The following is a 72,089-nucleotide window of genomic DNA, read 5'->3' as shown; positions in this document are numbered from 1 at the left end:
TCGTCCAATAGGCCTTGCTGCGTCAAGCCTAGAGACCTGAGGCATGGCGCTTCGAAGGGAAACAAATACTTTAAACTTGGAAGTGTGGATTTAGATTCTGTCAGAATAATCACTGGCTGAGATGGTACGTTTTTGTTTCCGTACGACCGCTTCAATAGCAACACTCGAAAGTCTAAACTGTTGTGATGGGCACAGTACAAATAAGGCGAGGTGACCAGTCTACGTTTAAGAACGGTATGTTCAATACCGCAGCACTAACTCCGTCAACCTTACCCTCTTAATATTCCTCGAAACGTTCAGATAACAGTGGAATTCTCCTTCAAGGTGCTCGAGGCACAATTACCGTGCTTCTGCCGCAGGAACACCCCTTTTAACGCACCCTTGAGGAATGGTCAGTAGACAATAGAGGCCTTTAAATGATCAAGACTAGTTTTAACCATTGAACGACGTCGTTTTTGAGAATCAAATAATGCAGTTTTAAGCTCAGATTAAACCCGACATTCAGACCCTTTTCAGAGCCTCAGCAGACCTCGCCCGCTCAGGCGGCCAAGCTGCACTATAAACATTTGACGAAGCCACAAGGTGTAGAGGAGGGATAGTGACTCACTTAAAACTGGAACATTCTATGGAACTAGCAGAACACCGAGTAATCTCCTTAGGCTTTTACCGTGCAAATTTCCAGACACTCAAACTGTGACTCGGACAGGAAAATAAATGGAAAATAAATAAATAAATAAATAACAGGAAATAAACAGCTGGCAGTATATGGCATACTGCCAGCTGTTGATGGTGTTTTATCATTACGAGATAATTTCTGCTATGCTTGCCGAGAGTGTACGGATCACTTATTGGTGAGATATTAAAAACTGGAGGGATGTATCTACAGCTTATCGCCATTGGAGACAGGAGTCTAGAATGACGCCAAGAAAGTTCACCCGTTTAAGTTGGCGAATGAACGAGTAGCTAAAATCTAACTTAAGCCACGCGTGGCGCCTCACCATGCAGATTGTGCAAATTGGGATTGACACCCCTAGTTTGTTCATTAGCAATGGGACGAACGCAGCGGGTTTTGTCTGCTTTCACCCTATTACATCTGCCCACACCTCCCCACACCTCTTAAAAGGATAAAACCAGGCTTTTGGCAGACATAGAGAATTCCACACAGCGAAGATAATTAATCTAATATTGTAATTAGGGGCTGTCGAGATATCAGAGTAAGTCATGTCTTCTGAAACTCCGTCAACCCATCAATAAAAATGTGTGGATATGAGGCCGTGTGGATTTCACTGTGATTGATTTTTCTTAAAGGCATTGGGCATACTAGCCGTTACCTCATTGAAAAGAACAGAGGAAAGAACACTTCACTAAGGAAAATCTCGCTCTACAGGCCTTAACGAACTTCAAGTTTCCTCGAGCCTTACTAGAATTGAATGACCCCAGACATTTTAGAGGGAAAATTGCACCACGTGGCTTTTCACAGCTATGTTGCGAACCATTCAATATAATTTTTTGAAGGAAGCTGTCATGAGCTTCAGTAGAAGTGGCTAGTGTAAGGAGACTGAAAGTCGCGTATTAGGACCAATTAGCTTTATTGTGGGCTCACACCTGTACGAAGTATTTCCATTTACAGTGAAAGTGTCTTGCTGCTCTGTGTTACGTACAATGTTAAGCACTTGCCAGCTTTTATATCAGCTTAGCCACACACATTCTGACACAGGTCGGGAAGAAGTCAGGTCCATCATCTTTTTGCCTGACTTCAGCATCGAAGCGAGAAGGGCGGGTTCCCATGACGCTGGAACATTACCTCACTTTCTTACTTGTTTGCAATAGCTCAGAAACACTTTAATAATGCTTCTGTAGCTCCTGGTCGATGATGCCGTTGAGACCAGATGTACACTGACGTTGCAAGGCTGTCTAAAAACCTGACGGTGACCGGGGCATTATATCAGTGAGTAGGGGGTGCACAAAACTGTAGGTCAAGAGGACTCCGTTACAGTTCCGGCGCACGAAATTGTTCGCAAATTATTTTGCCAAATTCACAAGAAACATCTTGCGCAGAGTGAGAGCACCCCATTGTTTCAAAGGACGATTATCCCCAGTAAGACTTGAAATGCTTCGCCGTTATTCTGACATAGCGGAATTCATCCTTTTTAACAGTCGTCTTCCGGGATCTTTTATCCTTATTTCGAATAGGTTGCCTTTCTACACCCCTCCGCGCTTCACAGATATTACCAAGCTTCAAATTTGAAGTCAAAATTTGTTCAAAAACCTGCCTATCGTACTCGCTGTAAATTTGCTTGTAAGCATTTTACTAATATTACTCCACAAACACGTAATAAAGATATTTCCTGTACTTGTACTAGCTGACAACGGGGACGAGAAGTTGACAGACGGAAGCAGAGATAAATTTGAAAACTGCTCCATGCGGCGATATGCCGTTGTTCGCTTACCATAACGTCAGATGAAGGAAGTATGAAGTCAATTTCAGTGGCTGGATCTGAAGACCGAAAGAAAGTAAATCATCTACCATTATCAACACACCTAAGCTCCAATGTCAATGATGTTGACTAGCTGCCGCCCACAAGGATTTGAATTCCTGTCGTCCCTAGCAGGATAATACCCATCGACGACCCCGAAGGGAATTCCATAAGCTAGCGACGATCACAAAGCAGCTGCACAAACGCGTCCGACGTCACTTTCATCGAAAGAGATACGAATACGGAAGTGACAGAGTATGCTCTTGCACCTAACCGTGACCTAATGAAACCGAATGTATTGTCGACCGAGAAACGGTAATTTATATCTAAAGACGCACGCGGAACTTGCATAAGGAAGTGCTTCCGTTTTGAAAACCTTCTCTACTGCAGATTAAAGTGCGATGTTTTCAGGTAAAGACGAATAGCTGGGGTTTCCGACAGTGCCAAGAAAGAAATTCGTTTTTCGCACTAGAAAAGTTTCAATTCACTGAGTTGTTCATTCATCGAAACTATAAACCAAACATTTATCTCACCATATAGTTTCATTGCATAATGCACTTTGTTGCTAACAGGTGACATTTTCGAGTTTACACACTTATTCACACATCACTTGGCGCAAGGCTCATTCAGCGTTGCGATCGAGAAATGGGCATCTTAGTGGTAGCCCATCTTGAAGCAGAACAGCCCGAAAGATAAATGACAAGGAAGACGAGCACAGGACGAAGCTTTTCGCTGTTTAGTTTGTCCTTTCTCTCTCTTTGCGCTGTTCCATATTACAAGAATCTTACGCGTTTCAAATCGGTGCGCAGTGCCGTGTCTGGTGGGCAACGTGACCGACATCCTGCTGGGCGGAACTGCAGCGTTGACTCTGTACTTGCACTGGCACGTGCTCAATCTGGCCGCCCGCGCCGACACGCTGCAGGCCGAGCTGCAGCGCGAGATCGACAACGTAGTGGGACGTGGCCGCAAACCAGCATGGGAGGACCACACGCGGCTGCCCCTCACCATGGCCACCATCTGGGAGGTGTTTCGCTGGAAAGCGGTCACACCACTGGGTATACCCCGAGGGTGAGCTGACAACCCCGTCGCCACAGTGGTGCCTGAACTCCGTGCAAACGTTTCTTTTTTTTTTCTTTTCTTACAGCAAGGGTGGTTTTATTGGACCTGCACCTCCCAGTTTCGATTGTTGTAACTACTCACATCTTCACTAGCTTTCCGCGTCGTAGACTAACGCGCAAGTAGTAAGTTTTTATCGACTACTGTTCCCAAGGAAGCGGGATCGAATCCCGGCCTCGGCGGCAGCTTTTCGATGGAGGCGAAAAGCAAGGCGCCCGTGTGCTGTGCGATGTCAGTGCACGTTAAAGAACCCCAGGTGGTCGAAATTACCGGAGTCCTCCACTATGGCGTCTCTCATAGCCTGAGTTGCTTTGGGACGTTAAACCCCACAAACCAACCAAACCAACCAGTAAGTTTTTAGAGTACTATCGCTTACGAAAGAAATACAATCGTCGTTCTGTTTCCCGGCCTCATAGAGATATATGCACCAGGAACCTTTACACCAACCGCGAATTTGGCAACAGCAAAGAGAAAATTGTCTCTGGCACTAATTAGCACAACTCCAAACCAAACGTAAGCGTTAGCTGCGTGTATATCTCTTTCGAATGTTCAGATTTGTCCAGGTAGGCAACGAACAATGTCGATAATCGTGCCACCATTCGCCTACCTATTGTTGCAGCGCTGTGGAGGACGTCACCGTTGACGGTCTCTTGATTCCAAAGGGGACCACTGTACTGGGAAACCTGTGGGCCGTGCACATGGATCCTGGAACTTGGAAGGACCCCGCCAAGTTTGACCCTTATCGCTTCATTTCGACCGATGGATCGGCGCCCACGTCGAGACCCGAGAAAGTGATTTCTTTTTCGCTAGGTAAACTCCCAATTGGCTGCTTTTGTCCGTAAGTCATACTACAGCTTACACTCAGTTCAGTTCAGTCGTTCAGTCGTGTCCGACTCTTCGTGACCTTATGGACCATGCCACGCCACGCTTTCCGGTCTCTCACTATCTTCCTAACATCACATAACTTCATCTGCAGTGCCTCGAGGATGCCATCTAACCATCGCGTTCGCTGCCTACCCCTTCTCCGGCGACCCTCAACCTTCCCAACATCAAATCTTTCTCCAGCGACTCCTCTCTTCTCATCAGATGACCAAAGTAGCTGAGCTTTAACTTTAGAAATTGACCCTCCAATGAGCAGTCAGGGTTTATGGTCGACAATATCGACTGATTTGATCTTCTGGTAGTCCAGCGAACTCTTAAGAGTCTTCGCCAGCACCACAATTCAAACGCGTCAATTCTTCGGCGGTCAGCCTTTTTCACAGTCCAACTCTCGCATCCATACCTCACAACTGGAAAGACCATAGCACGAGTTATACGGATCTTGGTTGGCAGACTAATGGATCTGCTCTTTACTAGGCGGTCAAGGCTAACCATTGTGGACAGCTTACACTACATGGTGGAATTTGTAAATAAACGTTGATCGGACAAGACTTGGCGATTTTTCTGTTCCCAGCGTTCACTGAAGAGAAAAGTTTTGTCTATTTGAGGCTCTTATCGCGTAAGTGAATAGGAAATCCCCGTGGTTGACATAATAATACGTTTCAGCACTTCTGTCGTGTAGCCGGGTTACTGGAAATGCGGTAGCGGAGGACATAAAATGAATTTCTACTAAACAAGGTTTTATAACACGCCACAGCATCACAAAGAACACGACAAAGCACCCGCGACCTGTTTTCGATTTCGAGACCTCTTGCTAAGTTGTAGAACGCTTTAGGTACTGCTCTACCGTGGCGGGTCACCATGACGTCAGGACCACTGAATAACGTGAAATGCACAAGGGTTGGATGATATGTAATCAAGAACATGAAATATATGACACTCAGACAGTCTGCAGACTCCCAACGGGGAACTTGCGCTGAGGAGGAGCAAGCAGCAGTTTTCATGTCGCTGCAAATATTCTTCCTCAACGTCCCGCAATTCTTGAAAAGTGTTGTGAAAAGGTAAAGGAGGGGACAGGGTTAATTGCGGCTTCTGTGGTCTGGTGTAGATTCCTGCCCTGTTCACTTTTGTTGCAGGCAAAAGGAGCTGCCCCGGAGAGGCACTGGCCCTGACGGAGATTTTCTTCTATGTGACTCACCTGCTTCACGAGTTCCGCATCCTGCCCGAGGAAGGCCACAGCCTCGCAGAGATAGAGTCACTCAGTGCTCGCTCCAACAACCTGGCCGATGTGAAGCTGCGCTTTCTCAAGCGGTGATAACACTGACATTGACGCACATAGTGCAGTAAGCTGCACTTCAGAATGAAAAAAAAAAGCTTTGGTGTCATATTAATTCACCGTAAAAGTATGGCGCGACAGCCGATAGCTGGAATAGCGTTAAAGAGTCTCCATAGTCGCTTGGGGCCCCCTTTGACAGATATTGTCAAGCCGGTTTCCTTCACATATTCTTTCTAATACAATCAAACTACTGTCTATATTGTTTGATATATTTATGGTCATGGGCCTTCACAGTTTATGGAAGATGAGAATGCCTTTATGGCACGCGATAACTCCAACATTGAAAGTGTTTCGTTTATTGGAGAAGTGTACCAAGCTCAAAGCGAACCTCTTCTAAGGGGGTGAGCAATCTTGATGACCTGTCACGCCCGAAGAAACTTTAACATAATCATATTCTTGTGTGGCACTGATGCATTTGTACATACTAATCTTTATTTTTGCGCTGTTGTTTAGACAGACAATAAAAAAAATTCTTGATGGTGCAAAAAAGTAGCGCATCTGACTCCCCCCACTTGACCATCAATCTTTTTTTACTTTTTTACTTCTCAGCAGTGCAACTGCTTCGAAAGCTATGACTACTTCACTACCCTTCTCGCCCAATCAGCATTTCCTAGTCACACTGAGGCCGAGGCTTCTTCTGAAGTTGAAATTTAATGCACTTAAAAAGCGGCTTACGCACATCTTCAGAGCATTAGATTTCTCCACCCATTCTCATCTATGAACGCAACTCTAAACGCATCCCGGTATATTTTGAAGAGCGCTGGAGATCCACGGCAAGACACGGACGTGTCGTTCCCACTCTGCGTAACCCTAATTATGCTTTACTACCAACTAGCCCAATTTGGTGCCATACTGTCACACGGCCTATCCTCTCGGGAGAATAGCCGAGTAGTTCTTAACCTGAAAACTGCGTGGTCGACTTTCGTGAGAAACACTGAGAATTCCTTGTGCTCCGCAGTCAAATTAACATAGCGACATGCTCTGATTAACAGTTCAGTGCTGCATATATATTTAGCCTGTGGAGGTAGTCCGTAGCAGAAGGAAACGCTTAAGCGCAAATTTCTAAAGATCTCATTCCCTTAAACCAGTGCCTCGGCAAACGGATTTCATTTTCTTTTATGCGGTCATATTCTTATAAGATTATAACTTATGGCAAACGCGTGGCACCTTCATGTGGTCGTTAAATGTTTACTCATTTGCGGCCGAACGTCATTCTCGCTAGACAAAGGATTGCAAACATTCTTGCTTTTTTAGGCCATATATTCTCCTGACGATGTGAAGCGGAACTCTGAGTTTGTGTATGCATCTGCTGTCCCTAGCTGCTGTATGAAAAAATAAAGGCTTCTCCCGCAATGAGACTGAGGCCTATTCCATAACTGCCTTACTGGCCGAAAGGTTCAGGTAAAACGAAAGGAAGAAGATGGTTTGCAGGGTTTAAAAAAGAATAACCGAACAAGGGTAAATAGGGTACGCCTCAGGTCGCAGATGAGCCAACGTTTCGACAAGTGGACTTGTCTTCGACTGGCCGAAAGCAGTACAAGCCTCTCTTCTCATATGTAGCACATTTACCCAAAAATAAGGAAGAGGATGCATTGAAGCCTTCACAAAACACGCCCACACAAGCAATGAAGAATTGGGTTTTCTACATGTCAGCCAATCTCTGCCTGCTTCACTTGACCGAACACCTTTAAACCTGACATCAGATTGGGGGAACTACATAGTCCTGCAGCTTACTTCATATCACTTCAGTATTAACAGAATTGTTTGTTTTCCAGAAAATTCAGAAAAGCTAATTAGAGAAATATTTTTCGCACTTCCAGAGACCTTAGTTGGACTATATATGATTTAATATAGACATGCGCGTAACATGTAGCTTGTTTTTCTGATTTAAATGGCTGCATATGATGTTATGATGTGCGCGCAGGCGTCTCCATGCCGAATGACCGAGATAAGGTCCGCCAGTGAGCATCCACAAAGCGAATGAGCTATTATGCTTTTTTTTTTTTTGCTTGTCTGCCCACGAGCTTCGCATGACAGCGATCTGTGCAGCATTCAAGCGTAATGAGAGGACTGACCTGTTGTGACAAACGTATAAATGAAGCGGAAAGGCAATGAAGCTCAGAAAAACGCCAGGGAAGTTATGACAGAGGGACACGACAGCTTTGGCGTCCTGTCACGTACGTGCGGAGCTGGGATATACAAAAGGGAAAAAGACAGTCGCTTTGTGCCCACCCCCGCGACACGAGGTGCCTTCGTGGTAGGGATGAGTTACGCCCTCAATGCGTAGCAGCGAAACAAGCACGTGCACCACTTATAGCGAAAAAGGGACGCAGATATAACTTTTAAGGCGAAGGCCTTTATTGCCTCATCGTTGTCGTCAGCAAAAGTGTCACGCTTTTGCGGCGGCTCTGAATGGTCGAGACGGGATGACGTCATGGAGGTCTCGACCAATCACAGAGCACCACCACAGTACGCGTGAATCCGTGCCTTATATGGCCATATACCAGTCAATGAGTAGTTACTAATTATTGCCTATTAATTCATGATTACTAATTACTGCCAGTTGCGTAATACATAATTACTAATTCTGCCGCGCACCCGGTCAAATCAACCCCACAACAGTATACGTAGAACAACTGCGAAGATACAAGGAGCGCGATCTCCTCGATAATGAGCTGATGTCATCTCCGAAAAATGCTTGCACCTGAGGACAGGCGCAGTTTTGGCGCAGCACTCAGGCTTTCGCCTTTCATCACTTTAGTCGCCAAAGTGTCCTCGATTTTTTTTTTATTTTTGATTCAAGACGATGCCTTAGCGAAAAAAATCTGGAAATAGTTTTGCGGTGCAGTAGCCGTCGGTGTTATTAACCACAGAAGGTTTCATCGTATACTAGTATAGCAGTCGTGGCATCGCCGAGGTCAGCGCGCCTTGTGTCTTTGTCTTGAAGGGGGCTGCTACCACCAGCAGTCGCCCCGCAGAAGGGTGCGCACGTTTTCGTGTTTTTGTTTCGGGGCGGATCCCCTTGTGTGACTTTGGGAGTGAAGAAGCGACGTCGGCAATTTACAGAGAAGACTACGCGCTCCTCTGCAGCCGCCAATGGGCCAGGACTCCACCCACCGACTAGAATAGTTATCTATATAGCCTACTGGGTGGACATCTTTGCGAATGGCGGGGCAGCACTTGAGCCCCACGAAAGAGTGCGAGGTAAAGTATTTGTACGCTTCGAAACAGCGCACAGGAAACAGCACAATGACAAAACTTTACAAGCAAAATTCAGCACATAGGTAAAAAGAGCCCACAGAGAAAACAGCACTGAGCCGGACAGTGCCGCGTAGCTTGAAGAGTGTTTATGGCAGAACATTGATCCCTTGGCTTCAATTGTCCAGTTCTTCTGCATTATGCTCACCGAATCTGGGTAACTCAAATGTTGATTTGGCCCCGGACATCTAACTGCTTCTTTTTCTCTTTTTCTTCCGCTCTCGGGTATTTTTTTGTGAGTTAATTTTCACTAAAGTCGCAGTGAATTTCCTCGTTTATTATCGCTTGTGCTCGAAATCGCTATAAACTCTGATGCTGGTCCATTTCCAACTGATTCTGACGCGACGCAGTCGTATTTCAGACAACGTATACGGAAAACCAGTGCATAACAGACAGAAGTGGCGTGTCTATAAACACTGCGCCCTATGAACTGACATAATCTAACCTAACCTAACGCGGCCTATACTAACAGCACAACTTCCTTATAAGTTTTGCTCTCTTACGTGTGGTTATCACCACGGTAGTTTACCTTTCCCGCGGCGCTGCATCCGACTGCGCTGCGCTTTTTTCCCGCCCTGTTTTTTTTTTTTTTCGGTCTGTTTTTTTTTTTTTTTCTACGGTGTTTTGTGGTTGTGCCGTTTAATGAGTGCTGTTCTGGCGCATGCTCTGGCGTCACGATCTGGTAGACCAGTCAGGAGTCATGCACTACGACGATTGACAATATTTTTGTTCGGCTCTTTCGTCTGTATGTGTACTTCCGTAAGAGTATTTGTTACAAATGACTATCGCTGTGATTCACTTCCCATCTCCTCAGTTGTCCAACAGGGAAGCATCTCAGGAGCTTTTTTATGTAATATATGCGTGAACAAGGTTGGTAAAATTTCTCAGCTGCTAAATTTATCATTTAGGCAGACGACATTTGCACATTACTTACAGGTTTGACGATCTTGTCGGAGGAGCTAGTATCAGCAAATAATTCGAATAGAAGATCTAGTAGACTGAACCACTCCAAAGTAGTAAGCTCATATTTCGCCAGGACCAAACTTTACCAGAATTCATACTTTCCCCTCACAACACATCTGTGGAACCGTTTGCCTCAATTTATTATTGAATGCACCAATGAAAATATACTTGCTGAACTGTTATTGCAGAGCATGTAACCCCTTTCCTGCTTGGGCAACGCTGCGGCCTGCAGTATTTGGAAATAAATAAAAAAATAGTTCCCTGATTAATGGAAAAAAAGCTCTAATAGCTTGAAGTGAAGTCGAACATATATTAAGCAGCAAATTTACCTCTTTGAACGCAATACCCTTTGAAATTGCAGTATCAAAACACTAGTTGCTATTTTTCAAGAAACTATGAAATCGGATGTCCGTGTATATAATCTGGCAATAAAACTTTCATAATCAACTGGGTTAGTACATGAAAATAGTCATATACTTTTACCGAACATTCTGATGTTTATTTCTCATTTATTGGTTTTTCTCCAAACGATGAATTGCGCTTTATTCTAGCCTACCACAACTCATTTGAATTTAAAAAGGCCTCACAAGCTGCTCAAAAGGTTTCTTAGAGCACTAGAATGTTTGTTTTGCACGCAGGGCGTTTTTGACAAATACAGTGTTATGCTGGCTAAAACATCGTTCGACTAAATATTGTGCAAAGAATATTTAAAAGAAAAAGTCATGAGGAGCTCCTTTTCTCAGCATTCAGCCAAGCTACTGGACAACACCACTGCGCGCCAGACAAGTAGCACTGAGCTCCGGAAACTTATAACTTTCACGTGGTTGCTGAACAGATTACATAAAAAAAAAACTGCTAGATGACACCAGATTTAAATAACTTTAGCTGCAATTTAAGAAATTTTAGGCCTTCCTTTTTTCTTTTTCCAACTTCGAAGTTTCTTTATCCTGTTATTTCTAGCTGTGTGTCATGTGTGTAACTAGTTTTCGTCTTTCCTTGCTACAAATGATAATGTGGTTTTACTCGTTTTAACTTTTCCATGATTGTATACGTATTTCAATTATTCATGTAGAATAAGCGAAACTCACTTATGAGTGTTTCTTTTTGCCGACTACACCTTCACAGCATATTCGTTCTTGTTCTTGGATTTCCTGAGTGATCAATTCTTCTGACCTCATTTCGCCATGTTTCATGTTAGTAACATTTACTTTCGGCGAGGGAATTTCCTTTTGTGAACATGCATCGCTTTGTTCTTTTTTCAAAAAACAGGGCAGCTGCTACGCTTTTATTGAGTAGGGACCTGCAGCGCTTTCAAGGAGTTATTCATGGCTATTTTATTTTCTGCCTCTTTTGTCGTGTATCCAATATGTGACACAATAAAGGCAATATTATTACTGTTATAGAGATACGGACATGGATATGCAACTGCAACCATATTACTCTCACTTACCTCCCTAATTTCTTCTGGGTGGTGGATGCCGTCTTCTGATTGCACGGATGTGCTCCAAAACGTCTCAGTTGGTACGGGTTACCACTTCCATCTCTATGACGTCTATCCACGCACGGCTGGGGTAACCTCGTGCTGTGAGACCGATCTAAATATTCTTGGCGATGCCGTCGTCTCTTAGAACTGAAGTTATATGTTTTCTTGCTTTTCTTTCACTGCCGACCTTTAAGATGCCGGTATGGCACTATCGTGCTATGTGCTATCATGCTGGTAACTCCTGCCAAGCATCTTGACAGTCTCTGCAATAAATACATATTACGGCGAAAGCCTTCAATGGCTCATATTGTCGAGGACAAAGTGTGTCCCGCTTTCGCGCCGGCTGTCGCATGGCGTTCCTTGGCGCGCGTTCAAGTGTGGGGTTGCAGATGGCAGGAACGCTAGACAAAGTGAGACTTTGGGCTTTCGCCTTTCACTACTTTAGTCGCTAAAGTCTCTTGTAATTTGTATAGTGATCGGCCGGGTCTGTTGCCTTCGGTAGCCGCTATAGGAACAGCGGCTTTCTCAGTGAAGCGGTGTAGGTCCTTATCGATGCCCTGACCTTCTAATTTTGCAGGAAGTTGGTCACCGTCACCACCGCATCTCTTCCGTTTTCGTACATTATCACATCTGTGTAAATGGCGTTCTTTTTGTTTTCGTAGTTTTTCATTATGGCTTCCGCCCCGGCCTTAATGCCTGTCTAGATAGATAGCAGGATGCATGTGTCAGAATATAGGCGCTGTCATAAATCTAACCCGGTGTGTCGGCCGTCCGCTCAGTCTCTTGCATGCTGTCGTGAATGTCCAGTCTCCGGAGGAGAGCTCGTCGCGTCGTGTTACATTGCAGCTTTATCTTCTTTGTTACAAGTTGCGCTTCCCTGTGCTCTCCGTACGTGCTGGAGAAGCCTTGGCCCATCACCTTGGCGATCGCCGTTGCCACAGGAAGATCCAGCGCCGTTTGTACGTCTTTCCGAGGATCGCCTGTATTAGTTCTTCATCCTTCTGTTTGAGCTGTTGACGAGAATGACTGTAAGTAGCTCTGCTCACCACCAGCGCTCGCACTAACTTAAGGGTACCTTCCTCTTTTGACCACTTTCTTTCATTTGTCAGTCGTATAGTCATTTACTGTTACCTGGGCGGCATACTCAGAAAGCAACCTGATCACGTGGTTCTTTCCTTGGTTGGACGTAATTACCATTCCCACAATTTGCTTCTGGTATGCGAGTGATGGCAATTTTGCAAAACTTGAACGTATAGCAGTTGCTGAATGTTGCCCACTTAGCACCTCTTAGGTGTATTGTATGTGGCCTTCAATAATGCCCACCCGCCACCATCTCGGCTTTTTTGCACATGCGTAGGATTATCTAACAGATAATCACGCGGTCACTTCCATGTTCTCGATTGAAGATCGCGAGCATGCTATTAAAAAAAGAAACCTGCGCCGTTTTAATTCAGAATGAGAGAGTGAGAGAGTGCATCAGAGGGAACTGAACAAAAGTTGACAAGCCTCAGTTCGCAAGCCAACATTTCGACAAGGGGAGCTCTCTTCGTTTGTCCTTCAATAAAATTTTGGTTGGCCCAAGTTATTTTTATGATTTTCCTAAGGTAACTGTTTGAGCGCAAGCAATAGACAATACACGGAGAACAGACAGGGACAGGCGCTACACTAACAACTGCTTTATTCCTTTTGGCAACAACGCATATATAGGCCTCAGGCCACCGTTATGTAAGCTAACAAGAAAATGACATGTGGTTCGGCCCAAGATAACCATGTTGCGAACACAAGAACATAAACTTGGCTTCGGACTGAGAAATGGAATTGTCGCCAATGAACGGCTCTATCATCACTTGCAGGGTTTACCTATACGATTTTGCTTCCGAAGAAGAGATCGAAGGATGGATGAACAGGGCAAGGAATGGAAGAATGTTTCCTTAGGGATAGCTTTCTTTAAAATGGAACCGATGGTCTCGGGACCTGAAAAATAAAATAAAAAGATGGCAGCAGCACAACAACCATAATACAAGGTACATGATGAGTCAGTACAAAAAGTAGATTTGATGTTGGCACGTGTTTCTAGGCAGGAGACGGGCGTTCCGAAAGCACCTGAGGAGCGACACGGCTGTAGCAGAAATATTGTCAAGAGCTTTCCAGAAGTGATGAAATAGCGGCATCGGCTAAAGACATTGAATTGAAAAGGAGGAGGGAAGGAAAATTGAAAACGTAAGTATAGTAAAGCCTACTCTTTACCTGCCACGCGAAACATTATCAAAATAAAAGGATTCAAGAAGAAATAAAAAATAAAAAAGTGAAAAGCAAGAAACATTTCAAAGAACACGGCGGAAGGGGGGAGGGGGGGGGAGGGGGCATGCTACAGAAAGGGTTACAAATGCCCTGAATCAAGTTTATGGTTGACGCTTTATGTAACTGCATTCCAGAATAATTATACTGCGGAGGAACTATATTTTAGAGATTCTAATTTTCGTTTGCAGATATTTATACCTGCGGGTTGCAATGTGTTAAACTTGTTGATTAGAAATGCCTTCCTGCATTTTCAGTGTTTTGAAAACTGAAAGTATAATTTAAGGAAAAATATTATAATTTCATAAATTTTTCATGTGTCTCTACGATGACCAATTAAACTTTTGCTCACTGATTATCCTACCTCTCCGATGTATGCAAAATATTATATACACGATATTTACCTGACTAACATTTCCGCGAGACACTCATTGAGCTGGTTAATCATCTTTATTTTCCAGCTGTGGCAGTTCCAAGTTCACGACGATAGCATTACGTCACCCTTGTTTTTACCAAACGGTGTAAGAGGAATTGTTCTGTGACAATATGGCTGGTGATTTTATTCGGGTCTGATGGTCAAGGCTTGAGCGGCAGCGGTGCAGCGGGGCCACGAGGACTCGAGACGGCGGATCAGGAGGCAGCCAAGGAGGAGAGCAAAAGAAAACGTTCAGGTGTGAAGTTTTAAACTGAGCTGTCGGTGGATGCAACTTCGGTGACTTAAATACGATCGGTTGTTATCCTTTCTCTAGTTGGGGAAATATATAGTTCATCTTGTGCTGTCCATTGGTAAGTAGGTGTACACACAGGCAGACAGACAGACATTTAGTATGTTGGAGTCCATAGACCGACTCATCCCGCACCATAGCAGCTAGAGAAAGATAATTCAGTGCGAGATATAAATGAATAGTTGATTTGGACAATGGTTTTTATTAGAAGTTATTAAAAATGGAGGAGAGCTAGTAAAGCGACCCATAGCCGAGGTAGCGGGCCCGGGGAGACCCCACGTATCTAACCTGGGAAGTAGCAGAAGGGATAGGTTATAGGGGAAGGGGAAGTAGGAATGAGGATAAGGTTATAGGATTTTGGAGGGGAATGTGGGCAGCATAGGATTGTGACTGACAGATAATTTCAGTCGAGTTCCCTTACGGGACTCCGTAGAGGGCGAGCACTCGCTCTTAGCCGAATGTGTGGCCCTCGGCCCCAAGTTCATTCCACCACCGCAAGGCGTGTGCCAGGTTTCCGGCGTCCGAGAAAGGTTCCCTTCATGAAGCCGCTTTTGAGGTTCCCCGTTCCCCGTCCCCCAGGCCCACCTCCCTTCCCAACTCTACTTGAGTTACTAGAGAGGCCTTCTGCCAAGTTTCGGTTTTACTATCTTTTAGCTATTCTCCACCGTCTTTTTCTCTCTTTCAAGCTAAAGGTGAGTTCCCCAGAAACCAAGCTGGGTTTTCCCCAGCCGCCAGGCTTCCGTCGAGGCACCGTTATTTTCGGCAACGAAACCCAAAGCGTTTGAGACTGGTTAACGCCCTTAAGCAGGAGGGAAATTTCGATCCAACATACAGAGTCAGCTAGCTGCATTTCCTAACCGTATTCCGCAGCTATGCCATTCTCTAGGCAACGGACAGGGCTTTCTCTTTGCCTACCGACCGCCCTGCGTATTGGTTTTTGTTCAGCATCTGAGGTTACCTAACTACCTTTCCTAACCGTACTCCCCAGCTACGCCGCCGTTCCCTTGGCAGCGAGCAGGATATTCCTGCCGACCAACTGCAGTTCTGGACTCAAATAAGAGCCCAGCATACGAAATCAGCTAGCTGCGTTTCCTTTCGTACTCCGCAGCTATGCCGCCGTTTTCTTGGTAGTGGCCAGGCCGTTCCCTTGGCCTGCTAACCGAATCGGACATTGAATATGGAGCCAAAACCACTTTGGCCCATTCAACGTGCAGAGAGGACCATGTGCAGGCAGGCAGGCAGGCAGGCAGGCAGGCAGGCAGGCAGGCAGGCAGGCAGGCAGGCAGGCAGGCAGGCAGGCAGGCAGGCAGGCGGGCAGGCGGGCAGGCGGGCAGGCGGGCAGGCGGGCAGGCGGGCAGGCGGGCAGGCGGGCAGGCGGGCAGGCGGGCAGGCGGGCAGGCGGGCAGGCGGGCAGGCGGGCAGGCAGGCAGGCAGGCAGGCAGGCAGGCAGGCAGGCAGGCAGGCAGGCAGGCAGGCAGGCAGGCAGGCAGGCAGGCAGGAATCGGACATTGAACATGGAGCCAAAACCACTTTGGCCCATTCAACGTGCAGAGAGGACCATGTGCAGGTAGCCAGGTCGGCAGGCAGGCAGGCAGGCAGGCAGGCAGGCAGTCAGCCAGTCAGCCAGTCAGCCAGTCAGCCAGTCAGCCAGCCAGCCACTCAGCCAGCCAGCCAAGCAGCCAGCCAGCCAGCCAGCCAGGCAGCCAGGCCGCCAGAAGTAAGCCAGGCATGCAGATGAAGCCACACCCCCATAAGCGGGCTGGCACCATTGAGTGCACAGGCGGCTTTAGCCCGGCCCAATATGTGATTCCATCTCGGAGCCACCTCGTCATATGGGAGAGGTTTAATTGTAGCCGCCGCGATCAGCCCCACTGCAATGGTGAGCTTTATCGTGGAGGCGACTGGTTTAACCCTACCTGTAGGGCCATCTTGAAGCCTTTGCGTCAAATGACGGTTGTTATAAGGAGCAAATTTATATGTATCGAAAGCCCCCTCTGCAGTGGCTGAGGAGTTAGGGCGCTCGCTACTGAACCCAAATATCCGGTGTGGCACTCGACCGGTTCGAATACGCTCTGATGGTCTTTTTAGGGTAAAAGTAACAGCACAAACCCTCATTATACTAAGAGGCATCGCTTCTGTTCAGGCATGCAAAAAGGGTTGCCAATTCGGCACACATAAGAAAGGTCGGCGTGAAGAAGGCAGAGCAAAAATGAAAACGACCATTATGTCTTTCGTGTTTTTTTTTCTTGCGCTGACTTCTTCACATCATGCAACAACAGTAAGCCTGCCAGCATGCTCTACTGAAGAAAAATCGGACAAGATTCGTGGGTGGTGGTGGTGAACGTATGACTTCTTTCGCAGTAAGACACGAGTAAACGAATCTGTGGAAGCGCAAAGCTCTGAATTGGAATACGCAAACACGAAGAGGTCTTGTCTCGATTTAGATTCCCCTCACAAGGGAAATTTTGCTTCAAATGCGAAGCTTTTAATAAAAGCCGTGTGGCTTTGTAAACTTATCGCTGCGTTCGTGTGTAGGTCAACGATAAATTTATTCACTGAAATGAAATGGTTTCCTTTAAATACGTGTAGCTACACCTGTATCTTCCCCCCTAATAAATTGAACGGATGTTTTCAGTTTGCCAACACTTCGTTTTAACATTTTCTGAATGTTCAATTTAGCTTGTTTTCTCGCCAATGTGAGATGACGGTGACGAGTATGTTGTCCAAAGCAGTCTGAGGGGGTAAAGTTTATTCGTCCCAAATATGAAGTTGCAATATTCAGTTTTGATTTTTGAGATGCTTAAGTATACGGTAGTGTTAAGAGCTATGCGTCCAAAACAAACTATTACAATCAAAACAAAATGCCGAAGCACTGAAGTTCAGTTATCAGCCTTTGAGAGAAAAAGGTGAGCAGATGTTTATTTATAAAACTTCGTCGCTTTCATGTGGTTGCGCCCTGCGTTGAAAGAGTGGACCGATCATCACGGAGTCTGCTGGTAACGCGGAATTGGGATAGCCCTTTGGCTTTAGCCACGGTGAAAACATGGCCTTTTCCAGGCCAGTCATGCATGGTTTGGAATCGCCGGTTGTTTGTTGTACTGTCGTAAATGTCACTGTCGGTATATTCAGCGAAAATTTCACTGAACCAAGCAACAGCCATTGAGAATGATGCGAGCAGACGGCACTACGGTAGCTGCCAGAATTTGGCTAGAATATGAGGCCTTCCGATCTGAAACCCTGTGATCCTGTGTTCCGAGTGACCGGCCCCATGTACGCCGCGAAGCAAAAAACCTTATTCAGCACATCTGGCAGCACAGTCCCTGAAAACAACCGCTGGCCTATAGCGCTGCGAACGTACTGAGCCCAAAATCGTCGTTGATGAGGTGAGCGCCCTAGCCGTGGAGCCCAAGCTTTTCAAAATATGACATGCTGAGTCAGGGTTCATTTGCTTCACAACGATGACAGTGAATAGGAACTAGGGAACGCTACCCTCCGCAAAGACCAATGAACTGCCCCACGTGTTGGGAAAAGGGAAGCGAAGGCTGCTGTCTGCTGCGGCTTACTCATAAATCGGTCGCCCCTGAGTGAGGGACCGAGTTGGTCCCGGAGCGTTAGGTAGGCTAAATATTTTGGATTGTGTAAGTTTTTGATTTTTATATTGCTTCAAATATCCAATCGTTGGAAGCGTGCTCGAAAAGGGGCATTGCCTCACGGAGTTGCAAGTTACAGGACTTTATTTTTTTTCTGTGACCTACCTTAGCTCTTTCTCAACTGCAAGCTACCTGTGACATCCACATGAAAAATATACAGAGAATTTCTGGTTGCAACTAAATTTGAAGAAAAGTAATTTGGTGTATGTTGAATAGTTCAAAGTAAAAAATCAGATACTCAAGTTTAAGGCATGCTGGCCAACGAGTTTTCATTTCAGGGACACTAAAGAGAAAAATGACGTGGGCTTGCATTGATAGAATGCCAGTTCCTGGTTATAAAAAAGCCACTCTTAATGAAAACAAAGCTGTTGTAAGGTAGTAAAGAGGTAGAACAGGAATAAAGGTATCGCCACCACAGCCGAAACGGCCGAGGCCCGCAACTACAAATCACGTGACGCGCAAGGGATCCCGGAGGCTGACAAATGCGAAATACGTTGACCGTTTGAATGCGCTAGTAGGTTTTGTCTCGAATATGATAAAATGCTTTTATCACACGTAAACGACGGCGAAAAGACAACGTAAATGTTGCAAGCAAAATATATATATCCATATATATATATATATATATATATATATATATATATATATATATATATATATATATATATATATATATATATATATATATATATACACACACTTGGCGGCGCTACAGGCCTCCAATTCAGTTTCGGTTATGTTCCAGCTCAGGCACTTCGTGCGTGCTCGGATAGTTTGGTTTGGGCCTGCGGCACCTGACATACGAGCGCGAAGCAGCAGATGCGCCTACCCTAAGTGCGTATCGAATGAAGATACCTGCGAAGTATTCTCCGCTCCCCGCGCGCCAGCAATCACGGAGTCTCCCTCTTGCGTCATAGTGTGCGTCATCCTACTCTACTACGTAGTAGGAGTTTGAATTCGACCGGTTGGAACAAAAAAAAAAAAAAAAAAGAAAGAAAACGTCAATTTCTTATTGTAATATCTCAGCAATAATTTGATTTTTTGCTGCCGGATATGCGGCGAGAGTGTTACCAAACGCCGTTTATTAGATTTTGATAGCATATTTGGTGTCCCTTGAAAGACAGGTGCAGTTATATTTTTTGTTTCTGCAGCATATAATAAAAAAACACAGGCGCTCATAAATTTACGCTTTCACTGCTAGAATCCGCGAGCAAGCTCGAGCGGCCTTGTTTTCTGTGCAGACTGGAGCGATACGTTTTTAGGAGCATTCAGCGTATGCACATTTTGATGAGTTCTCTATTGCCTGCAGTAAATATCCTTATGATACCAGCTCTTATTATCTGAGATGACTCAGGGTGAAACCTCTCAAAGGTTAGGTTGCACGTAATACAAACATAATCCAAAGTAAAAAGTCAGACCTCCACCGTCGTAGCCGAGTTGTTAGAGCACCGTACGCGACATACGCCTCCATTCGTTCAAGTCGCGCGGCTTTATGTGATTATCTGTTCTTTTAATATTGGCTATAAATCCTAATTAGACAAAACATATTTTCTATCTGCACCATCTAGCTCTTATTTCCGAAAAAAAAAAAGATATGAAGTTCCCTTTCTTAATAAAAGTGCTCACAAGATGCATAGGAACGATTTTATTGTAGCCATCATAGAATATCAGCCCTGCCCTGCAGCTGTGGTCTAAATAGCGGTGTAGATTCCTCGCCTATGGTTCATTCACCTCTCCTCACTGGCACCAACGCTTCCTGGCACCTAACGCGAGTGTGATAAATGTTACGACGGTTTGCGGTACTGCGAATAGGCAGCTGGTTTAGAGGCCACATGGAGCTTTTGCCTACGATGCTGCTGCAGCACACTATTCAAGCCCACAGATGCAGGCGTTTCATTGGCGGATATTGTAACTCGATTTCCTTTACACTCTAAACGCATTTACTGAAGCAGTGACCTTTTTAACATTATTTTTTTTTGTGCGAAGAACTAAATACACTACAGAAACTACATCGATATAATAAAAGGAGTGAGTATATGCGATAATGAGGCTGCGACACGGCGTAGGCGCTTCTCGGCATGCCCGGCGCATCGATCATTTACGTGGACCCACTACGCGCACAGCTGCAACGCTATATTTGGTTCAGAGGAGGCAATAGCGGTTTTTATTTTTATTTTTTCAGCACCCTTGCACGCGGAAAATTTCAGGGTATACCGTTACACTCCTGTGCCCATATGTTTATCCCCTACCTTTCACATGACGGCCCCCTTATTCCTGACAGTCACATCTCGCTGCCGCGTATTTGTAGCGGAGACAGTCCGTCGGTCGCGACAATATATGATTCCCGCCTTTATTTCGATTCCACAGGTACTTTCAATCAATCGAATTAAAATTGCTCGTGGGCCTAGACTCCCAATTAGAGTCCGCCACTCGACCATGTATGCCGGAATTTCGCGCAGAACATCTGCCATAAAAATAAGGGCGTCATTTTTACCATGTTTCTTTTTTTTTCTCTCTTTATGCTTAGGTTGGTATCCTCGTGAGCTGTAGTGAAAATTCCCCGACAAAAGCATCTGCTACCTTTGTGGAGTCTCAGTCGTCTTTGGCAGAAACGGAGGCGTTCACTTGCCTGTGAGAGTTCCGTGGTGGAAGTGTCTTGGCGTGTTGAGTTAAGAAACCGGCAGAGTGCACCATCACTGCTTCGACGTGTGGCAACACACAGATCGCAAGTCATTTAGCCGGCGGACTGCTGCTGCAGATGGTATGTTTCATCATATACTGGCACTGCAACTGAAAATATGTCCAGAGGATTTACTTAGAGTGGGTAGGCTGCATGACAATAATACTGAATCTTATTGTACTCAGAATGTTCTTTACTTTGCACAGAGAGACCCACAATTAAACCAGAATTAATTAGGCGACCCTAAGTTTCCGTCGTTTCTTTTTTTCATTGCACCATCAATAACTCTAGCTTGCTTATTTGAACAAGAGCCTTCGCGGTAGTAATATATGAGATTTAACGTCGCAACATGACCTGGGCTATGAGCGATGCTGTAGCGCAGGGCTGGTGGTTGCCTTCGGTTACGTGGGGCTTATTAATGTACAGTCTTTGTCAAAAATATACAGCCCAAGGGGTTCGCTTCTAAGGCCTTGAAGCAATACCGGAATGTATGGGTAAACTAGAGAAGAGCGAATATGAAGTTTGTCATCTACGAGGTTTCGAGTGCTGCAGATGCTCAACGAGCTAGATTACGGTGCTTAGAAGCAAAACCCTTGGGCTGTATATTTTTGACAAAGGCTGTACGTACATTGACATAATACAGTGTATGGTATTTGAATTTCGCCTCCATCGAAACGCAGCTACTGCTACTGGGGTCTAAGCCAGACTAGAGTTCTACCCGTTACTAGTAACCCGTAACTAGAGTTGTAGTAACGTTGGTCTAACCGGCGTTACAGTATAGTCCCAATGACGAAGGCCGCAGTATTATTTTTTGCTCGGGTCTGAACTGCAAGAATAAGATGTAAGGATGCGGCACATCAACATCGGGACTGAGAAAAAAAAAAATAAGGCGAAATTTGCAACTAATGCTCAGTTATACCACATTGCCATTCCTGAGACTCAGCTGTTGCAGGACAAACCCATACGCGCAGATCTGTACCTGGTGTCCCAGACAAATGTATAACCAAGCGTTTAGAAAGTCCCGAGCTAAACAAATCCAACCGGGAACTGCTGAGAGACACCAGGTCTAGTCTGAGTGCGTTCTTCGCCCTCCAAAAATAAATTAAACTATAAATTAGACAAACATTTATTTACTGCTTTGAGGAAAACAAATGACAATCGAAAAGTTGTACGTCGTTTCGACAAGAAGTAAAAGCTGCGATGTGTCAACGAAGCTACCAGTCATGCAGCTATTTTAATAACTGGACTTCAAGGAAAATTATCACGTGAAAAGTAGCTTGCTAATTTCTCTCGACGTGTAAAGAAGGCTAACTCATTATGGGGAGAGCTCTCTGAAGAAATCTGAATTTTGTTCTTTGAGACACGCCTTGAGATGCTCACGAAGCAGCGTTGCCAGGTGGAAGCGTTTTTTAGGCGTTACGTTTTAAAGCTGCTAAGAAAGGATTACATAATAGTAAACCTGGTGCTACGGTAGCTTGGGCTCAACGAATTTCTATCGACATGCTTTGCGTGCCTCCGGAGGTTTGAAAACTTAAAAGTGTTGCGCTAATGCTTGCTTATATTTCATCCACACAAACTCGACTTCTAACCAGTGTCATAATTTATCCTAATAGACACATTTAGCAGACCGTGTTGCGTCTGCTTTACTGGAGATGCGGGATCCCTCCCACCGGCGGTGCGCAAGCGCATTATTGGTTCCGATGCGTGGCAGTGCTGACCTTGAGGTCGCCAGATGGCGCGAGTTGCCCGTTATCTTGGGAAGGGGAAGGGATAAGAAGTACGGACGCTGTCAAAGTATGCAAATTAAGGATTAAGGTAAGAGTGTCCTGTATCACCGCTGCTGTTCATTCTTCATATTGCAAATATTGAACGCAGGCTACAAGAAAGTAATCTAGGTTTTAAACTGTCATATATATTAGGCGGAGAGGTCGTAGAGTAGCGCTTCCCCGGTTTAATGGACGATATTGTGCTGTTAGCAGATAGCCAGGAACAAGCCATGGCCAGGAAGACTTGTACACTCAAGTTAAGTATTCAGAGACGAAGGGACGCTTCAGGCTTCATTTTTAGCGCAGTTAAGTCAGATCTGATGATTTTCAACGGCTCTACTAATCAGGGTCTTAGAATACAAGGCCATGAAATACCCATAGTGGCAGAATATAAATATACCGGGGTATGAGAAAACGAATGATTGACATACATTAAAAAGCATGAGCAATCACTTAGGGCAAAAGGGCGAAGAGATGCCGGGATAATTAAGCATAGGGCATTGTGGGGATACAACAGCTATCAGGTGCTGAGGAGTATTTGGAAATGAATTACCGTGCCCGGGCTTACTTTCGAAAATGCGTTTTTGGGCCTGAAAGCAGAGGTACAGTCGACATTAGAGATATATCAGAGAACTGCCGGACGATTGACACTGGGTGCCCACGGGAAAACCACAAATGAGGCGGTACAGGGAGATATGGGCTGGGCATCTTTCAAAGTAAGGAAGCTCAGAGTAAAATATTAAATGAGGAACGCCTGAGAAAATTGCACAGTAACAGATGGGCAGCTAAAGTATTTAAATACCAATACCTGAAAAGCGTTCACTCACAATGGAGGAAATGTAATAGGAAACTAGCCAGTAAGTATGCTGGTCACAAAGACAAAGAAATAAAGAGCGTTAGACAGGTGAAAAATAGAGAAGGTAAAAATTGGATATATTCTATGGAAAAGAAACAGAGTGTGGAACTATACCGAAAGTGTAAAAGGCAGATTAGGAAGGAAGCTTTCTTTGATAACTCAATAGGCAGTGCCCTGGCTGGCGAAGACTCTTGAGAGTTCCTTGGACTGCCAGAAGATCAAATCAGTCGATATTGTCGACTATAAACCCTGACTGCTCATTAAAGGGTCAAATTCTAAAGTTAAAGCTCAGCTACTTTGGTCATCTGATGAGAAGAGAGGAGTCGCTGGAGAAAGATTTGACGTTGGGAAAGGTTGAGGGTCGCCGGAGAAGGGGTAGGCAGCGAACGCGATGGTTAGATGGCATCCTCGAGGCACTGCAGATGAAGTTATGTAACGGAAAGCGTGGCGTGACATGGTCCATAGGGTCACGAAGAGTCGGACACGACTGAACGACTGAACTGAACTGAACTGAACATTTTGAAGCAAGATCAGGGTGTCTTAAAACACGCAGCTACAAAAAGAAATTTAACAAGGAAGATGACACATGTGCAGTATGTGGTAAATTCACAGAAACAATTAACCAATTAACAATTAACAATTCGTAGAGCAGCGCTTACTCGAGGAAGGTTATTTAGCGTCAGTGGACAATTACTATCGCATGCCCATAAGTTTTGAACAAATTCTCAGAAAGCGTTTTTCAACTTTTTCTTTTTTCAAGCATTCAAAATCTGCGCTATAGCACTCAATATATCAGGAGACCCTCATTCGAGGAGCGTGCAGTTATTTACTATTCACTGTCAAAAAGACCCACAAACGGTTTTGTGGGTCTTTTTACATAACTTCAAACTTCCCAATCTCATCCCCCCCAGTTAAATTTCTGGCATCCCCTGTTATGCTTACCTTCCCTTGGAATAGCATCAGTTACCATTAGCGACTATTGATTATGTTGCCTTCACATTACGTGCCCTACCCATGCCCACTGCTTTATTTTCCCTCCCAAGGTTGAGTAGCAGGCCAGAGTCACTTTACCGCCGGTCGATCTCTCTGCCTCATTTCCGGTCACTTTCTCTCTCTCTCTTTTGACTAGAATCTCATTAGCTCGATCTTCTTTGTTCCCTGACTCACTCTGCTCGCTCCCTGTCACTTAACGTCACAGATGTCATTTTTCGTTCCATAGCTCTCTGTGTTGTCCTCAATTTAAGTTGAGCTGTTCTCTTTAGGCGACACGTTTCTGACCCATAGGGGAGTACCGGTAAGATACTGCGCCATTATATACTTTCCTTTCGAGGGTTACTGGTGAGCTGCCAATATTGATATGAGAGTTCTTTCGTAACGCGCCATTCTAGCCTTATTGTAGTTATTGCACTGTCACGATCTCTGTCTCAAGTCGACGTACTACCTGCAGCGCCTCGTTACCTGTCGTAAGTTGCAGCTCCTTTCCGAGAGTATTGAATATTCTTATAGACTTACGGTTATTAATTTTTAGGCATGAAGCTTTACCATGCATGTCAAGGTCCTTAATCCTTCTTTATCATTATTGTCATGGGTTACTTAGAAAGGAAACGTAGTCAGCGGATCGCAGATTACTGAGATAATACTAATTAAACCCTACTAATAACTGTTCCCACTGCAGGTATCCAAATACTTATAAGGAAGTGGAGAATAGTGCTGAATAGATTATGCCTTCTTGCCTAACATCTGGCCTTATAACAATTTTAATGCCTTAATTATGGAGGATTCTGATTGCTGTACCGACACTATATACTGTGTGTCCCAGCTAACCTGAGCAGAGGGCTAAAATATAAAATATTTGGTCACTGCGAGTGGAAGCTGGTTTATACAGCTGTCAGCCATCTTCCAGACAACACGGGATTTTTAGCTTCACGATTAGTCAGTTAGTTAAGTAGTTTTTACTTAAATTTCTAAATGTTAACTAAGACAATAAACATCATTTGCAAATTAGGAGAGCTCGTTGAGAAACCCCATTTTGTTATTTTCGGAAAGGAAAGCATCACGACCATTTTTTGTTTTTTACCCAGCTCCAAAGCAAGGCCATGAAGTACTAAACAGAAAAAATTATGGCGGCCCGACTCGGTTAAGACTGGATATGCATAGCGAAAGCTACCAAACGAATTGTTCACAAAGTCCGATGCGAACGTTCTCGTCGCTCATGTATGTGCTGCAATCTGCATGGTGTGATCGGCGATCCAATGCGCCTACTTGGCGTCTTCCGAATCTGCTTGCTCCATTTTAGGGGGTTCTTCTCCGCTTCCCTCTCCTCTCTCTTCCATTATTATTCGTCGCTTCCCCTTTTTCTGTTCTCTTCTTCTTGGCGTATTCCGAATTCTTGCTTCGTTTAATCGTCTTCTTCTTCTTGGCACATTCTGATGCACAACACTCCTCTATTTGTCCATAGTACCGTGCGACAGCGTCTCCCACAGGTAGACGGCGCCGCATCCATTGCACACGCGTTCCAGAAGCGCGTCTACTCTTTCCTTGTATATGGTAAGTTTACTGCTCGCGCGCCATCTATTGTAGCGCAGCACTACTTCGAGATTTTCCAGTGAGTGCCGCATGCCGACATTAAAATCGTAGGTAAGCAAGGCGGAAGATCAGCGGAAATAAACTTTGCTACTTGCTTAACTATTACTACAATAATTGGTTTCTTTCTAATGAGGCGCCTACTCGTTAACTGACAGTCGTGAAGAAATTGTGCACAATAAGCCCCCTTTATTTATAGAGAATCGACGTCGTTCTTTGGCTATGTAATAGACACCTTAAGTGAGGCGTAGATACGACGGGTGCGGCACACTAAGCTGTTTGCTACGCCTGCGCCACAAACAGCGCGACCATGACGCATTCAGTTGGCATTGCCGCAACTTCCGTCACGTGTAGGGTACGAAGCCTACACTGGTCTACATGTCAAACCACTGCGCTCAGCTTAGATTGACCAGGCCGGTTCAGTTGGAGCACAAAATGGGGGCCATTTTGGGCTCCAACTGAACCGGCGCGACCGGGTGATCAGCATGCAGGAAAATGTTGGCGCTCTTGCATTGCGGCGGTCTAACTTTTTTACCGCTCATTGTGTGGAATTTTCGCTGCACACTGCTGTGAACATTGATTTCATAGTATGCCGATGAAGCTACAACTGTTATGTGTTTTAAGTGATGGCTAAAATCGATAGGTCGATAATAACTATTATTATTATTCGATCCCAAAGGCGCTGGCGTAACAGTCGCTGTCGGGGTCGGCACCCAGTGTCAGAAGTAATGGGGGGCTGCGTAAAAAACAAACCGCATCATGGTAAATTGTGGTTCAGGTGATTGATCGTTGATTGGTGTGTTATAAGTGATGAGGAGTTAATGAGTGCTCTGTAATTATTTGGTTAATTGTTGAATTAAAGAATAGACAACGGAGTTCAAAAATGTCAAAATGCCCAGAATCAAAAGCCAATGCTTGAGTATGCTAATTGAAAAAAATTAGAGCATGTAATTTATCAATAAATTATTGAAATAATTGAAGATGAGAAATTGGAAACAGTAGTTTATAGTTGTCAAAATGTCAGAATGAAAAGCTAATGCTTGAACATGCTGACTAAGAAAATTGAGATTGTGTAATTGACTAGTTTATTAATTTAAACAATTCTTAAAAATGAAAAATAAGAAAAAGCGGCTCAAAACTGCCAAAACAATCAGAACGAAAAGCCAGTGCTAGGTATGCAAATTAAGAAAATTTAGTTTTTAAATAACTAATTAGACCAGAGAAATAATTAAAAGAAATGCCTTCAATGGTGTCAAACTGCTCACAATGGAAATGCATTGTTTGGTGATCATAATATCGGTAAAAAAGAAAACAGAAATTTAAAAAGGAAAACATATTGACAATGTGTGTGAAAAGCTACTGCGTATACTCCTTAACGACGGAGCTTAATTGTCCCCTAATGTTGTCTTTTGTTTTTCGACTGCGCCTGCGAAGCCACTTTAGAGCAGGCAATGTGTCAAAAAACTCTGGGATTAGACTTGTCCTATTATTAGTACTTAAACTTTTGATGATGCGCTGAATAGCCTAATGTGGCGGCTGTGCTCAAATAAACTGTCGCTCGACTTATTTCGAACGAATTATATGTCTCATTAGCACAAAAGCCGTCCGCAATCGTTGACCGTCCATGGAATGAATTTCGGATGGTGTTACTACCCCAGTGAACAATGTCATACATTATGTAAGAGGATACGAATAGTCATGAATGACTAAAGGTGACGTCCAACGACCTTGTAAGATATGACTCGTAACCATAGCATCGCCATGAACTCATAGTCATAATGCAACGCAGAATCGTGCAGCCCCTTACAATGTACTGGGCTGTAAGACACGAAGTCTGTAAAGCATTATACAAAGTCGCGATTCATAATAGCATTCACGCCTTTTAGTAATATACGACGTAGCATAACTGAGCACTTCTCAGTGTAACGTGCCTGTGTAAGGTGCAGTCTAAAACATTAAATAGCCATGACTTTAAATCGTAATCATGACTCCATAATTCAAGTAATTATGACTTAGCACTTTGCATTCTGGCATACTGTAATGTGTGGAGTAAGTACTAAAATTATATATTCATGACTAAGAGTCATAATGACTGATGACTCGTAGCTATAATGCAAAGTAGCATGACTCAGCACTTTACAAAGTAGCATACTGCAGGGTGTGAGCCTGCAAGACCATTACCTGTAATTGTGTTAATCATAAGCGACGGAGCATGGCTCAAAAATTAGCAAAGTATGGTACTGCAGTTAAAAACATTATGTGTCATCATGCCTCATAGTCATAAGTACGACTCGTGACCTGTATTTCTGTTCATTGCAACTAACGGTTGTTAATAAAACTGGCAGTTAGTGTGGTGCTGTTATACTCTATATAAGCTATCCCATGATATATCGACGCTGTAGCCGCAAGCAGTATTGGTAATCACAAATAATTAACAGCTATTAACTAAAAGTGGAAATTAGTTTATTGCAATCTTACTTGATATGAGCTATCCCGTGATATATGATTTGTCTAACGTAAATTTCAATTGTTGATCACAATTACCCAATCAACGGTTATTAACTAAGCCCGCTAATTAGTGTAGAACAATAACAACCAGTGTAATATATTCAATGATATATGACTTGATGTTGTTGCAGAAGGTTCAATTTTTAATCACAATGAACTAATTACCGTGAAGTAATTAAGACGTACAAATTGTCAAATGTAATTAAACTCAATGTAAGCTATCCGGCGATGTATGAGGATGTTAGAGCGTAAAGTTCATTTTATTTACAATCTACTAATTAATTATTAGGTCGGACCTGCAACCTTAGAGCAAGTATACTGGACATAAGCAATCTACTGATATAACACTTGCAGCTGTTATAATTAGCGCGAAACACGGCCCCTACGCACACTTTCTGTGCGCACGTTATGAACATGACGCCTATGAGCAAACTAATACGCATTAGAACAATGCTTCAGCGAACGTTACTTCCCTCTAGGAAATGTATTTGATTTAAAAAAAAAATGTCTGATTAAAAAACGCTTCGATTAAAAAAAAAGCATAAAAGGTTCCTAATAAGGTAATACGGCCGAAATCTGATTTTACCCCAGCCTGGTTTTCCATATAAAAAGTGCGCCACTAGTAACTGGTCCCCGATTTCATAGGTCTGCGAGACTTATTTCCTTGGTTCTTGCCGATTTTCGCGTTAACGGCGACGACGGCTTTTATGCAAAAAGGGGCCGTTAAAGTTATCACGTCCGGAATGAGGCGAATCAGAGTTCAGGATGGGCGTGGGACAATATCACATTTCTGTGAGTAATTATTTCGTTAGAGAACGAAACATGGCCTAGCCAATCTCAATGCCTGACAGCTGATCTGGTCAACATAGGAGAATTTTGCATCAAGAGTCTTAAAAGGGCATATTCCTTTGGTGCCACTTGTCTTAACTAAGATATCATGCGATTGCTCTTTTATTCGACCCTGCGCGTGTAACACAACCTTGCACCTTGCAGGCGGTGATTCCGAGCCTAATGGCGGTGGCCCAGCTAGCTGGCACCATGGCGTTCTCCAGCAGCGCTTTGCTCTCGCTGGCCGCTATGCTTTTAGCGTCGATTCTGGCACTGAAGTGGTGGGCTCACGGCAATAGACACAACATGGGCCGCGCAGCGCTTCCTTCTGGTCCTCGAGGGCTGCCCTTGCTGGGCAACGTGTTATCTGTGGACCGGAATTTTCATTTCGGCCAGTGTCAGCGGTGGGCTGCGGAATACGGATCCGTCTTCATGTGAGTATGTTCCGTCAACTATACGCATACGCGCATCTATGCTGCGAAGACAGGACAACCGATGATCACTAAGGGTAACAAAATGGATCCCAAGGGAAGGCAAGCGTAGCAGGGAGCATTAAAAAATTATGTGGGCGGATAAGTTTATGAAGTGTGCAGGGGTTGAGTGGATGCACAGAATCGGATTAATTGGATATGGGAGAGGCCTTCGATCTGTAGTGCGTTTAGACCGGCAGCTCTGCCGCGCTGACTCAGTGGTTGAGACACCCGGATACTGAAGCAATGTACCCGTGTTCGAACCCGACTACGGCGACCTCGTTTTGATGGAGGTGAAATGCGAAGGCATCCGTGCGCAATGCGAAATCTGTGCACTTTAAAAATCTCCAATTGGTCAAAAGAATTCCGAATACTTTATTCCGGAATAAAATTATTCCTAATGCAAAATTATTCCGAGAGCTTGTACCAGGGCGTGCCGCGTGGCCATGCTTTGTTCCATGTGCATGTTTTTTGGAATCGGAGCAATACTTGTATTTCGGCCCTGATATAAGATACCAGTGCCTCGGTTTCTTGATTAAGAGATGCCTGTCACAATATAGCGTATATTATGCTTGCTCAGAAAGGCTCGGACGGCCATCCAGTTTTGAAGATGAGCCAAATGCCTAACTTTGTCAGGGTAAGCCTGTGAACATACAGCGGGCAACCTATGCAAGTTAGAGGGTATGGAAGGAAAGAGCGAAATTCGGAAACTATAGGCTCTCTTTACTTGAGCTCGCATCGAAAAGAAAGAACGTAGCATTCACGTGTGCGCGGAAGGCTCTTAACAGACACAAAATACAAAACTCAGACAAACGAACAGGGGTTGAGAGAAAGCGTCAGTACGCCATAGCGTGCTGACGTTATAGCGTACTACAAGAGCACTTGCTTTCATCTGGCCGACACGTAGACAATTTTCTCTTGGAAACCTCGGCTATTGCACTGATTGTTCCCTCAGCCTTCGTTCATATCGCTCTGTATTCTGCAGGAGTGCCGATTGGGTCGACTTCCGAATGGTTACACAGAATATTGAGAGCATTGTCTGTCACTACTATGGCGAATGTGGATTCCTGCCGAGGGTTTATATGAAACATGCACATATACGTCAGGAGTAGACAAGGCGTAATGCTTGTGTAGTCTTTAGCACTTATGATGCCTCTGTCGTGATTGTGTTTTGAATTAATGTTCTATGGGAGCGGCAAGATGTAATCATTTTGCACTAAACAATTTCGAGGAGAGAACATAGAGCGGTGGCTTGACTATAGAAAGGCAAACTTGTCATCGATTTAAGAGTTGCTGCCCAGTTATCGTCTTAGAAATTGACCATATCCGTCCATTGCGAGTGCCTCGAGTAGCTATTCTAGAGTATTATCTACTCCCAGCTCATACGATTTGGCGATATTTTTGGTTTTGGGTAGGAGAAGGGCCGTTTTGTAAAGAGATGTGATCAGACTGTTTAACTGCTCGGTATCTCATGGGGAATGAGGTATATACCCACTCTTTCGCAAAATATTTATTTTTTTATGATCAAAAGATAGCCATCACAATTTTCGCAAAACAAGAATCCACGCCCAGTCGCTAGCATCCGACATATTGTTCTCCATCTGTATCGCCACATCGTCCTCCGCTAGGTTCCAACGCACTGCGGACACCCGTGCAACAGAGCCACCACGAACAAGCCAGAGTTGTCATTAACCGGGAATTGGACCGCCTGCCCTCGTCCTGGAGGCGAGGGACCCCCGCCTCACCTATCGCAACATTATTCTCCGCTATACAACCTCCCCCGCCAAGTCTGCCTCCGTCTTAATCATCCCCTGACACAAACAGAGCAGGTGGTTTTACGCAAATTACGAACCGCCATCCCCTTTCCTACTATCCCGCATAAGAGAAAATTATCCGAATTGTCAATTATACCTAAGCACCAGAGCGCGTTCCATGCGCATTTACTAAACATGCTCCAACAAACCGAAACCTCTCTTTCAAGGGTTAGAATTACAGCAGCGTTGGGATCTAGGCTGTTCTCCGTAGCTCACAACTGGAGTTACAGCTTCGCATATGGGCTTAACCTCGCTGCGACCCAAATGTTCCCGGCCATCTAGAGAGAGAGAGAGAGGAAGAGGAAGAGAAAACCTTTATTAAATATAATAATAATAACTGATAATTAAAGACAATTATCGGTCATCTAGAGCAGCCCAAAAACCTGACTGCATCTTTTTCTTCCCTTGCCCCTCCCCACCCCGAGCGAGCCACTTAAGTCGCTTAAATAAATTTGAACCGACAACCAACAAGATTCTCATCTCCCTCATAGATTCTATATAAAGCGATAACAGATAAGACCGAATGAGAGGCGCTTGCTGCTCTGGTCTGCCAACGCTACTTTAACAGTGTATAGTGCAGACTCGACCACATATCCTCAGCTGTTGAATCAGGCAGCCTCTAAATGTCACTCTTTCTTCCATATTCTTTTTGTAACAGTGTTTTCGCATGCGCGCACAAAATTAAAATCGAGAGAACGCGCGCAAGCTTGCAGCTAAAAACAGAGCTATCGTTGCCAACGGAATCCGAAAAAAAAAAAAAAAAACTGCGCACTGACTGGGATTGTCAATCGTCCGTATAAGGCCGCCGCCTGGTGGCATAGCACAAAGCGTAGAGAAAAGCGTCCAGTTACGTAAGAAAGCTAAAGAGGAGAACGGTCAAGTTGTGCTTACCAAAAGCCCGCGTTTGCTTATTCTACCCCCACCAGGATGAAACTAGCCAGCGTCAAAGTGGTAGTTCTCAACGACTACGAGTCCGTCAAGAAGTTCTTCGCCAGGAAGGAACTGCTGGACCGCTCTCTGAACTGGCAGCTCAGGGGTGAAGTCGAAGGTACGCAACGACAGTCGTCATCACCTTGGATTACACAAGTAAAAATGAAGCTGTGCGTAAAGTGTTTGTGGAGGCTCATCTGCTTCTAGTGCATTACTAGAATGTTATGTTTGTTGATCTTTAGCTAATCAGCAAGCGTTCCTGCATACGGCTACCCTGATTCATATGACATGTTCGTCTACAACCTAGTACCATGTAAAACTGGTGCCTAGTCCGGCACGTTTGGCTAGACGTTTATACTCCATTCCATAAACTGTCTGCTGTATTGCGATAGGTAAGGGGTACCTGTCCCGATCACAGTTTGGTTGCAGTCCCACCCCATTCTCCCGCTGTGGTCTACAGGTGTGTAGAAGCACAATAATGAACTGTGCGCCATTCTGATTGCTCCAGTTCACCCATAACTTTCATAATGCTGCCAAAAGGTTGTGAAACGTATATTTAGACCCCTGTAATGCACCGTCAGGGTACGCCCTCAGGCAATGCAGCATTGTTCCTAACTGGAAGTGGAACTGTTACGTTCGCTCAGGCTAGTATGTGATGTGAATAATATATCTACAGATAATCGCCAGAAATTGAATGAAAGTCCGTGTCGACAGTGTGAACAGCCAACAGCGTGGCTTTGGTCTGACAGATTTCTAACTCTGTTGGCTTTGCTCCTGCAGGCGATCTCTGATGTGAATACAGATGAAATCAATGCTGCAATAGCGTAGACTTAAATGTTTCAGTTGCTTCGGCGCCTCCCTTAGGTATAGTTTCGAAAACTCTTTAAGCGGGACTCCAGCTGTGGCAAATGCTCCTTTTGTTAATATCTGAAACTTACGCTTTTCGTTCTCTTTCAGGTTTCGCTGCGCTGAACGGCGAGGCGTGGAAGGTGAATCGCCGAGTGTGTATGCAGGCAATGACCGAGCTTGGGTTTGGCAAGGACGAGATGCGGACTCAAGTACAGGTACAAACCCTCGCGGCACATCGGGACACACGCTCTAAGCACGCATCTGATGTCTACTATTCGTCATTTTGTCTAGTCCACAGAATAGTCGCACTCAACTGAGCGTGAAGAATATTGGTGCATAAAATTACCGCGATCCCGTGCTTTTCGATCATGGCTTTCAACTCCAAACAACTAATGAAGGCGTTTGCACGTAGTGCGCGGGTTTATCTTCGTGCGTTTCAGGTGACGAGGGATGTTTAAAGGTGTTGTGCAGATACTTCTCGTAGTTTTTGATGCTGAAAAAAGCGTGTGACGTCAATATTCATCGTGGGAACGGCTGAGAGCGTGGTTCCGCTCTTCAGACAGAGCCATCTACAGGCGTTTTTAGCATGGACGGCCGGACCACATATACGACAGAGTCCAAAGAATGAAACCGTAGCCTGCTGTTGATGCTTCGCGAGCCGCACGAACAACGGCCTTTATGTGCTGGCTGCAGTGATGAACGCTGCGATTTCGAACGGTCGGAAAAAATCGTGCCTTAGAAACAAACACCGCGGCATTTCTCCCGCAATGTTACAATAAGTGTGTGTGTGTGTGGGGGGGGGGGGGGGGGGGGGGGAGGGCTAGGCAACCAGAAAACTGAAACCGAAACTGAGTAGCTGAATAAATTCAGTTAGAAATGATTTACTCTGCTCTACAGTGGGGCATACGTATAGTCCGGCTGATGATGATGATCGTAATGATGACTCAGTGTGGTCGACTTTCGTGCTGTAACCTATGTTTGGTAATGTCTTACGCGCAGTTCCGGAGCAGGAATGCGGAAAAAAATTGTGTATCGATCTACCCCTTGTTACGATTCGCCACAGCCATGTGCGACAACCGACGCTGCCGCAACGTAGCATCAGTCAAAGCAGCGAGCATTTCGGCCATTTCAGCTCCGTGCAGTCGGCTGCCCACGCTTCCTCCCGCGAACGTGTCGAAGTCACACGTGCCGAATGTGTGTGCGTGCGTGTGTGTGCACATGTTGGGCAAGCTCGGCGCTCAAGGGAAAGAGCGCCGCCCTCGCCCGCCTGCAAGAGGTGGAGGAGAACTCTGTCGCGAAACCGAGACTGAGTCATCACAGCTTGCTCTGACATGAATTTCTCCCTTTCCCTCTGAACTGACGAGCGTAAAAAAAGCAGCGGCAGTTTCCGCTGCGAGAGACTTGTGAGATACTTCGAAGACGTCGCAAAGACGACGCCAGACACCAGCTGTGTGAGCGTGTCAGTTTTCTCTCCGGGCCAGCTTCTCTGCCCGTTCCTACGTTATGTTGAATTAAACGCTTGTTTTGTTAGTCGTCGTCTCGTCCTTGCCGGGACAGCTGATGCCGTCCGCCGAGCCACGGAGCCGGAGGCCAACGCTACCGATGGAGCCGCAACCCACATGTAACAACTGCATTTTAATTACCCGCTCCCCGAAGACCTCAGGGTGGTGACCTTTTGCACGAGAGATTCTATCATGTCTTCTGCCGGCGTTCTCAGTTGTTGGTACAATGTACCGTATCTGGTATCAACAAAGTGCTGCTGCGGTCCTATAGAAATGTGTCCCAGCAGACTTGGATTATCTATGGCCGTTCCAGCAAACTAGAGGGCACTATCGCGGATGGGCAAAATATTGTCATGTGACGCCCTTGGGCTTGAAAGGAGGGTACTCCAGCGGGTTAGGAATAAAGGACGCGGTGTTAGATATAGTTCTGTTTAATTATTTAATCATGCGCAGGACACTATCTAAAACACACATATAACACAGCGTTTTCTAAGCGATCAAATCTTGCTCACACTGCCACAATTGGCACGGGCTCCTAAACACTTCTTTATTAAAAAAAAAAATAAATGCGAAAGAATACAAAAGTGCTTCTTTGTAACACCTACTATCGTCGTCAAATTAAGGCAATCATCGTTCGAAAACTGTACCGCACTTATACGAACACTGCTGCACTTTTCCGGGGCAACAGTATCTAGTAGAATAAAACTTACTATACTATTACCACGAATTGGGTCCAAACCACCGCTAGTGCTAAGGGCGCACCTTAAATTTGCTGTTCCTTTGAGCACCACTCGTTCAGTAGCGCTGACTGCCGCAATGTCTTTTTCAACTGCTAGCCTCTTGCACTGCGTGTCCTCATGTCGTCTTCAACGTTTAGTTCTTACAGTACGTGATACAAGCATAGCGCCAGTATTGCAGTTGCTATGGGCACGTAATGAACAGGTTGAGTAAAAAGACAGAAAGACTCGATTCGGTCGCAAATGTACCGTCTTTACCAAAAGTAACCAAGCAGCATGATTTGCTTTTTGCTTGTATTCTAAAGTCAACATACATACATACATACATACATACATACATACATACATACATACATACATACATACATACATACATACATACATACATACATACATACATACATACATACATACATACATACATACATACATACATACATACATACATACATACATACGTACGTACATACATACATACATACATACATACATACATACATACATACATACATACATACATACATACATACATACATACATACATACATACATACATACATACATACATACATACATACATACATACATGCGAGGTTATTCGCATCCTCTGTTTCCGACGACGCATAAACGGCGAATATTTTCGAGCGCAGCTCTTTGACGCCCGGTCTTGCGTTTCGCGTCGTCGCCGTTGTCGTTGGAGTTGTCCCTCGTAACCAGCTTCGCAGCAGGGGAAACACGTGCTCCCCCCCTTCCCCAACCCCCCCTGCCTCCGTGGCGGCGACCGTGCGTGTTCTCCGATTTCTGTGCGCACTCCTGCCGCCATCTTCTCCGCTGCGTAAGAAATTATGCTGCATTTAATAAATGTGTATAGAGAATTAAACGTGAGGAGCGCCGCAGTATCGTGGAATATATGACTCAGTGTCTTGCAGGCGTATAATTTTTACGCTGCCCATGGACGCTCGAGCTATGTTGGCTTTTCATAAATGGTTTACAGATACATGCAATATAAAAGAGATTAGTGGCCCCACATTAAAAATGAATGCATGACACATTTTGGCGCCAATGCCCTGGCCTCAACCAGGTCCTCTACCGCTCTTTAAGATGTTAAACTGTCTAGAGCCTCGGTGAACTACGAGTCATTTGCACATGTAGGTATAAACAAGTGGTTTTTAGACGTCGACAAATATGCCTGCGAACTGCCTTAAAATACACTGCAGTGGAGGCACTCCTCAGAATTAATAGTGATGCGAGTGATGCGATGCTTGAAGTATGGTTCCTTGCCAGATCTAGCAAGTAGAACGGCACAGCGTATTATATAGAAGTCGTTGCTTTTCCACTCGCAGTCCGAGGCCCAGTACCTGGTAGACAAGCTGTCCAAGAACGGTAACACGCCAGTGTTGGTGCGCCCCCTGCTGGCAGCCAGTGTGAGCAACTGCGTGGCGCTCTACTTGTTCGGCCAGCGTTATGATTTCGACGATCCTCGCCGCCGGCGCATGGACCGACAAGTGAACACCTTTCTCGCAGCAGGAGCGGCAATGAACGTTGATTACCTGCCCACGTGGCTTAGGCGCTTGATCAGGCGCTTCATGCCTGCCAGCCGGAGTGCCCTCGTCAAGTACTTCGCTAATGAGCGCGCCGAATTTTCCAAGTAAGTGAGCTGGACCCGCGATTATGAGTGGCTATAGAGCTTCAGACAAACCAGCAGCAACCTTTCAATGCTAGAAACTTATCAGGGCGATATCTTTTAGCGCCGCACTGTACTGTCTCTTGGTGTATAATACCAGGGCACTAGTTAATACGCTTGTTGTGCGATCTCATAGATGACGTCATCAGTAATAGACAGAGGCCTAAAAGAGAGAAGCCTCTTGAGACTGATGCAGGCGTACATAATAAGCCGAATATGCTATGCCACACCGTTCCTCAACATCAGGACCAATGAAAAAGATAAGATAGACGCACTCATCAGGCGTTGCGTCAAGAGGGCGCTGGGTCTACCCATCTCCTCTTCTACGGAACGCCTGATAGAAATGGGAGTGCATAATACCTGGACGGAACTTGCTGAAGAGATTAAGTAGGTAGAGCACGGGTCGAACCATCTTAGAATGGGTGGGTCGAAAAGCAGATAGGGGCACAGCCGACAAGGTTGCCCTACCACCACAATGTCGCGAGAACATCATTGTCCGTCTTCTCCCCCGCAACATGCGCCCAGAACACCACAAGGAGAGACGGGAGAAGAGAGCAGAAGCATTGGTTAAAAGAGCAAAAGAATTCTGAGTAAAAGAAATTGCCTATGTGTAGGCGCTGCACGCGGCCGATCAGGGGCAGCAATTGCCGCGGTAGTCGATGGTAGCGGCGCACCAGTCGTCTCCGCCACCATCCGAAGCAGAAACATAGACACGGCTGAAGAAGTCGCAATAGCGCTCGGTTGCGCCGGAACTAAGGCAAGATTGATCTTTTGCGACAGTAAAACTGCTCTCTGGAATATCGGTAAAGGCAGGGTCTCGCAAGAAGCCGCCCGAATTCTAACAGCTGTAACTAAACTCGATCGCAAAATCACCCTAATTTGGGTCCCAGCACACACGTCCGTCCCCGGCAACGAGGCGGCCCATGATTTAGCCCGAGATCTGTACTTCCGGGCAGACGCGGAGCCGCCCAACTGCCAGGCGATGGAAGAGCGTTTGCAAACCTATAAAGAAATAATCAAAAATTATAGATTAGGAAGACGTCTGATGCCGCCACCGGATCCTAGCTTAAATAATAAAGAGGCCATAGCCTGGCGGCAATTACAAGCCGGAAATTTCCCAAACCCTGTCTGGTTGTTTTACACCCAGATAGATGAGAGAAAAAATGATAAATGTAAAGCATGGGAAGCGAGGGGGACCCTCGACCGTATACTTTGGAAATGCCCTAAGTCGCCGGGCGCAAGGGACAACATTAAAAGTAGAGAAGCCCTGCTGCGAAGCGACGTCCCCGCTGATCAGCGAAAAGCCGTCCGCCTGGCGGCTGAGGCCGCGAATAACCAATGTATATTCGCCAGTCCTTAGTCGCGGAGGTTTCAGCCCCCGTTCCTCAGGCCTGCGTGCCAGGAGCGGGGAGTAGGACCCTGCTAAATCGGTGGAAATTAAAGTTTTAACCACTCAATCAATAAACAGCGAGGAGAGCGATGTGGAGCTACAAAAAAGGTTCGCATGCTTCCAAAGTGAGTAACGCTGACAAATCGGCGTCAGCAAGAGAATGGAGCAGTGCGGGAGACACTCGCTGCGCTAACGTCTTGTCGAAACGCATGATTCCAGCTCAGATACTCGCTATACTACCATACAGTAGGTCCAGAAGAAGCGCCGCTAGTTGCAGCCGTGGTAGTGGCATGACATTCCCAGAAAATCTGCAGAAAGTCTGGAAAAGAGCCTTTAAAACTAATTTTGTTTCACATAGTATGAAACTGCACAATAACATTATATCTGCATGTCTTCCCTGGGCTGACCTGCTGTTTTCAGCTATTTGTTTTCAATGAACAGCCCACTAATTTTCCATGGCAGTTTTAGCTATATACTTTGTGTAAGCAGTTAAATAATTCTAGAAGCAAATGTTTTCTATGCATGGGATGTTTAGATTTGCACATAAATACCTTACAGTATTCGGCAGTTTCCTCGCAATTAAACGGCTTCCGATAAACGTCGACTTCGGTTCGCGTAAGTTGCTTGTCCGCTTGCCTTCTGCGCTGTAGATGCTATACTGGTCTCGGTACCGAAATTCCTGAAAGTGTAAAGTAGTGACACCTCATTCGTCCTTTTACGCTCCCCTGTTGCTTCTGTAAGCGCGCTGCGAATATGGCGCCATCTGCCTTCACGCTCTCTAGCACAGGACAGCTGTTATCAAGTCTGACGCTAGCCTTGTTTTCTAGGGCGCTAGCACTTGATGACACTAACAGTAGGCGGCGTCCTAAGATCGCTGAATTCCACCGCCTCCACGCACAGGATGGGGACACCTTCCGTGTTACACGCAAATCACTTTTCTCCTCACTGAGCACGTCGGTTCGCATTCGGTGGTAGCGTACTGCGAGCAATGCATGTGGTGTGGTCTCTCTGCTGTGCCCTGGCGACTGGGATAGTATGACTCAAGATGAAAAAAAAAAAAAGACAGCAAGTATTTTTTTCCCGTGTGGCAGTAGTCATATGGTGGTTTGTGCTCTATTTTATGCGCTATACAGTCTCTTCAACTGCAGTTAATTAGTTGATTTATCGCCCGCAGATGTGCTGCCCACAGCGCAGGCTGCACAGAAAATTGACCGCGGCTATTTGTTTTTTCTCCGTACTCGTAGCCTGCCCCGCCGGGGTGGTGCAGTGGTAAGACGCCCGACTACTGTGCCGGAGTTCCCGGGTTCGAACCCGACCGCGGCGGCTGCGTTTCGATGGAGGCGAAACGAAGAGGCGTCGTGTGCTGTGCGATGTCAGCGCACGTTAAAGATCCCCAGGTGGTCGAAATTACTCCGTAGCCCTCCACTACGGCTCCTCTTTCTCTCTTTCCACTTTCATTCCCACCCTCCTCCCTTCTCCTACGGCGCGGTTCGGGTGTCCACAGAGCAAGTGTGACAGTTACTGCGCCTTTCCCTTCCTGTGAACCAATTTAACAATTTAACTATTAACGTAGTAGCCTAAAATACACAGGTAATATACTTGCGTGGGATTATGCAACAGGCGTTGTACGAACCTGAAGACAGTTCACAAGGCCAATTCTGCGTGCTTATCGGTAGGAATTAAAATGAGCTGAGAATGGCAACTATTATTGTGAAGTTTTCTTTTCTTTTTGCCTTCACACGTCTACAGAAGAACAACTCTGTAGAAGTGAGGACCGCGTTAAAGCATTGCAGCCGGTCCTACGTTGCTTGGATGCGAAGTATGTGCTCAAGCGCGTCAAGTTTCATTTCGCTTTTAGAGCTTCGCGGTCAGGCTTCGAGCAAAGATGGGCGAAATCGGTGACTGGGAAACATAGCACACTATTAAATTGTGCTACCACTTGCGCGTATTAAAAGGGCAATGCGATAGCTCTGTCTGGTGGAGTTTGACGAAGACGACGACATGCGCGAAAGAATCACCGTCAAACACTCTGAGGGATCGGTCGCGGTGATAGGTGTGGCTCTGTACTCGCTTTCCACGAGGAATCCTGACTCCGACAGATATCGTTTTGTAGCGAAAGCTACACTGCGCTATGTTTTCAAGCCGTCGACGTGGCACCGTAGCACCGTGTGCCGTTGCCTAGCAACTGTCACGTGTTGTAGACCCAGAGCTGGGCCTGGAGTTGGAGGAAGAAAGAAGGAAAAGAAGAAGAGAAAGAGGAAGGGAAAGAATTAAAAAGAAGAATAAAAGAAATGAAAGAAGAAGTGAAAGAAGATGAATAAGACTGATAACGAAGAAGAAGAGAAAGAAGAAGAAAAAAGATCAAAATAGAAGAAGTAAAAGACGGAGATGTAAAAGAAGGAGTGAAAGAAGAAGAATAAGAAGAAGACAGATAACTCGGTAGTTAGTAAAGGCGAACGACAACAGCGAGTTGCTATGACAGAAGGTTCATTCGAACGTTGTGACGGCGGCACATTGAATCCAGTTGTCCGCAGAAAAATTCGTGCAACACTCACAGATTTCGCTCCATCACTATAGTTCAAGCCGCACTTAAACCTCCACAATTTTTTATTATTCTTGGAAGGTCAAAGGTAGAGGCTTCATATATACACACCTCCTGGGTTTTCGACTTACCCCATGAGTAAGTGTGTTTCTACACTAAAAGAAAGCCTGCTTTGCTCACGTCATCAAGAAACTAAGCGAGCACGACGGAATCATCCTTCCCGTACTATAAGACAACATTATTCCGAGTTTGTGTCATTATCGAAAGTGTTACTATCTCCCGGGCGTCGAATTATCTTATTGGTGGAAACACCGGAAACAGAAGTAGTAAAGGCATCCGGTTTCGGCGTTTCCACCAATCAAATGACTCGAGGTTGAGGAGATAGCGGGACTTTCAATAACGACGCAAACTCGATCGGAATACGGGCACTGAACAACAAGAGAAAAACTAAATCACCTGGTGGTTTCGCTTGTGGCTAATCACGAATTATAGTGCGCCATAATGGTTAGCTATAGTTTTCGACGGTATATCATGGCTTTCCATGGTTTCGTTTCATTTTACCGCCTGCACAAAATCCTGCTTTGCCGGCGTTGTGGGTGGAAAACCATGGGCATCACTCTGGCAGGTGGTAGTTGGCAGGTGGTAGTTGACAGGTGCCATGGCAGGACAACTATTGGTCGTTGGGATGTGTGACCTCACGAGATCACTTACTATCACAAAGTTCGAAAGATCTGCCAATTCAAGCTGCTCATTGCTAGTTCGGGGGTGGTATATGAATCAACGTTTCAAGTCAGACCTGGTACTCCAAAATACCACGCGCGTTCATGCAATTTGGTTGAAGTTTATGTGTCGGGTGGTCGCCTACAAACGGTAAATGGCTAACGTGGCAGCTTAGGACAGTATGCTAATAGCAATATGTGAGACATTAAAGGCTTGAAATAAGGGATTGGTAATCAAGCAAGTAGAGGTTCTACGTACGTGAACGAGGAGTCGCAAGGGGTAGAGCCGGATTAAAAAACATTTAGTTGTGGTTTAACTCTGGTTAAGTTTAGTTGAATTGCGATAGCAAGGCGTAAGCTTCTTTTGCCTGCTACATTATTCTCCTATCACGCCCTATCAGTGTAAGGTGCTACATTATTAGGGACTCTTAAGCTCACCCTTTAGAGGTATCTTCTTCTTCTTCTTTCTTCTTCTTATTCTTCTTCTTCTTCTTCGTCTTCTCCTCCTCCTCCTCCTCCTCCTCCTCCTCCTCCTCGGCTGTTCAACGTCAAACGTGGCCTCCGCCGGGACCACGCGATGGCTCGAAACCTGGCGCAGCATTGCTATCGCAGTAAAATGGGGCCTTGGGCTAATGTGCATATAGACCCCCTTCACTTCTCTTGGCTGTCCCTACCCACCCGGGCCCATACTACATTATTTCATTTAAGTGCATGAATTCTTTAAAAAAAAGCACATTCACGCGAAAGTAATCATTAGCTTCACAGGACACAAACGCAACCACTGACACTCAGCAATTGAGATAACTGTGGCACGTCCTGTTTCCTCTTCTGAAAGCAGAAGAAAGGAAGAAATGGAACCGCTTGAGGGATCGAAAGCAATGATAGTCGAGGAAAGGAAAAACAAATATTTTCCTCTTCCTTACACTTTCGTTACAGGCGCCGTGCATTCCGTACAGCATCCGGCGTTTGCAACCTTGTATTGAAAAATCAGAAGCTCGGCTCTGACAGATAATTGGCAGATGGAATGGCCTGGTTCTGACTGGTCGACAGGTTGTACGACGTCAATAAAGCATATGACATAACAGGAGCTTCTCTGCTCAGGTGAATGGGGGAGATGTTAATCGAACATTCCAGAACACCAGGAGATGAATAAGACACGCCTAAGACATTGCCGGGTAGCTTAAGACTGCATATGCTAATAAATATGCGCGAGATAATGGAGACACAATTCAAGGGATTTGAGGTTAAGTGATCAGCAAAGGGTACCTGATAGGCGAGAATACGCAAGAGGAGCAGCAGATGTGAGCCATTAGCGCCATCGCGTCGTACCCTTAAGGCGGAGCCTAAGCGCAGCCCCATTTTAACGCCAGAAAGTTAAAAGCCCTGTTCTGCAGAAAATCTGGCATTCTGAGAAATAAATTACGGGTGTGACCGTGGCGGTAATATCGCCGAACGCAGATTCATCGATGGGCTGTGTAAAATAACTGCACCATATGCTGTCACGAAGTTGGGATTAGCTGCTAAGTTGGGTTTCTCATTCGAGGTGGGATAAGCATCAACCTTCGAAGACTCTTGGATGTCAAGTCAGGCACGGGACGCCTAGGCTACGGGTTGGTTAAAGCGGAATTTTATAACAATGTCGGGTGTCCACCTGCGACCGGTAGCTATAGGCAATGTGGTAGCTTTGGTAGTGGTAGTTGGGTGGTAGTGGTAGCAAAGTGCTAGTTGGGTGCCCGAACATGTGAGTATGAAGGGAAATGATAGCGCCGATGAGGAAGCGAGCGAATTTTAAGGCGAAAGCCTCTAATTTTTCATACTGTCGTCCGCAAAATGTGTCCACGTTTCGGATGCATGCATTATATGGACATATGACAATCGCCATTGAATTGATACTTAATCAATATCAATCGGATGATATCGAAACATGATTTAAGGAATTTTCAAGATAATGTCATGATAATTTACCACTAATAACATAGTAGTTAAGCAGATGCCCATAGGAACCCATGCATTTGGAGGTCATCGTAACTATCACCAACCATCACTTACTATTTAAAGGGTGTTTAACTAATACTAACCAGACATTAACTAGTACTCAGAAAGTGCAAGTCATGGTTAATTATCACTAACCAATAGTAATGGTTAGACATTTCGAGACGTCAATAGCCGTCACATGGTGACGTCATTAGCAGTGACGTCATTATGACGTCAGATCCGGTCATGAGTTACACCGGAAGTGATAATGACGTCGCATGCGGTCACGACTGGTGATGACGTCACCAGGAGATTCACCCATATACGAAGCCGGCCCTGCCGGGTGTTCGATCCCGTCGTCCGTGCGGCGTCTTTCATTTGGAGCTTCCTCGAACGCCGCACCACAGAGCATATATAGAAATAGATTCAGTAAAGCAGGCATCAGCGGCGTTTAAAATTGGTTGACACCAAAGAAAAGCCGCAGTATCTTATCTGTCACAATTCTAGTCAATCACAAACGGTCTCGCAGTCAATGCCTTAGCAGGGCGGCGGCGAAGGCTTCCGCCTTGAAGCACTTTAGTGAGCCAAAGTGCCCCTGAATTTTTAACCACACGTTCAGCTCACATTCGTAGTCACTCCTCTCATCATCCGTCTCGCCCTCATACAACCTGCGTTGGGCCCCGTTGAGCAGGCTGACGGGCGGGTGCACGGCCAAAGTACAATACCAAGTTCGATCGTTGCATTCACGGTGAAAGCTCGTACAGTAATGCCCACTGAGCTTCCGAGTTGAAGTAAAAGCAAAGTATGCTGACTCCATTTTTCACAAAGTACAATACTGAACTCGAATGTTGCATGTGTGTTTAGAAAAAAGTTTTATTAGACATTAGACATTCACATTAGGTATTCACGTGAGTGGTGACAAATGACCAGAACAGGAAATGCACATGATTAAGAACAAAGGAAAGTGCACATAAAATACATTCTAACGAACAAATACATCACAAATCAGTATTTACATGCAGAATAAAATTTGGCTATTCGTGATGAGGATATACACAGTAGAGAAGTTTATTGTGGGCCCCTTCCTCAGCAGGAAACTGAGGAAGGGGCTCACAGAAAGACCCGACAGCTTCCTCGTAGTCTTCGCATTGGTCAAGACCTTGAGATGTAAAAAGGCGTACAAAATGCGGGCTGAAAGTGCTTCTGATCAGGATAGGAGGACATGGAGCCGTCCTCACGAGTAACAGATTCTACACGAGTGCGATGGTCGCTGCGTTAGCTTAGAGCTCTCGCGTGTCCGAGATCGCAGCTACCTTCGAGCGAGAGACTGTACGCTCGTGCGGTGAGTGACGCGCGCGAGCTATTCTCCAAGATTCGGTGGTACCGAACGCGGAGCATGTCAAGGTACTCGCGCATAGCGAAAGCTGTCCTCCGCCGCGAACTATGCGCATGCGCCAGAGAATTTCATTTATCTCTGTGGTGATGTGAACGCGCCGTGCTTTCCCCGCGCGCGCAAGGATTTCTCGGCACTGTATCTTAGTAGAAGACTTATGCATCCCACACCACAGGTGTCACCGAAGTCATATCGACTATTGCAGAACTGAGATCTGCGAGGATTTCTCTCTGACACTCTTCATCATACAGTACTGATGCAGTACTTGCAGCGCTACAAGGACAAGCAGATGATCGCTCATATTGCGAGAACCGGCAGGACATGGCAGCACGTCACACCTGAGAAGGCAGGGTGTCAGGGCGGAGCCGATGTACACCCGGTCGAGACGGGTCGCACTTTGGCCACTAACACGTGTTTTCAATAAATTGGTCATCATGTAAGTTGACCCAGGCGTCTTGTAGGTGTCACGATTGCAGAAGCTTGCTTAGTTATTCGGAATTGTAATTGGATGCGCCCAGTCCAGGCCCCTTGATGTCGCGAGAGGAATCTAGCACGCAATTAAAATTGCCCAAGAGCACATTAGGTGCATCGTGTAGGAAATGTAACCTAATGGACCGGAAGAAATCGTTCGTCAAACTGCGAGTGACCGGCGCGTAGACGTTGACAAAACGAGACCTCTGGCCATCAAGGAAGATGTCCACTGCTATGATACGGTCATCCATCCCAAATGTACAATGAGCACTCACTCTAAATGCGCGGTTAAGGATAATCACCCCCACACCACCACACCGAGAGAGTCTGTCAATGAACAGAAGGCATCAACAGAAAAGCGACACCGAAAAGAAATTACGACTGCAGGGGCGCGAAAATTACACTCCTGCAAAAATAAAATGTCAATGTAATGCAAACAGGCAAGCTGTAGTACTTCCCGTTGTTTATCGGGACTACGGAAGCCTTGCACATTAAAGGAAAGAAAACGAAGCTCAGCCAACGCGACATGGTAACAGACTGCATTGCTAATTCCTATCCAGTGCTAATTACCGCATACATCTAGATGCCAAGACAAAATACGCGCGTAGCTGCGCAAAGTAGTTACGCTCTTGCTCTGGGCTATGTGACCATGTGACCTAAATATCATAGCCTTCCAGGCATTGCCTATAGCTATTATCATGATTAGTACCTGATCGTTGCGAGCATAAATCCATGTGCATAGTTCTGGCAGGTAGTAGTCGGCTATTGATGTCGCCGAGCCCTGTTTCGTCGATAGGCTGTGTAAATGGAATAACAGCGGTGACAGCATATCGTATACGATATGCTGTCACCAAGTTGGGAGATGCTTCCAACTCAGGTTTTTGAATAGAAGTGGGAGGATGCGATAAGCATCAACCTTCGAGGCCTCCTGGATACGTAATAAGCAAAGCTACGCCTTGGCGTACATAGCAAAATTAATTTTGAAAAGGAATTAAATTACCAATTACTGTTCCCAAAATCTTATTACTTTACATTACAATCACTTCCGAAAAGTTTTCCACTTGCTATCAAATTACATTTCAGTTTTCACGAATTAAATAAAACTAAGGAAACTGAAAGACCGAAACTGCAGCCACTCTCTTTGAAGTGCACATTCTCTCGCATCCCCCCCCCCCCCCCCCTCTAAATACCGTTTCAGAATGTTTCCTCCCTCTTCTTTCTATATAGCACGCTCCATTACAAAACGGAAACAGAAGCCTGGTCAAACTTTCATCACATCCATTGCTCTCACGACAGACATGAGCTGCGAAATCAGTGCCTTTGCTGCTCAGAGCAGTATTTACAGTTTGAAGCCGCTAAGACAGGCATTAGTTGCTTTGGTACTCCCAAGAATCGACCCTGGCAAGAATCGACCCCCCCCCCCCCCCCCCCCCCGGTATTTTTCGCGCCATGAGCATTTCTGCATGCTGATTCCAACGCACAGATCACTGCATGCATCGCACTCATCGTCCGTGCGTTTTCTTTTGCGCGATTAAATACCCTGCTTTGCTGACACTGATTTTCAGTGGTACCTGTACTTCACAGCTGTACTGTCCAGCAGAGCTTTCGCCACATCACCGTAAAGGCCCGTTCACACTTGCGACTAGCAGCTGTCGCGCGACCGTTTTGGTCGAAAAGCGACAGTCGCAAATGGTCGCATCGGTCGAAAAGCGACTGCCGCGGGCCGATCGGGCACTGCTCGAATTTCCAGTCGCGCGACTACTAGTCGCAAACCATTTCACCAATCAGCGAGGTCCCGGAGTACTCGATCGAGCACCTTCTCAATGCAATTAAAGAATACCCCTACCTTTTCAACAAACGGCACCCGGAATTCAAAGGCAGGGAGAAGGAATATATGGCCTGGGAGGAGATTGGAAAGGTATTCAGACTATCCGGTTAGTACCATGAACTTTTGAGAAATAGGTTTTTCACGCAGGTGCAACATTTATATTGACACCGTCTATTCGTCGTCGGCGTTCCCCTGGAAACACGAGAGCGCGGCATGCGCACCGGCTCGCCTGAAAAAGCTGAATTGTCTGGCAAGCGGCTGCTACCGACGTTCGCTGTCATCGCCCAGCAGCTCTCCTACTCCCAACTCGTTCGGAGCGAGAACAGAACGAGAAGGCGACTGTCGCAAGTGTGAACATCGGTAGTGGCGAGCTCCTCTCCTCTGGTCGCGCGCGTCCTCATCTAGTCGCAAGTGTGAATAGACCTTAAATAAAGTGCTGAAAGGGAAAATACTGAAAATGAAACATTTAGTCCTGTTCATGGCGCATGATAGCTGTTTGCTTTTTTTCTTGTGCTCTTTTGCCATAAAACAGCAGAATACAAAACACTCCGTTTGCATCTTTATGCAGTTTATGTGGTTCATACGTCAAAAATTGACGCAGGATTTGAGGGAGACCGTATAGCGGAGGGTTCCGTATATTCTGAACCGCTTGGACTTTTGCCTGTGTATTAACAACCAATAGAATTAACAAGGTGCGTGCACTGCGTTCACTTCTATATTTACATATCTTTGTATCATTTTATTTGCGTATGCACTTCAAACATACGAAACTATAGCTGCCATTGATGTCTAACAAATGGTATTTCTTAATTCTCGCGAATGGTTTGCAGTGGATGAACTGATCTCAGACAACTACGTCACTTGGCATCGAGGTTCATGAAAGGGAATTTGAGCTGTTTGCACGCACAACACGCGTTTCGACAGTGTGGAACTGAGAAGCATATTGAGGTAGCCATGAGAGCATAATTAAAATGACCCTCTCTTATCATTTTGTCGTCGTTCGTCTCACTGCAGAGAACAGATCACGATCGCCCAGAAGACCAAGAATGGTAACCGCGACCAATCTCTCATCGACTTATATCTCAACAAAATGCAAATGCACTCTACTGGCGCCGACAGCCATCTCACAAGTGAGTTAATATGGTAACGTTTTCATTCCATGACCCGTTTGAACGGATTAATAATCATCGTAAAAACCTTGAACGCCTTGTTAGCACATGTACGCACAAGCAAACGGACATATGCTTCCGGGGTCAATATAGACTTGCTGTCAGCGCTCGGTGTTTTCGGCTCACCTCCTTCTATGTCCGGTAATCTACTCCGCATTTCGAATCTATATATCCAGTTGGCGTAATCGGTAGTTTATGAAGTAAAGAATTTTCCCCTTTTCCAAAACCTCTGTCCAGATATGGGATCCGAACTTCTACACGTTCAAGAAATGTCAGAGATAATATCTCAAGAAGTTAACCTCCCTACCTTCCTTTCTGGTCTTCCATATATTGGCGCTTTTTTTGTTAGCTTCATTTTGCAGTAAAGGTTTAACCCAGCTACAATAGCAGGCTCTAAGTTCGATTGATATAGACTCTAAACAGTGTTTTTTATTGCTCCGTAAGTTCAAGGCGTTGGGATGAGCTATCATTTTATTAATTCAAGATGAGGTCAAATGAGCCCACAGAAAGTCTACACAGGTGTACATCGTTCGCATGATGGACTATTGGCCTGCGGACAAAGAATCTCGCATTTCGGCTTCGTTCAATCCACCTAGGCCCGCGTACGGAGAAGGGCGTGTGCATACCTAATCCGCTTATTGCTATTTATTTCGACTTTCTCCTTTAAGCGCTTAAGAGATGAGACATGCTTATCGTCTTTGAGCGTGCTACGCACAATAACCTCGCGTGGAATGCACCATAATGCCATGGACTAATATGGAGTGGAAATAAAAGTCAGACGTAACACAATTTCAGGTCTGGGAGCCTATTCTTATAGGAACCCCTTAAGTTGAGCTTGTAGTAGTAAAAACTAACTGAAAATTATGGAAGCAAGCTTATTACCAGCGCGTGTGAAAAGCGCAGCAAAATGCCCCATTGGGGAATAAAAGAAAACATTAATGAGGTCACTTATGCTCCGCCTTTATAGGTTTGACGCGATAGTGTAGACGGCGTGGCCACATATAAAGACCCGCTTTAACCAAGCCGTATGAACGTTCAAGAGTGTCTTAGGGGTAACGTGATTGCAACGGCCCTGGCAGGCTGATTCTGATATTATCCTCCAGTATGAAAGGAGAGGCCCTAGTTTGAAGCTCCTGCCAAACGTTCTGTCAGGCTACCCTACGTCCAATTAGTGCTTGGCCATGTCATCTGCCAGCTATCGCCTGCCAGCGCCATGTCTAGGCCTTTAAAACTATCACGTTAAAACCAGTCGGTTAGTTATAGGCAATGTTATAGGCAATGAAAATGAGGAGCGAAAGAAGCAAGAAAAGAGGTTCTTGCTAAGGTTAGACATTAAAAAAAATGACTAATCCTTTTTTTGCTGGGTTGAAACCAACCGACAAAAATTTTCAAAGCCGCATTAGAAAAGCAGTTAAAACGCTCCTGCGTTGCATAGGGCTAGCGTGCCTGATTAGGTATCCCACGGTCCTGGAGAGTTCGAATCTTACCTCCCCCTCCCGTCACAAAGCAACTGTCTGAGCGGACATCTCCTGCCGTGTCATGTTCTCCATAAGTCACACAATATGACGACTTGATTGATTGATTAATTGATTAATAACATCCGCAGTGTTCCACTAGATAAGAAGGCCCCATACTCCTCGCCCACAGCCCAGGACTCCACTATTAGAAGCAGGCAATCTTCGTAACTTGACCCCTAATCCGTTCCGTGACGTCAAAGCACCTGCTCCTGATTTTGCGCTCACAGCGCCGACGCCGAATTTTCTAAAGAACAACGCTTATAAAGCTATCACGTTACAAGAGGCAAGTACGTATGTCTAGATTTTGTAGTGAGAGCGCCATTATTTTTTCCGTCGGAAATAGCGGGCTTAGAGAAAGCATTTTGATAGAATAAAAAATTGCATGATGCCTTTGGTGCTGCCGTATCAGTCCCATTGTTCATTTTAAATTGATAGCGTCATATTATCCGTTCGCAGAATATTCGGCGTCGGTGTTAAGATCAGAAAGCCACGGGCATGGCTATGTCAGATGGTAGCCGGCAGGTTACATAGCGGGGCACTACGCTGGTCTTCGGGCTGAATGGCATTAGGAGGCCCCATAAAAAAAAATACATAGGCCGATTTCGCCAACTCCGGCGCCGCCTTCCAGATGGGTGGTTGAGATAAAGAACAAAACTTCCGGGAACGTTGAGCGATGAATAATTAAGGCGAGCAATTCTTAGGCTACGCAAGCACGTCCACCTGGGTTACTAAAACGGGGCTTCATAGATACCTTCAGGTGATCTCCCACATAAATGAGTACCTTGTAAATGTGCGCTATTAAATAAGTGCGGAATAATGGACACAAATTAAGAGATCAAAGATTAAGGGAGTAGGCAAGCGGACGTACACGAACAACAATCCACAAGTGCAGCCGCAGAAGATAGTTATACCCCTAAAGGTAGAGCTTAAGTATCACTCTTTTTTTTTTTTTAAGTTTGATGCGGTTAAAACGAAACGTGCGTAATATTCTAGCAATGCAGCAGTTTCTAGTGCGGACATATAAGGCGGTGCCTCCGTTTTCTACGAGTACTGCAGTTTCAAATAGCTATACGAGCACTGCAGTTTTTTTTTTTTTTTTTTTTTTTTTTTGCGCATCATACGCAAGCGCGAAACAGTTGTTCGATAGACCAGCATTCGTCACAGCCGAAATATAATGTGTCTCTCCCTTTAAAATTCCATTTTATTCAGTCGATGCAATTTTTTCCCATAATATTTTGCGGTTGTCAGTCAGCCTTTGAAGATGGGCATTCGCCATGGTCATCCAACGCTTGATGCAAATATTATTATTCGTTAAGAAGGAAATCTGGACTAGGTGGTGGTAGTCCATTTTTCAGTGGACAATCACATTATGAAAAACAGAGCAGCCAGGCTCTTCGTCATTTCCTTCTTGCCCTGTCTTGCTCGCTGTTCCATTCCCAGAAGCTCACGCCACAGTTCAATGTGCAGTGTCGTGCTTGATTGGCAACGTGACCGACATCCTGCTAGGCGGAACGGCAGCTTTGACTTTGTACCTGCACTGGCATATGCTTGCCTTGGCCGCCCACGCCGACACGCTGCAGGCCGAGCTGCAGTGCGAGATCGACAACGTAGTGGGACGTGGCCGCAAACCAGCATGGGAGGACCACACGCGGCTGCCCCTCACCATGGCCACCATCTGGGAGGTGTTTCGCTGGAAGACGGTTGCGCCCGTGGGCATACCCCGAGGGTAAGCAGGCAGCCATCTCCTTGTGTTCTTGAAAAATTTAATGCGAAAAAAAAATATTTCATGAAAGCGGAACCTGTCCGCCGTGTGTCTGCAGCAAAGGTGTCTATGGGTTTTATGTGGACATGTGTTAGCGTAGATCACTCATACGTTCCCCACGAACGACAAAGAATCTTGCCCGACCTTCTTTGTGCTGTTGCTCTGCTTGCTTAACCTGTTTCGTGAGGTCACAGCTACGTGGTCGTGCGCGATCCAGCGATGCACATTTCATCTGGCGGAAGAGGCCGCGAGAAGTCAAGGGCTACCTGCCAGCCTCCGTGGGCGCACGACTCCCCGCCCCTGGCACGCATGCCGGGGGCGGGGAAAAGGACGCCCTCTTTCGGTGGAAGTAAAAGTTGTCCAACAAAACAACCAATCTCGCGCTGGTAATGCAAACTAAGTCCAATATTGCGGCTCCAGCGCGCAAGTCTCCCAGACGGGTCTTCCAAGTTTATCAGCCAATAGAAAGGGGGTGTCAATTACTGAAAATTGACTATGAGTGTTTCCACTCACTCGTAGAGGATATGAACCCACCAGGTTCGAACCTGGTTACTACGGTTCAGTAGCCAATGACCTTGACCTCACAGCCAGAAAGCGGGTGCTTTAACGTGATATAAAAAGGTTTAAATATGATGAAGCATACGCAATTTGATGCGGCGGCTCCAAGATGGAGCCACGAATCCGTGGCCTCCGCGATCAAGCACGCCGTTACACCAGAGCTGATCTCGGAGGTCACGATTAAATCTCCGGTATTTGACTCGGCGGCTCCTTGATGGCGCAACAAATACAGCTGAATCTGCAGTTTCCCGTGCTTTCGCACTATAATCAGTTTAAAAGCGATAACACTATGTTATTTTTTATATGACGAAGGACAAGGATAAAACGAAATATTCGAACATAATGTGAAGAGGGAAGAGGAAGAGAGGATACGTGGCATATAGTGCTATACGAGGCTATCGCAGTGGTATAAGCATAGGATGGTGCAGGTAGCAATAGCGGGGAGGCAATAAAATTGCAAGAAGTCGATTGGTTTAATGTGATACTCGTTAGTACGTGTGCGGAGGACAGAAAGCGCATATTTCCAAGTTGCCTCCACAGAAATGACTCTAGTGCTTCCTATTGTTTGCAAAAATAATTTCTTTCAGAGGGCACCTGCGGTCATCGTTCACTCGGACATCTTAACATCAGATTTCTACGCCGCGTCCGCTTAGACGGGACTATAAACATTCAGACTTTCTTGAGCACTGCCGGTGCTGAGGGCATTTCAGCTTTCCCGAACCTGATAACGACTATTTACACCGAAGCAAAACTGGCATTTAGTGCCGCTGTAACACGACGCAAGGCTACTTTCGCTTCTTATTAAGGTCTTGCGAATGTTTTCAATTTTACCAAGTAGGCTATGAATCTTGTCGACAAATGAACCAGCATTGGTGTATCTAATTCTGCAGCGCAGCGGAGGACCTCACCGTTGACAACATCTTCATTCCCAAGGGGGCCACTGTACTGCCGAACTTATGGGCTGTGCACATGGATCCCAAAACGTGGAAAGACCCCGCCAAGTTTGACCCTTACCGCTTCATTTCGGCCGATGGATCGGCACCTATGTCGAGACCTGAAAACGTGATTCCTTTTTCGATGGGTAAGCTCAAAATGGGCTGCTATGGTGCGCAAATCCTCTTACGTTCACAAAATGCATTGGAAATTGCAATTAAACGTAGTTCAGACACGGCTTGGCAAAGTTACTTCCTATTCAATCCACTCCTCGAGGAACGAAGTGTTTTCTCTTTGGGCCCCTTGTGAGTGAGCGTGCCTCCAACGCCGAATGTGTTGACATTGGTTGTAACACCTCGGCACTGCACTTGGGTAGTGTAGATGCAGTAATGAAGGATGGAAAGTGAATTTCGATGACCGGAAATCCTTTAGAATGTGTTGGCATCACGTTCCACGTGGCAATGACGGCCGCCATAGCCTGTTCTCTATTTGTGACCTTTTGATTACCATAACACAGCGCTTTCGACATTACGCTACCGCAGTTTGCTAATGCCTCAAATTTGTTGTGTAACCGTTGCATGCACAACGGCTGGAAGAAGGTACGACATAAGGTAGCGAGAACAGGCAAACACATGACATCCAGACAGTTCTCAGGATCCTAATGAGTAGCTTGCCGGACTGAGCAGCAAGAAAGGATTCGTGTGTTCTTAAAATTTTCCCTCAAAATTACTCCATTATTGAATCATGTAAAAAAGTGGAAGGAAGGGGGGGGGGGTACATTTCCTCTCCTCTCTTGTGCCCTAGATACCTTCTTTTTGTTTTTTGTTTTTTTTTTCACTTTCTTTACAGGCAAAAGGAGCTGTCCCGGGGAGGCATTGGCCATCACGGAGGTATTCCTCTTCGTTACCCACGTGCTTCACGAGTTCCGCATCCTGCCTGAGGAAGGTCACAGCCTAGAGAATATAGAGTCAATCAGTGCTCGCTCCAATCATCTGACCGATGTGAAACTTCGCTTCCTCAAGCGGTGACGACACTGGCATTGACGACACAAGGTGCATTGCACCAACGTTTTAAATATTTAAAACCGATGCATTGCATTGTATAGTGCAGAGCGAAGAAAAGCGACCCACATATACCTTCGTAGATGTATCTTCGCATGGATATTGTTCGTATATCAGTTAATTGTCTACTGCTTTGTGCGACAGCTGCATACTCAAACACACACACACACACACAAACACACACACATACACACACACACAAAACGCAACAAATGTTTCTTTATATAACACTGTGCCCTCCAGGTAAGGTGCAGCCGAGCGCTGATTTTGTTCATGTGTCCACATTAAGACGCGTAGCTGCCTTACCAAAAGCATAAAGCCATTTCCGGCAATGAGACCGGCATGTAATCAACAGCTGCCGCACTGGCCATATTCAACTTAAGCAGTTCTTCGATATATCACACATTTACGTAAAAATACGAAAGACGCTGCTTTCGGATCTTGCACAAAAACGCATCGTGCAAGCGGTCAGGAATCGTGTTTCCCACTTTTAAGTGTTTCCTTACATACTTCGCGCGGCAGACGCCTGCAAGAATGTCAGATGGAGGGAAATACATATAGTCCCACTGATTACTCTATCACCAAGTCGCACTTAGAAGGGAGGATAGGTTTTGAGTTTTTATCGTTCTTTGCTCAAATATCTTCCGCACTCACACTTCCAGAGGCTTTTAACCCGACAGTGTTTAAAGGGCAGTTTACGCAGCAAATGTGATTGCGATGCAGGCGTTGTGAGCAAAAAATCACGGGTATTAACTCCGGCAAACAATAGCTGGCAGCTGATATGGACGAGCACTGATTCTTTAATAGTTTGTGTGACTGAACGAAACCTCATTATAGAAACAAATTGACAGGAGCTGCCAACTCGAGTTGCTGATTCGCGGTGGGAAGGTGGAATAAGGATAAACATTCCACCCTTGGTTGCCTAATCAGGAACGCTACTTTTAGGCCACGCCGACACTTTCATGCAGCTTTATAAAAGCGAGAATTTATATGTTGGGTGGCAGCCTATCGCGTAATACCCTTAAATGCGGAGTTAAGTACCTACAAATTTAATTTGACTAAATTGTATCCTATAAGTATGTGAAATGATATGTACTATATCTCTTTTTAATTTAAGTGCATGCATCCGATTTGTGCATATTTCACGGGCACAGGCCAAGTGGTAGAAAGTTCATCCAGTCAGCACCCAATCTACTTCGCGAGAAAAGGACGAATAAATAAATGTTCCATCTCTACGCTTGTGTGTTCATGCCATTTGTATGACGAAACACTGCGCAATAGACAATGTCATATGATGGGTTTTTTTTACAACGTAGGTACAGGCTTGATCAAAAGTCCCGAAGCCAAAGGATTTTCGTCTCGGTCGCAGAATGAAGCCGTCACGGCGTCATTAAAGGCTGAAGAGCCATGAAACGCTTTGAGGCAGTTTCTTGCTGTGACGAGGAATTATTTAGTAGCATTACAAATGCCCTTTGGCCTTCAATTATTACATGACTGCTCCATTTTGCTGCTTAGACGAAAATCCTTAGGCCTTGGGGCTTTTGACCAAGACTGCACATATGAAGGCAACTGACTTGCAAATAATCCAAGGAAAGCATAGTGGGCTGTTTATACAGCGAAAAACTGCTTCAGAAAGCTCAACTACGACGGTCTTTGTGTCCCACTATAGGTGCAGCTGGAAGTCGTGCGGGAATGGCACGTGCGATTTGGAATGGAAAACAGAGTTGCGTTAATACGGTGACCCATGTGCGAAGCAGAGAGAACCAGCACATGCGTCGTTTGCAACAAAAAATATAAAATAAGTAAATAAATATAAACAATATTAATAATCAATCAGTCGATCAATCTTTACTTTAATGTGCGCAGGAGCAACCACATGGTCTTGGTGCTGCAGCACAAATAATAGTAAGAAATGCATGCGCAAGCCTTATACACACAGAGCAAACAAAAAAAGAGCCCCACAACGCATGAAATGGAAGTTAGATCAAATGGAAAGAGTAGCATGTCAGGAAGAACACATAAAAACGATAAACAGATGAAAAGAACAAAGAAAAGTCGTTGACTATACTAATACAGACATATACACCATTCCAGGCGCAACAAATATGCATTACCTGAAATAAAAAGTAAGAATACCGTGAAATACAATAAAGAAATACAATTGGATACGGTACTATGAGACTGAAATATGAAATTTTAAACTTAAAATATTATCAGTAAATGGATAAAAGACAGTTGCAGTTAAGGATAGCGACCTCATTTAACATAAAAAAAAAAAGCAAAAGTGAAGTAAATACTTCATATGAGTAGAAAGTTGAAGTTATATGTTATAAAACTCTGCTTAGGATACAACGCTACGAACATCCAATATAAACGAAGAGAGCGAGTTTCTGAGGAGGTCAAGATAAGGACAAAAAGAATTAATAAAACCTGTGTATTCTGTTGAGTGGGAAGTGGGCAAGCAGGAGCGGAGAAACTTAAAATGGCCTGAATTCATGCCCTTTTGCGGGATGCGCAGTGGGATGTACTGCATGACCTGAGGGCACAGAAAGTGACCATGAAGGAGTTGCGCAAAATTTTTTTTCTGCCCCGATACGATATTAGTTAAGAAAAGGAAGATGCGGTGAGGTACTCCGCGTGGAGTGATAGCAGGAAGTTCAGCAAGGAAACCGATATGGAAATTTTCGTAAAACCTTTTGCTGTACTCTGTCGACCTTGTCACAGTTCGATTTGCTAGCGCTATTCCAAACAACAGACGCGTACTCCAAAAGCGGAGAGCATATGGTCAGGTACAGCTTTAAGAAAGGAAGTGGGGCACGGAACTCTCTCGAAAGCCTGCCGATAAAACCGAGTGTGCACGTAGCCCGCTTAGCAATGTGTTCAGCATGAGAAAAGAACCCGAGGGTACGCACAAAATACACTAAGGCCATAAATTTCATCGGCCCTATCAACAACATAGAATTCACAAAATAAGGGTAGCAAAACTTGTGCGTTTTAGAAGTAAATGAGACAACCCTAGGTTTGGAAGAATTTAGAGTAAGCCCATTTTTCGCGCACCAATTAGTGAAAGCAGATATGTCCGGTTGCAATAACAAGCAATCCTGAAAAGAATGTTTTACCTTAAATATTTTTATTTTAGCAGCATAAAGCAGAACCAAGGAGTGGGCGTTCGAGGAACCGTCATACATAAAACAAAGAAGCGAAGCGAGCCTCATACAGAAGCTTAATTAAATCCTCCGGTTACATTGTAAATTAATGAGGTCTGTTCATTGACACTCACGAAGCAGGAAAGAGTAAGGATATAGCTATGTACGAAGTCTACGATTGAGACTTCAACGCTAGCGAGCAGAAGCTTTTCGAGTAAGTAATAAGTGAATAACAACGTTGAAAACTTTGATCAAATCGCAGTACACAGTGTCGACCTCACCTTTCTTAAGGACTGCTGCAGAGCCATACGAGATGAACGCTACTAAGTTGGTAGAAGTAGAGCGACCCAATATGAAGCCATGCTCTTTGGTTATGGCGAAATGTTTGAGACTGAAGGAATGTACGTTGTGCAAAGCTATTTAAAAAAGCTTAGAGGTTGAACATAGAAAAGAAATGGAATGAAAATTGGCAACATCACATTTGTTTTCTGACCTCAAGACCGAAAAAAACACATACGATTTTCTATACGCGAAGACAGGCAGACACTTTCAAACAATTAATAAATATTGTGCTTAATACTGGTACAAAGATACAACTGAAGCCTTTTATTGTAGTAGCTGGAATACCATCAGGTCCACGGGACAATTATTGTCTCAGACGCTTGATATTCTCAGTTTTCAACTTCTTGTCAGAGAGAATTGAATTAGGCGGTTAACACCAAGTTAACACACGAATCCGATTTATTGGAACGCTTGCGAACGTATTGCCAGAACTCACAAGGACGATTCAAGGCGCTCCTCTCTAAAGAATCAAGGTAAAACTCATGATCCCGCTTGTACAAGTGTTTGAAACAGGGACGCAAGGGGTGAAACTCATCTGCCCAAGCGTCAAACCCAGGATGTTTCCCTTACGGTAAGCCCGTTCTCTCAGCTTTAACACCGTTCTTAGTTCTCTGAAAACCTGAAGGGAAACTTGCAACGACTAGGAGTATGCAGAAGTATGCACACCATTCAGAACTATTTTAGTGAAGCATTTACTTGTTCGTCGGCATCACTAATTTGTTTAAATGGGCTCTACAGAAGAGAAGAAATTGACCAGACCGACATAGTCTTCACGTGCATAAGTCAAACGGGACGAATTCCCCGCGCGATCTGAATAAGTAGAAGGTGGGGTAGAGACAAACTAGCAGTGAAGGGTGAAATTTGTCACTAAGAGTCAACGGTATGTCAGAGCTCGCGACTCGGGCACTTTCAAAATTCTATAAACAAATGTCAAGAACCTTACCGCAAAAGTTTACAATGAAATTGTGCTGCTGCAAGGAGTTGAAATCTATAAAAATCTGTCTGTCTCTTTCATGTGGGTTCTTTCTGTTCCTTGCGCCTCCGAAGTGCTCGCAAATATGATTTCAAATGATTTCCAACTCACCCCAGTTTCTCTCTCAATAACTATAAAATCAAGTAACACGTTACACGGGCCTACTAGTCGCAACCCTTATAAAACGACAGTGGGCACTGCGAAGTCTGCCCACACTGGGCAAGATGGCGGAAATCTTGAGGTACGCGCGCGAGTCGACGCTAGAAAATATATTGCTGCTCCTTGCTTGTGGCGAAATTTGTGATGTTTTGTGAAGAATCGTCGAGCCCTTGACGGTTCACGCTTCTTTCTGACATGCTCCAAGTGCATCAGGAACTATACGAGACTTCAGTGAAGCTCTGGCACCGGCGTTGCTGCAGCTTCTCAAGCAATCGCGATCTAACTGACGGGCGTGTTTACAAAATCTACCGTGGAGAAAACGGAAGTATTCGTGCGTCGCCGATGCTTCTGAGAAACGGAAGCATGTTGACACTATGTTAGATATTACTACAGGTACATATTACTACCTTAAATATTTTGCCATTATTCAGCGTGAAAGTAAAAGGCACTGCACTCACCGTACGAGCCTACAGTAGTCGCACTCGTTGCCGTTTTGGTAACAATCAGAAGTAAAACTTTGTTCCAATATATACAGTGTACGGTATGCCTTCGTTTTTAGTGACATAAGATGGTGTTCGTAGCGAGAAGGGACACTCATTTCACTGAACTGCAGCAATTATTTCATGATTGATGGTGCCGCTTGCTTTCGTCGTGTCAGTTTCAGCGTGCAGATGTCTTGCGTTTTCGTGCTACGTCGCTAACGCCCACTGTCTATGTCGTGCGCATATGTTTTCTTTGATTAGAAGGCGAGTGGCATAAATGATACCTTCGAAATCTCGGCGTGCTGCGTCGCGCCTCTATCTATCGTGCGTATTTGCATCTACGCTATCAGATACCTTAAACTCGTTTTCTGGCGAGGCTCTCGAGAAATTTTCGCGCCCGCATGCAGTTTGCGATCGGGAAGCTTGTTAGTAAATGCCGTATTGTGCAGAAGTCATACGTTCCTCAGCCCGTCTAACTTGTGTCTACCTTTCGACGTCGCACTTCCAACCCAATTACAGGGTTAAAGAATAAGCTGCGAACAATGTTACTTAGAATGCAGAAAATAGAGTGAACCATAAAACATGCTTTCCATCTTACTTGGTTCGTCAGTCTCAATTTCGTTTTGCTCTTCTGATGCTTGCACCAGCAAAGGGATTCAACAACTCAAGTGGAAGTTATGGCACCTTTGGCGCACTCTACACAGGAGTTAGCAGTTGTAGCAAGGCACGCGCACTAAAATGTGTGTGTGTCTCTATCATTTGAATGCCAAAATCGGCGTGCCTAAATCATTCGGACTATAAAATGTGTTACATGGCATTTCGTCCGGTACGTTTACCACTGGCTTGATTTAAAGTTATGGAAGTACTTGATGTAGCGTTGGGCAACAATTGTTGTTTTTACCAACTTCTGAGTTTGAAACTTTCCTAGTTACATGATTTATAACCCGTTCTTTATAGACTCTACATACAGTACCATTAGGAAGATATTTTAGGAGAGAAAAAATGCTATTTGAGACAGGATATGCTTCTGTACCTCTTCCGGGGCTATATAGCCCGAGCATACAAAAAAAGCCACTCAGGTGTCGTTTGTTCAAAGTGGAAGACCTGTTTATTAAACTATGGAACAGCATCTGTTTGTTATTCATAATATGGTGTTTTTAACATGTTTCATAAATTGTTACATATATTTGGTAAAAGAATTGAACCCTTTTTTTTCTATTATTTCAGTTGCTAACTGCTTTGTAAAGTTGTTCTAATTGTATTCAGTTTCAGTGGCTTTCTTCACTATAATATTAAGTTTATATAGTTTCTATAAACCATAGTGCTCTTTCGTTTACTGATAGTGATTCTCATTGTTTTGATTGTGATTTTTAACAACGCAGCAGAAAAGGCCTGCCGTTCACATCAGCCTACTTCGCTGGGACTTGCAAGGCTTAAAGAGCTTGTGCAGAAAGCTGCGATAGGACCGCCGGATGAATGTGTGTGGGACATGCGGCGCAGAGGGCGACAAGAAAACGGTCGCGTCTATGACACTGAACATTCTCTTGAGTGGCTAAGATATCAATATGACACTTTCACCGCAATTATTGCGCATACTGTTTTTACCAGGCAGCAAGGCTTGCTTCTCAGCCACATAACTTGCCCCTATAATAATACCCGTAAAGACTACAGACTTTTAAAATACGAGGAAAAGGGTGCTCTTTACATTGTATACGTTTAGAGCTCGTAGGTAGCATATAGTGCTGTATTGCACGACATAGAAATAGACCTTGATGCTTGGTCAATTTCTACAAACTATGTATCCGCAGTCTGGCAAACACAATTCATGCAAAATTCTGATCAGAGATTTTCCTTTGCTTACTAGAATCCTAAAAATAAACCTATCTGTACTATATAGCCACAATTACTTGAACACCAAATGAAAATTGCGTATTTTCATACAAAAATGGCTAGAGGTAAAAACATCGAGTTCAGATGCACAATACAGGCACCACGTTGCACCAGTTTTCTATCACTAGGTGCGTTGTGCCCAGCAGCACGTAATAGTTGAAATTCAATTGTGGAGCACTTGAATGGTAGTTAGGCTAAACAACTTGCCTGAACGCCATCTAAAAGTGTCGGCGTTGGCTTTTGCTGTGATGATTGTTTTACATTGTGTGAATCTTTGCTATGATAATGCTGCATTCCAGACATCTAAATACTTGTTTGAAAATATACGAGCCAAAACCTATCACAGTTTATTCACAAAAACCATCGGGAATTCCTAGTCGACACTGGGAAGAGAAAAAAAATATTTATTCGGCCGCCGGGTCTTCAGTAAAGTTGTTCAAAAACTGTTACACTGCCAAACTAGCCTTCCTGGAGCTAACTTTTGTGCTTACCCATGTTTATGAATAATTCCTAATTTTGCACATTAAAGCCCCACTCCACAGAATATATAAATCTGTTGGACATGCAATGTCAATATTTAAGTTAAGCATTTTCTGGTTGCTCATGCACACCACACGTTGTATCTGATAGTCTTAAGCTTGAGTTCATAACTTAAAATGATTTATGCAGACCAGCAGGCTTCATGACACTTTATACAAGACAATCGGTTTATTTCCGACCTCTTCCACATTTCGTTTAACGTTCAGATAACTAGCTCAATTCCTTCAAGCTTTTTGATGTTGGTTTTGTCAAGGCCGGCAAAGATTAGCTTAATCCAACTTATTACATTGTATTTCATTCTGTTGACATTTCCTTGCGCTTGCATTTGCACAAGTGTTGCATGGCTACTACTGATAGAGATTGATGTTCATTTGTAACACAGGACTTCGATTAGTGCAATTATATTTTGTCAATTTATATGTATGCCATTGCTGAGCAGTAATGATTTTGTAGATCTGCCGCTCACATACGAATGCGTTCCTTTGCATTCCTCCAGCATCCTCCTATGCCACTTCCTCTATTGTAGAAATAGCACCCCTTCCCCACCCCGTACCCCATGCATCATGTAGGGCTGAAACAGACTGAATTTCTGACCACCGTTGCTGTCTTCGCAGATTCCCCTCTGCCGAAGACAATCTTGGGAATGCGTTCAGCATCCCATGCCATTGTGTGGATTCAGATGGACGCTATTCAGGGATATCACTACACCCGTAACAGCATTTAGGGTGCCTTTGTTGTAAACAATCCCCGTGGGAAACGGTGATTGTTTTATTTTCTCCGCAGAGGCGAAAAAATACTTGAAGAAGCAATTGAAACATCACTCTAGCATAGTACACAGCGTGGGAACCAGAATATACCCTCCTTTCCTGCTTCAAGCCCTCCTATAGCAACTTTTTCAGCGCTTTTCATATTGTTGTTGACAGAAGACAAGCATGGATGATGCGTGGGAGCGCTTCATTGGAAAGAATTTGATAAGCAGTGTGTGTGTGGATGGGGCGATGGTGTGCAGGAGGCAAGTGGGAGACAGCCTCGCAGCGGGACAGGGCTCTATCCCTTTACTGAAGATAGCGTTGCTGTACTTGTATTTGTTTTTGAAATAGTTCGTATTACTAGTGGGGTCCTGGGTTCAAGGCTGAGCCCAACCAGCGAGATATGCCCACACGGTGTGCCCACCTGGCACCTAGCATACCATGTTTTGGTTGTAAACTTAACTTGTAAAGATGGTCATTGAAAACTACTATCCATATTTGTTTGTTAATCAAGCGATTGAAAAAGAGTAGGCCAGTTCATTTTAAGCTTGGGCGCCATGCTTAGTATGTAACATGGTTAGGTTTTAACTAGTTAGATTGATGAGCAAAGCAGCGTAAAGTAGTTGTTTCTGTTATTTCATTTTTGGTCCTTTCAGTTTGCTCTTAATATGTGTAGATATATATATATATATATATATATATATATATATATATATATATATATATATATATATATATATATATATATATATATATATATATATATATATATATATATATTGTTAGGCTCTAAATACATGATCTGCTGCAATCATCTTCAAGCATGCCTCCTAATCTTCTTCCACGTCGAACTACACGTCTGAAATGTATTCTGGTGTTTGTTGAAGATGACATCACTGACACTGAATGACACTGTGCTCCTTGCTGAAAACAAGGACATGTGACAGGGCCACTTTATGTGTTTGTCATAGCTGTTGAAAGTTTAGGACACAGAAGAGCAGTGCAAAGCTGTCATGGAGCAAAGTAGTGTTTCATTCCCTGATTTGTAATAAATATAATTTATGCATAGTGTGTAAGTGTGCGTTGTCATGGGAAAATAACACAGTTCCTGCTCACTGCAAGCTGATCGTAGCAATGCTGGAGTTGTAGCAGGAGAACACTGCTCTGAAAAATAAATGTTCGAGCATAATATTCATGTGTCAACTGCAAGTGAAAACATGAAGTAAAAAGTGTGGCTTCAGTGACTGTCGAAACACAACGTACGAGTCAAGGACCGCGATGATTACCTGCTATTGAGTGGTAATAGTTTTGCATTTAAGGTAAGCTGCACTGTACATCAACTATTAATGCATACTTAAGCTTTATGGTTTTATGATGGCCATATCATGTTCTTTCTTTTCCCAGCACTCGTGTATGGTTTGACACATCTCGAAAAATACCACACTTTCTGCTGTTTTCTGCTAGCTTTAAAAGGTGTAAACTGGGAAAACGAGAAGGGAGAAGAAAGCAATACTTTTCAAGAGGATATATATGTCAGATGCAGGCACGTAATCATGTACAGTAAGTCGCTACCATTTACATACTGATGCAACAGTGCTTTGTAAACACAAACGTAGAAGTTTACTGAAAGGAGTTAGTGACACCTTTCTGAGTTAACTAGTTAACTTGTTGCTGGGCCTGTGTGGCTTATTATTTAGTGCTTAGCAGGATGCAACTGCTTGTGCGGCTGGGTGTAATTGTTGAAAACGCTTCGCTGTAAAGAGAACAAAAAATACAATATCATGTGCAGGGAGCACATGACAATTAGTGCTTGTGCCAGATAATATGTCTCTAACCTTGTATTTGGCATTGTGAAAATAGAGCATTAGAAGAGTGACAAATAGTACAGCTGGTAATTTAGTATCAAAGAAAAAGAAATAAGGTTTGAAGGCAATCCTTAGTTCGATAGCAAATATTTGAACGACAAGACTTGTCTTCAGCTCAGGGGAAGACATGTCTTCTTATTGAGATGTTTGCTTCCAAACTGAGGCTCATGCTCAACCCTGGTTTTCTTTGATACTGTGTATACATCTTCCTCTCATTCTACCCTGGCTATGAGTGTTTGTGCACACTTGCAATACTCTCGCGCACTGTATCCGCAGAAAAACATCCAAGAAGGTGCGGAAGTAAATACAAATTTACTGATGTGCAGAAAGGCACCACCTTTAACAGTGTGTCATGCGATGCGGAAATCTGATGAATGTTTTGGCTTTCTCGTACTGCTGATGGTGGGCCTTATCCTATCAAGCTCTAGGTACCCAAGAAAGCACGCACTACTGATTTCGTAATATATATGCAAGGCAAGGTGCGTGCGTCAATTTTGCATGGCCAATCTGCATTCCCTATCGCTTCACAAGGGTCATTTATGCTGGAGTTGACACGATGACGTGTGGATATATCTGTAAAATTGTTAATTTGTTTTACCGATACCATTTTCTTACTGTGCAATGTTTGCTTCGTTTTTACTTCATCATATCACATGTACAAAGTATCCTAGAATCAAACTTTATTGGGGAAACACGGATGAAAGGCATGGATCAAGCGTCATCAAGATCTTGAGCTTGAAAGATGAGCTCATCTGAGTTTCATTGTGAACAACAGATTTCAATATCCTTTTGAGTTAATTCAAAGACCCCTCAATTGAATTATTAATGTAGTAGTTAAGCTATCTATGCATGTATATATTGTCGCGTATCGATAGAACGCCAAGGAGGGCCGAAAGATAAGATGGTTTTAATATTCGACTAGAACGAGCCTTGCGCTCAAGCTTCCTTCTCTTCCAGGCTCGCGCTTGTGGTCCAAGTCATCTTTTGCGTCGTCTTCTATGCGGCATTTGCCCCCCTCCTCAGGAAGCATCGTCCCGATGAAAACAAAACGATGTAGGAGGTTAAAGTCAGCCCGAGTGGTATGGCTTCATACGTACAACATGGACGACGTCTGCTTGTTTTTGGCGTCGCTTTGATGTCGACACCTTGTCTGGCACCACCTCATAAGTGACGTCGGTTAAACGTCGCTGAACAACATAGGGCCCGAAGTATCGCCGCAATAGTTTTTCGGAGAGTCCACGGCGGCGAATAGGAGTCCAGACCCACACTTTGTCGCCAGGTTCGTACATGACATGTCGGTGTCTCTGATTGTAGCGTCGTACATCATGCTCCTGCTGATTTTTGATCCGCACACGCGCTAGTTGGCGAGCTTCCTCTGCACGCTGAGAGAATTCCTCGACGTCCTGATCGAGATCATCGGTGTCGGCATTCGGGAGCGACATTGCATCCAGCATAGCTATTACTGGTCGCCCGTGAAGGAGGCTGAATGGTGTCATGCGAGTGGTGTCTTGGCGTGCCGTATTCTAGGCGAACGTGATGCGGGGAAGTATTTCGTCCCAATTCTTGTGGTTCACGTCGGCGTAGATGCAAAGCATGTCTGCGATGGTCGTATTGAGGCGTTCCGTCAACCCATTGGTTTGAGGGTGATAGGCTGTAGTTTTACGGTGACTGGTACAACTGAAGCGAAGAATGGTCTCCAAACGTTTGGCCGTAAATGCAGTTGCTCGGTCAGTTATAATAAGTGCCGGAGCGCCATGCCTCGGGACAATGTTCTCAACGAAGAACCTAGCTGCTTCGGCGTCGGTACCCATTGGCAGAGCCTTGGTCTCCGCGTAGCAGGTCATATAATCGATGGCGACAATTATCTATTTATTCCCGGCTGTAGACTTCGGAAATAGTCCCAGGAGGTCCATGCCAATTTGCTTAAAAGGTGTCGTTGGCTCTTGAAGAGGGTGGAGTAGGCCGGCTGGTTTTACAGTGGGTGATTTGCGGCGCTGGCAGTCTATGCAAGTGTAGCCTAGGTGACCAGCGGTTGGCTCATCGTGGCACGCTTGCAAAACTTGAGTGCGGAGAGCCGATAGGACGGCGAGTAGATGACTGTTTCCTCCAGGACGGAAGTTCTTCTTGTAAAGTACGTTCTTGCGAATAAAGAATGAAGAGATTACTCGAGCGAAAATCTTAGGCACAACCGTAGTTCGCTTCTCCAAGAAATCAAAAAGAGGGATCAATTCTTGGTCCTTTCGCTGCTGTTGGAAAAGCGTTGCGTCATCTGTGATACCTAAAAACGCAGTGTCTTCATCGGTCATAGTGAAAGGTTCGACTGAAGCTCGCGAAAAGCAATCTGCATCCGTGTGCTTCTTCCCAGATTTGTAAATAACTGCCGTGTCGAATTCTTGTAATCGAAGGCTCCAAGGCGCGAGTCCCCCTGAAGGGTCCTTTAAGTTCATCAGCCAACAGAGAGAGTGATGGTCGCTAACGACTTGAAAGGGGCGAGCGTACAAATAAGGGCGGAACTTCATAACCACCCATACCACTGCAAGGCATTCTTTTTCGGTTGCCGAGTATTTCGCTTCTGCTTTAGATAGGGTCCTGCTGTCGTAAGCAATTACTTTTTACACGCCATCCTGGCGCTGCACCAGCACAGCAGCTAAGATCAGGTCTCACGCATCCGTATGAAGCAGTGTAGGGGCGTCGTCATCAAAGTGCGCCAGGACAGGTGGTGTCTGTTCTTCACCCCAGCGAAAGACAGTGCTGTCACGCGTCAGTGAAGTTAATGGCCAGTCAATTTGTGAGAAGCCAGCAATAAACCGACAGTAATAGGCGCAAAGACCCAGGAAGCGCCGCAATGTCTTTTTGTCCGTAGGTATTTGGAACTTGGCGATTGCGGAGAGCTTTTCAGCATCAGGCCGAACACCTTTTTGGCTAACGACGTGACCTAAGAACAGCAGCTCTTCGTAACTGAAGTGGTATTTATCGGGTATTAGTGTGAGGCCCGCAGATCGTATGGCCTGAAACGCAGCTAGCAAACGGCGTAGATGCTCTTCAAGTGTGGCCGAATACACGATCATGTCGTCAAGATACACCTGGCATGTTTGCCACTTAGGTCCCGAAAGCACAGTGTCCATAAGCCTCTGAAATGTTGCTGGTGCCGAGCATAAACCGAACGGAAGGATCTTAAACTCATACAGTCCGTCGGGAGTGACGAATGGTGTCTTCTCCCGATTCCTCTCATCCACTTCGATTTGCCAATATCCACTTTTCAAGTCCATTGATGAGAAGAAACGTGCATTTCTTAGTCGATCAAGGGAATCGTCGAGGCGAGGGAGAGGGTACACGTCTTTTTTGGTCACTTGGTTGAGCTTGCGATAGTCTGTGCAAAATCGTAAGCTGTCGTCCTTCTTTTTAATAAGTACCCCAAGGGAAGCGCAGGGACTCTGTGACGGCTGGATAACACCGTCTCTAAGCGTTTCGGCCCTCTGGCGCTGAATGGCTTGACGTTCTTTCGGAGCCACACGGTAAGGATTTTGTCGAATCGGAAGAATCGAGACATCCGTGAAAATTCGATGTTTTGTCAAAGACGTTTGGCTGATCCGCGATTCTGAAGCAAAACAGTCTCGAAATTGGTCCATGGGATCCAAAAGGGGGTCCCGTTTTGAAGAACACAAATGTGGACTCACATCGACGACGGCTACGGGTGTCTTGCCCACTGATCCTGACTGTTGCAGTAAGCAGCAGTGCTGCGCTTTTGGGAGGCTGTCGAAAAAGGCCACAGTTGTACCTTTCGGAATTAGCTGACGCTCGTCGCTGAAGTTTGTCAGCAGCATTTCGGTATGCCCATTGGTCAAGTTGACCAACCCTCGAGCTGTAGAAACACCTCGGCTGAGTAACAGGGTAACTGCCCGTTCGGCGACGCCATCACCTGTATGCGCCACGTCGCATTTCACTTCAACAAGAGAGCATGATCGCGGAGGTAATGTCACCTCGCATTGGCGACGCCTAAGGGCATCAATGGTACTTCCGCATACCCAAGGTCTTCATGGGTGTTGGTGAAGGTAACGACGCTGTCAGGAATGCTGATTACAGCCCCATGAAGGCGCAGATGGTCCATGCCCACGATGAGGTCTTTGCAGCAGTCAGGGAGAATAACGAAGCTGCCAGCAAACAGCGCGTTTGTTTCCTATTCCTATCCGGGCAGTGCACTTCCCTATTGGCGCCAGTAGCTGACCCCCAGCATTTCTCATTACTGGCCCAGTCCATTCGGTTTCTACTTTGCGCAGCGTGTCGGCCAGTTTCTGGCTAATAATTGAAAAATCCGCCCCGGTATCCACCAGAGCATGTACTTCCAGCCCATCAATGGAAACGGTGAGGTCGCGCTAAAAACGTTATCTGGGTTGCCTGTCTCTTTCGGCATTTGCGGCTGAAGTGCGGCAAGGTCGGCGCTGTCAGCTTCATTGTCATGGCTGATCATCTGGTGCTGCATTTTCGCCAGTAATGTAGGCGGCATTTTCGGCCGGCAATGTCAATGTTAACGGCGGCGTCAGAAGCACGGGTTGTCGGCAATTGCGGCGGTGGTGAGGGTTTTGACACTTTTCGATGGTTGCAACCTCCCCTCGTGAGGTTGCGGCTGTTAGTTTCCCCGGCGAGGGCTAGGGGATCGCAGTCCGTTAAAGTCAGTAGGGCTGCGACGCATCGGCGAAGAATAACGCTGTGGCGATGGGGAGAAGAGGCAGCAGAAGCCCGGGGATTCGGTTTCCCTGCTGACCGGAGGGTCGTCCTCGATTTGGGTAGAGTCAGCGCCGAAGCGGCAGCGAGCAGAAGCAGGCAGAAAGGCCTGCCCCTCTTCGCGGTAGCGGCAGTACCGATACACATGGCCAGGTTGTCCGCAGTAGAAACAGAGTGGTCGGCTGTCTTAACTGCGCCACCTGTTAGCTCGGCGTAGTTTAGAGCGCCTGGAAGGAGTCCATTGAGGCCCCTGGAAGAACCGCGGCTCCTGACGGCTCGATGAGCACTGTGGGGCGTGGTCTGGAGGCGGGCGACAAAGGACAGCGGCATAGCTCTCGGGTTGCAGCTCGTGGTAATGTGCAGGAATGTCTGCCGTGTAGTTGACCGGTTGTGGAGCGTGGTATTGTTCGGAAAGAGCTGCCGCGTTGTCGACTGGATGAGACTCGTTGCATGGTGCAGACGGTGATAGAGCGTACCGAATTTCATTCCTCACAGTTTCCATGAGGACCTCTGACGACTGAGCCTTCGCAGCCGTAAATCGCTGCAGCTCCTCGAGGACAATTCCTCTAATGATGTCCCGAAGAGCGGTCTTGTCTGTCGCAGTCAGCGCCGCCGCAGTCGTTGGGGCACAGTTGACAGGTCGGTTGTACTAGCGGCACTGGTCTTGGAGGGCTCACTCTATAGTAGCGTCCTTAACGGACTCAGTCATGGTTTTAGTTGGGTTGCGTACTAAGCCGGCAAACACCTGGTCTTTGACACCGTGCATGAGATGCCGTAGCTTTCTTGACGCACTCATATCAGGGTTGGTACGGCGAAAAGGGCGATCCGTGTCTTACACAAACATAGCCACGCTCTCATTCGTCTTCTGGACGCGGACTTCAAGCAGGCGCAGCGCACTGTCTCGTCGATCAGTTCTCGCAAAAGTGTCTAATAGCTGGCGGTGGAATTCATTCCATGTGGATAGGTGGTGGCTGTGAAAACATTTATTTTACATTTGGAGGTTTGTTTTACACGGAGCATTAAGGGCCTCGGCTTTACAATATTGAGTGCAGACTCTAGTCAGGGATCCCATTGGCGATTGCCGCCGCCCGCGCACGCCTGTAGGTCGCAGCAGCCGAGCAGGGTCGCCTCCCACTCCTCTCGGGAAGGGTTAGGGATGGGGGGAAGGGAAGGATTTCGTTGGCAGGCCCATACCATGTGGTAGGTGTCATCCACCTCCTCACAGTACTAGCACTGGCCAGTGAATTGGAAGTCAAAATATCCATGTGAATAAGCTGGCCTCGTGGTTTCGAAACCACGTTCATTATATTGAAAGGAAAAATAAACATTGGAAAGGTTCTGGTCTTATTGATGTTGGCCACTCGCTCAAACTGGTCAAGCCAGTCCTCAACGTCTTCAAACGCTTTCCCGCGAAAGCACTATGGTAGTTTGGTGTTCTGAAGAGTCATCGGTGTAGGGCTGGGATGTGCCATTGCTTGGGAGACCTGATGAGCTTGGGCGTTTGAAGAGTCGTTCGGCAGATGGCTGTGCTCCGGGGCTAGGCCGAGGAGGTGGCGACCAGCACAATGGACCGGCGTGTCGCTGTCTGGGATCCGCTGTGGACTGCCGGAAGGAGTCTTATGCACACCCAGCACCTCCACCAGTGTCGCGTCCCAATAGAACGCCAAGGAGGGCCGAAAGATAAGGCGGTTTTAATAGTCGACTTTAACGAGCCCAGCGCTCAAGCTTCCTTCTCTTCCAGGCTCGCGCTTGTGGTCCCATTCGTTATCTTTTGCGTCGTCTTCTATGCGGCAATAAGTATACCTACTTTCACTGATGCTTTGGTATTTGGCGAGGTGTGATGCGCATGCAGGCGTTTGACCTAGCGATTTGCAAGAGGACTTTGTCACCGGCAGTTTATCTAAGAGTATATCTTTAAAGATGAACCCTAATTCGATCAGTTCACTACGCTAGTCGTCACAGACCAGTAGCCGACAAAACTGTACGGATTCGGGGATTTGTATTCAAGTGGGATGAGCTGCAACGCGGAAAATAAGCGGCCGCATAGACGTGTGATCGCTTAATGGGCCAAATTCTCGTTACGTGCGCGTTCCAAGATAGAGCGCACTGATTTTCGCTGCAGCAGGCTGCAGGTCTCGAGATGCCTGATTTACGCGGCGAATAATTCAGCAGACAGCTTGTAGACTGCTTTCTTAAACGTATCTGATGATGTCGTTCTTAGCAGAACGAGATTAAAGTTCGCTGTGATCAAGTTGCCACAGTTGGGAGTTGTTGATACGTGCGAAGATCGACCTCGTACGCGACGCGAGAATCGAGTTTCATACGCATTCTTGTTTACATCCACTTGACCATGTATGTTTTGTTCCCCTTAGGAGACTTACTAGAAGGCAGTTTATCATCATCATCATCATCATCAGCCTGATTTTACCCACTGCAGGGCGAAGGCCTCTCCCATATTTCTCCACTTAACCCGGTTCTGTGCTAGCTGCATCCACTTGACCCCTGCGAACTT

At 45.4% G+C, this 72,089-nt stretch overlaps 2 protein-coding genes across 2 annotated transcripts in view; both read left to right on the top strand.

Annotated features, from left to right (window-relative positions):
* The window catches only part of LOC146191461 (cytochrome P450 2F5-like), a 24,067-nt gene extending 17,782 nt beyond the window's left edge, over positions 1–6,285 (top strand). Inside the window, exons 8-10 of the mRNA XM_084600331.1 lie at positions 3,287–3,545; positions 4,213–4,403; positions 5,609–6,285. Of these exons, the coding sequence (XP_084456457.1) occupies positions 3,287–3,545; positions 4,213–4,403; positions 5,609–5,787 (629 nt within the window). The 3' untranslated portion in view covers positions 5,788–6,285. The remainder of the gene's footprint in view (positions 1–3,286; positions 3,546–4,212; positions 4,404–5,608) is intronic.
* Positions 6,286–20,907: 14,622 nt separating this feature from the next.
* LOC146191460 (cytochrome P450 2C30-like) lies at positions 20,908–54,908 on the top strand. Its single transcript, XM_084599953.1, has 9 exons — positions 20,908–20,946; positions 29,572–29,840; positions 32,617–32,738; positions 33,578–33,684; positions 37,052–37,356; positions 48,724–48,839; positions 51,863–52,121; positions 53,606–53,796; positions 54,498–54,908. Exons 1-9 carry the CDS (start codon positions 20,944–20,946, stop codon positions 54,674–54,676), a joined length of 1,551 nt encoding a protein of 516 aa, XP_084456079.1. The 5' UTR covers positions 20,908–20,943; the 3' UTR covers positions 54,677–54,908.
* Positions 54,909–72,089: the final 17,181 nt, after the last annotated feature.

Source organism: Amblyomma maculatum, chromosome 4 (genome assembly GCF_055883805.1).
Source record: "Amblyomma maculatum isolate TAMU_Amacu chromosome 4, ASM5588380v1, whole genome shotgun sequence".
NCBI lineage: Eukaryota > Metazoa > Arthropoda > Arachnida > Ixodida > Ixodidae > Amblyomma > Amblyomma maculatum.
Note: the sequence above shows the minus strand (reverse complement) of the source record. Positions and strands in the feature narration are given on the sequence as shown.

Bases quoted from the DNA above. Each gene is read 5' to 3' on its own strand.
- LOC146191460 (XM_084599953.1), top strand. The intron at 48,840-51,862 runs GTGAGTTAATAT...TTCAATGTGCAG, and splicing joins CGCCGACAGCCATCTCACAA to TGTCGTGCTTGATTGGCAAC. The intron at 52,122-53,605 runs GTAAGCAGGCAG...CTAATTCTGCAG, and splicing joins CCCGTGGGCATACCCCGAGG to CGCAGCGGAGGACCTCACCG.